This window comes from Nelumbo lutea, chromosome 4, assembly GCF_056320005.1.
Source record: "Nelumbo lutea isolate HS-2025 chromosome 4, American lotus-T2T, whole genome shotgun sequence".
NCBI lineage: Eukaryota > Viridiplantae > Streptophyta > Magnoliopsida > Proteales > Nelumbonaceae > Nelumbo > Nelumbo lutea.
The window spans coordinates 95245819-95317907 of record NC_142687.1 but is presented as its reverse complement, the minus strand read 5'-3'; the positions used below and the strand labels follow the sequence as shown (position 1 = coordinate 95317907).

General features: G+C 36.8%; 3 protein-coding genes and 1 pseudogene across 4 annotated transcripts; 3 read left to right on the top strand and 1 right to left on the bottom strand.

Moving 5' to 3' along the window:
* Positions 1 to 20454: 20454 nt before the first annotated feature.
* Positions 20455 to 20947, bottom strand: LOC148861971 (heat shock protein 21, chloroplastic-like; annotated as a pseudogene).
* Positions 20948 to 27402: 6455 nt separating this feature from the next.
* LOC148861970 (putative protein S-acyltransferase 14) lies at positions 27403 to 42120 on the top strand. The gene is made up of 7 exons (XM_088984104.1): positions 27403 to 28241; positions 28625 to 28871; positions 28996 to 29087; positions 34901 to 35024; positions 35129 to 35214; positions 35352 to 35417; positions 41510 to 42120. Exons 1-7 carry the CDS (start codon positions 28032 to 28034, stop codon positions 41633 to 41635), a joined length of 951 nt encoding a protein of 316 aa, XP_088840230.1. The 5' UTR covers positions 27403 to 28031; the 3' UTR covers positions 41636 to 42120.
* A 7950-nt stretch (positions 42121 to 50070) lies between these two features.
* On the top strand, positions 50071 to 56472 carry LOC148861969 (uncharacterized). Of its 2 annotated transcripts, none has more exons than XM_088941522.1 (7): positions 50071 to 50271; positions 50859 to 51314; positions 51470 to 51633; positions 51709 to 51789; positions 54940 to 55015; positions 55097 to 55189; positions 56012 to 56472. In XM_088941522.1, the coding sequence occupies exons 2-7, from the start codon at positions 50882 to 50884 to the stop codon at positions 56170 to 56172; spliced, it is 1008 nt and encodes a 335-aa protein (XP_088797648.1). In that variant the 5' UTR covers positions 50071 to 50271; positions 50859 to 50881; the 3' UTR covers positions 56173 to 56472. The 2 variants fall into 2 exon arrangements, with proteins under 2 accessions (XP_088797648.1, XP_088797649.1); XM_088941523.1 differs by lacking the exon at positions 50071 to 50271 and adding an exon at positions 50314 to 50782.
* Positions 56473 to 68443: 11971 nt separating this feature from the next.
* LOC148861968 (DUF1442 family protein (DUF1442)) lies at positions 68444 to 69542 on the top strand. Its single transcript, XM_088982171.1, has 2 exons — positions 68444 to 68597; positions 68709 to 69542. The coding sequence occupies exons 1-2, from the start codon at positions 68541 to 68543 to the stop codon at positions 69318 to 69320; spliced, it is 669 nt and encodes a 222-aa protein (XP_088838297.1). The 5' UTR covers positions 68444 to 68540; the 3' UTR covers positions 69321 to 69542.
* Positions 69543 to 72089: the final 2547 nt, after the last annotated feature.

The following is a 72089-nucleotide window of genomic DNA, read 5'->3' as shown; positions in this document are numbered from 1 at the left end:
TATGAAGAAATACTCACCTTTGCTGGTTTGGGGCTGTAACCGTCGACCCTATATGCTGTAATCATGGCGTCACTACCCTTCTTTATTAACACCTGGGTCCCTTCTTAGTTCTTACTGTTTAAGCCACTATTGGTTGGATCATTTAGCCGATAACTGTTTAAGAAGGGCTGGGTTCTCGGTCAAAAACCATTGATTTCATCGGGTTTGGACATATTATTATGCCCTTGGGTACAGGCCTGGGCCCGGGCCCCACTATCTAAGCCCGACTCAATTTTGGATTGGGTTGGGTTGGGATTTCACATAAAAGTTCGATCCCACCCGATTTTCTAATCCTAATTCTTCTCAATCTCTCTCCCTCAATTTGTTCGAACCTGCAAAAACTTGGAAGTTTCTTCTCTTCCACGTCAGTGTCGGCGGTACATGTTGGATCATCTCCTTCCACAAGCGGCAACCGGCGATTGACGACCAATGAGCGGTGAATGGTATCATCTCTCCCGCAACTGGCGACCAGTGAGAGCAGCAAGGTCTCATTCTCTGTCTCTTTGATTCTCCAGCAACCACAAACAATTCCAGGTTTCTCCACTCCGCAACCACAAACAACTCCAGCTCTCTCTCTCTCTGGCAATTAAAGTGGCACTCTGATGTCCCCATTCCTAATACATATCGAGCTTCGGGCCTCAGGCTTTTGTGAGGCCCAAACTCTTGCCTAAAATCTAGGCCCGATGGTCAAGCTGAGTTCAGGCTCAGGTTTCAATATATTATATTAATAACAGTTGAAACCCGGCCCAGCCCAGCTCAATTCAATCCAACTCATGAATAGGTCTAAATCAAACTGTGAACCTAAAAATTGGTGGCCAAAACAATTCCAATTTCAAATCGATTTTTAAAAAGTTGGTTTAAGCTACGATGCAGACTCATTTTGAAACTCATGGTTGTATAGAGATGGCACGGACTGTAGAATTTGTTTTATTCATTTATTATTGATAGATGAACCTTTGAGTCAGGGCGATAAGGAGAAAGAAGGGAAGCAGCCAGCGGAATGGCTATTATTTGGGAAAGCAAATTATCCGATAGAAGTTTCTCGTGAAGAATTAATTGGATGTCGCTTCTGCTTTTGCTTTCAGCTTTCAGCCTTTCACCGTAAACCCAAGAAGTATATTAACTACGTTCATTTAATTCCGTGTCGGACAGGGGCTAAGGGGCCAGGTCACAGAAAGTTTGAATTCAAAATTAAAAATTTATTTAATATTTTCATAAAATTATATAATTATATTTAAAAATATTTATTAAAAACATAAAAAATATTTATACTCTCTCCTTTTCATACATTTTCAATAATCTAAATAATATCCTCTCCTAACTATTTTTCTCATTATTCCTCACTTTCTCCTAAATTATCTCTAATTTAATAGAGACTTATCTCCTAAATTATCTCTCATCCTATTTATCCTCTCCCTTATTTTTTATTTATATCTATCTAAAAAAAGTTTGAATTAAAAAATTAGTTAATATTCTCACAAAATTATATAATAACTTTAAAGTATTCATTACAAAACACAAAAATAGTTATAATAGATCTAATATTATTCATATTATTAATAATTTTATATTTTTACAAAATTATCGTTTGCTAGATTATTCAATTTAAATGGTAATCAAATAAATAAATATTTAACATTAAAAAATAAAATATTGTTTAAATATTTCAATCACTAAATATCTAAAATAACAAAATATTAAAAATAGCTAAATAATTATATTAACAAAATATTTAATATTATGTAATAAAGTCAAAATAAATAAATGTCAATAATTTATTGGAGATTAAACCATTTTTTATTTATTAGAGATTATAATATGAATTTAGCTAAAATTAGGAGTGTTCGTGGATTGGTTCAGTTTAGTTATTGGTTGTTTGGCCAACCAAATCGACCTGGTTAGCTTGGAGAGTTGGTCACCCAAAACTAGGGATGCAAACATATTGGATCATATTCGAATAAGGGTATATCTGAATTCGATCTGATACTGTTAATTGCATATCCTATATATGATACACATGGATCTAAATTTGAATCTAATGAGGAAGTCAGACATTTGAATATGATCCAACCCAATTTGATTTAAAAAATAATAATAAGTTATTAAAATAAAATAAAATATAACAATTTAAATAAAGAAAAACAAAAACTACAAGTATCTTTTCATCTATTTTCATCATAATATATACACGTTTTTATAAAAAAATAAATAATATAACAAATTTACAAAAATACAATATAAATAGTATATTTATAAATGAATAAATAAGTAATATATCTATGTGTTTTATATTTATTTAAATAAATAAATAAATAAATAATATATATATATATATATATATATATATATATATATATATATATATATATCAGATTGAATCTTATCAAATCAGATAGTGGACAAGTGATCTAAATTTGATCCGATCCTATTATCTGATCTGACTTGAAGATTCGAAATGGGGCTATCTGAATCAAAGAATATAGGATCGGACTTCGAATCGGATCATGATCTGGTCCATTTGCACCCCTACCTGGAACCAACTTACCATTAGTGAAATTCGCCCAACTCAGGTTATATTAGTTTGAGTCCATTTTCGATTTTGTTAGTTGGTTCAAAATATTTAAACTTAAAAAATAAGTTTAAAAATTAAATTCATGATATAAAATATTTTAGACTCATAAATATGGGGATTTCCCACTTTTGTGTATTAAAAAATTATATATATATATATGGTCGGGCCATTCAATTTTAGTCAATTTACAAATGGCCAAAGCAAAACTAATCTAACATGGTCAGGTTGGGAAATGTTGAACCAAAGCTAGCCAAAAATACTAGAAAACTCAAAATCAACCAACTCAAGTCGAGTTGGTTGGTTTCATTAGTATGATGAATAGCACTAGACATGCTCATGGGCCAGGTAGCCTGACGGGCTGACCTGGCTTGACCCATTAAAAGTTGGGCTTGGTCATAATTTTAGGTTGTAGGCTTAGGCTTTCTCAAAAAAGCCTGACCCGAGCTCGACTTGATACTATATATTAAATAATAAAAATGTATTTTATTTAATAAAAATTATATACAATATTTTTTCTTTGTTCTTCTTCTATTTTTTTTCAAGTAATAGTGAGATGTTTATCATTTTTTAGTTTTGAAGGTTTTTAATATAAATAAAACACTTTTTATTAAATAAAAAAGAAAAAATTCAGTTTTCAAATTTTTGCACGGGCTTAGGCTTGGGCCCAGGCTTCAGGCTTTATATGAGGGCCGGGCTTGGGCTCAAGACCTAGAGGCCAAATGATTGGGTTGGGATTGGGCTTGGGCTCGAGTGTATTTTGTTGATACATATACAAAGCCTAGCCTGAACCTAGCCCAACCTGACCCATAAACTGGTCTACATAGAACTAGTTGAAATTAATTATTGTTATTTTTATGTTGTAAAAAAATATTAATAGTAGTATATAAGGGAAAATCTATGATGGGGGAAAGATATGGTATCTAAAGAGTTTTGAGCAATGGAAATCCACCTATGAATTTTGATAAATAACACTTATTGGCTACCATGTGATACTAGTTGATTGGTAATTTTTTTTTTTTTCAGATATCATATCTTTTATAAATCATTGTCAAACTCAAAATATAAATAATTATTAATTATTTAAAATTTTAAAAATATAAAACAATTGTATACTTTTATGTATTTTTATTATTTAACTTTAACTTAACAAATCTCGTGCATTGCATGGATCTCCGTTAGTTTTTTTCTAATACTCTTTTAAATCTTTATTTATTTTTTAGGCATGAAAGATTCATATTCAGTCTTTCTCTCTCTTTACTATTGAAATCTTGATCAAACTCTAGCTACCATTTAGGGTTTGCAAGTTACTAGATGACTAACAAAAATAGAGATCCGTCCATTTGGATCTAAATACTCTTAACCTTTAATTAACTTCTGGTAATGGGTTGTATTCCGTTTTATTCTTTTAATTGATCTAAAGATTCTAAATTATGAAAATATAAACTTAAAAAATGAAAAAAAAAAGGTTGAAAAACACTTTTTCATGTTTTCTATCATTAAAAGTTGTGTTTGGTTTGAAGGAAAAAGTAGGAAAAGGAAGGAAAAGTTAAAGAAACCTTTACAAACCTTGTATAGGTTTCTTTACCTTCCCCTACCTTTTCCTTCAAAACAAACGTAGCCTAAGTGTCATGTAAGCTGAATAGTAAAATAACACCTTGGCCCTTAGGTGTGGAAGAAAAACATTCAAAATAAGCTTCATATCACACATATAGAAATAAACATCAATTTAACAAACAATTTAACCAAACAATAATTCAAACTCTAATGGGTAAACACTATATGACAAATAATGACATTTTTAAGATAAAACAGCAGCAGAACCAAATACAAATCTGTATCAACACCCCACAGCACATCTCAACCATGTATCGGAAACATCTCCACAAATATGGGTGATATTCCCAATGCACGCTGATATATGCATGTGGAGTACCCTAGGTGGGGCGTCGATATGATGTTTCATTTTCTCCTGTACAGGAAGGAAGAAGCTCCATTGCCGCTCCCCAATTCAATCCAGTCCAATGTGAGTCAAATGCAAATGGATCAGGTCCAATCCAATCCAATGAATATTTCGGTTCATTTTGGACTGGTCCAATTCAATGTCTGAACTGTCTAATCTATTCAAATTTGTTCTAATTTAAATTGATATCAATTTAAACCCAGTCCATTGACACTTATATTCTTATCTTGTATCAATGAATCAGAGATTGACTTAATCCAATATAAATTTATTATGGAAGAACCCAGTCCAATCCAATCTAATAAGTATTTTGGACTGCATTGATCCAAATTAATTTTAGACTGAACGGATGCAGTCCAAAACCCGTCCATTGACACCTTTACTTCCCAAGACGAAGATCCAGAGTCCAGATGGGCGTAGGCTCCGCGAAAGTTCCTTCCACTCGTGGTCCCTATCGCCAATATGGTCTGCAGCAGCCTGCATTTGCGCTGTTCGTAAGTGTTGATGTTGTGTTGGAATATCATCAAGAAGAGTTATCATGAGTTATGACTTTGACAAATAAATGAAATCTAACCACTGCTTTAATTTTTCAACTGCGAAGAGAAGGGGAGAGGACTAGGGGAGTGAGTCCTCTCTCACCCCAGAGTTTAGTTCTTCAGGTTTTCCCACGCCATTAGCAAACATTTGGGAGACAAAGTTTCTATTCTCTAGCCCTTGCCACGTGTAAAAAAAGCTCTATCTCCTGAGACGACTTTTTAATGAAATGGAGGACGACCACGTGTAAACAGACAGCATTTAGACTTCACACCAGAAATCAGCGACATGGTGCAATGACTTGTTTAAATATTTTTTGTATGCACTATGTGCAAGGCAAAAACACACGAGAGTTGTAATCATGTTATCCTGGGCCGAAATTTGGCCGTTACCAATCCAATTGTATGGTAGGACATGGTCCTCTAAATATGGGACAATGGCTTCTTGTAGCTCTAAGCGGATGGTGAATCTGGTTCTCCAAACATGGGACATGTGGGCCCGCCAATTTTGCTCTTGTTTGTGTAATGATAATATTGAATTTTAACATTTCGATGAGAATTAACAAAAGTATCCCTTTCCTTCGCGTTCAGTTTGTTTGCACTTTTGGCTCAGTTTGCAAAGAGTACAAATGTAAATTTGTAGAGTGCAAAATCTTGTATTTTATATGTATTTGTACTGTATATATATATATATGTATTTATACTCCTTCCAAACTGAGCTGGTGCAAATTTATGAGTGCAAAAAGGTTGTGGAAATCCTGGTTTATTATTCCTTAAAACTTGATTTTATTTTGTTTGTTTATAAGAAGTAAAATGAAATTACCTCCAAATTAAATGAGATAAGGAGGAGGGTAAGAGGGTTATCTGTCTAGGAATGAGGCAGGTAAATGATGTTAATGGACTGGGTCTGGGTTGGACACCATCCAGATCAAGATCAATTTGAACTGGTTGAATGGTACAATATATAAGACATTGAATTAGACCAATCCAGACTTAATGATCCAATCCTGATCCATATATGGAATAGACTCATATTGAATTGGGTTGGATTGGATAAATATCCGCTCCATTGACAGCCCTAGGGACAAGATGCAAGATGGCACTATCCCCACTTCATTATAAGAAAGAATTGAGATAGAAGGAAGGTGGTGTAAATTTTACATCAAATTTTGGGATGCAAAATTTGCACTGCAAATAAATACAAAAGAGATAGAAGTATGAATTTTGCATGAAGTAAGAATGCAAATCATAGCTATAAAATTGTACCCAGGCAGGATTTTCACTATAAACCAAACATATCCCAAATCTGTCTTGATTTTAAGAAAACCTCACAGCTTGGGTTAAGTTGGTTTAAATTGGGTTTGATTAGAGATACAAAAGAGCAAGCAATAAAGTAATATAATAAGATATGAACCTCACATCTTTCTTGAAAGACAACTTGGCTCATTTAAGGACTGAACCTAACCTTGAAGCACGCGTACACGCTTTAAAGTCATTATTATCAGTCTCGGTTCAAATCGGCTTCTTATTTCTCAATGGTTTTAAACACAAGCCTTGCCGAGATTGGGCCATGTTTGGTGTTTTCATCACAAGGTCGTAAAAATCGGTGGTTGTATCCTGAAACAAGTTTTGAATACTGGGTCAAAACTAACTTTTTTAATAGTTTAGGTGGACACAATGCCCAACCATAATTGGAATTGCTATTAATTTTGAATCAAATCGAGAGATTAATGAAAATCGGCTGCCAAGAGAGCTGGTCAATCATCATTACTCAAGTGGTCATGTGCCCTCATTATCCTTTATAACTATTGGGATTGTTTCAATGGATATCAAGGATAATGCAAATTTGTGCCCTTTTCAGCCTCCACTCTTTAACACATTTATCGTCGTCAAATAACAATTTTAAGTGGACCAAGTTGATAATACAAATTTTGTTTAATCATCATCATCATCATAATAATAATAATAATTTATGATTTTTGAATTGTTGTTGGCTTGAATAGTTAAATCATTCGGCACAGAAGCCTTTCAAGCAACCGGTTCCATTCATCTTTGCACAGTTTTTACCAAAAAACCATTGACTTGGTCACTGACCCACTAACTTAGGTGGTTGACTGTCAGTCCATTTGACCCGAAAAATAGTTTTTGGCTATTTTTTAAATTACAATGGGCCATTCATTAGTTGGAGTTCCAGCAATTTTTAATACCAAAAAAAAAAAAAAAAGCTTCAGCCATGTCATTATTATGCATTGTTTTGAAAAACCGACTTGAAACTGGAACTGCTTTGGTCACTGGTTTTTGAGTCAGCAATTCAAGCATCCAATCTGAATTGATAGACCGTTGCAAAAAAAAAAAAAAACTAAAACAAATGGCAACCAAAGGAGTGAATGGGTTGACGGTTCAACCACCCAGATCAGCAGGTTGCTGACTAATTCAATGGTTCTTGGCAAATTTCCGGTTCAAGGGTGAAACAAAACTGACTGTCTAGACACTTTTTAGGCAGAACGGTCTGATCATCCGATGATTCAAACCATGTTATCTATCTATATATTAAAATGCAATGTGCCAAGCTGACACTTTCCTTCTTTATGGTCTATTCTCAAAGCCACTTATCTTTTTTTTTTTTTTGTTTTTTCTAAAAGGCACTTGTCTTTTTTACTAGTTTTTTTTTTATTTTCTAATTTTAAATTTGAATCAAATAACGCAAGTGACCAATCACTTTAAAGACTTTTAACACTCCTGATTAAAACACTATTAACTCTCTCTCTCTCTCATCTTTCCCATTAACTTTTTTAATAATCTCTCTTCACTAACTATTCCATTAACTCCCTCTTTCAATAACTCATGCCACTAATTCTCTCACATCTACATTTGCTCCATTAAGTTGCATAAAATTCATTAACCTTATATATATAAATATTTCAATTTAATTGTAGTTATCATTAAAGATTAATTATATTGAAATTGAGATATTCAATGATATATTGTTGTGCTAAATAATCTACTTCCATTTAAAATTATAATCCATTTCTATTCCATTTGAAAATTATAAAAATTAGTTAACCATAACAAAAGCAATTTAGTAAGTTACTTAAATAAAAAAATAACTATTATTAATATAATAAAAATAATTTAATTAATAAAAGGAATAAGATAAATTAAAAGTGAATATCAATTTAAAATTAATACAAAATTATCTAACAATTATTAATTTATAATTAAATTATATTAATTTCAAACCAACTTAAGTTCCACTAAAAAATAAAAATTTATATAGTAATTAAATTTCATAAGGAATTTAAATTTAATAAAAACATAATATACTTAAATAAACTCAATTTTTACTACTTTAAAAATAATAAAAAAATATTAGCTCTAAACATAGTTTAATTATTTTAAAATCAATTTAAATTCCATTTAAAAATAAGGAAAATTATAAAAACTTCCTTGGGTTTTCTAACAATCCTATGAAACTCCCAGTGTTTTGACCCTAACAAAAACCTCCCTTATTATTTTGAAAAAAGGTGTGAATACCTTCCTTTAGTTAGCTTTCCAAATAAAAATGGTTGATGTAATGTATTAATTTTACTTCACTTCATCCCTTTTACATTTGTCCAAGAAGATTAAGGAGAATTATTCTTTGAAAGTTGTCTAGCAAAATAAATTAGTGGAGGGTAAAGTTGAAACTTTAAATTATGTATGATAATGCATTGACAATGATAAGGGTATTTTGATAACTTTAATTTGTCGCTGCTTCGTCCCTGGTGACTACTTGTTCAAGGACCATTTCATCTGTGCAGGTAATGAAAAAGACAATTAGATTGAGAAGAAATAAAGGGTAAGTTAGGATTTTTTTTATAAATATAATAGTCACTTGATGTCACATGTGAACAATTTATGATAGAGCATTAATGGTAAGGGTTTTAGGCAATTGTTAGAAACATTAGGGGTAGTGCAAAGCAATAGTTAAACAACACTAAGGATATAGTTAGTCAATTAGCTAAATAGTAGGGATAGTTTAAGAAATTTACCCTTTATAGAATTGTTATAAGAGGATTTTTGTATAATTTTACCTAAAGATAATACAAAAATAATAATTAATGAAAAAAATCTTTAAAAAAAAAAAAGCATGATAGGGCAAGAAATTGGCTACTCTCACTAAAGTGTAATTTTAATTGTGATCGGATAAACTAAATATATCCCAAAAACTAATACTTGAATTGAACTTACATGAACAGCATTTAATTGGAAATGCCATACAGATCCATCTTCAATTTTATTGATAAATAAAGCTCAACTAATTAAGTATTAAACAATGTTTTATGTGATATCTGCTATCATTTTACTCGTCAAAAAGCGATCAACCGTTTTTGTCTTTGTTTTTACTTTGCTTTTTTTTCCCTTATGAGTTGTGACTGATTAACCGTTTTTTGACTTTTTGTTTCTTCTAGCACAAGAATGTCTTCTGGTACATTAATTATTCAGCTGTTATCTGCTGACCAAATGAAGAATCCATGGTTGGAACTTGGAAAAGTCTGATCCATGTTATTGATATCCACAGTAGAAGAATTCAAGGTAGTATGAATCTAGAAGGTTTTGATCCGGAAGAAACAAGCTAGACTGTTGGATCGCATTAACTATTTGGATCTTATACGTTTGGTTCATTTGTTGAACCGGGATCTTTGGCAACCGGACAGTCACGGGAACTGTCTGATCTGGTTAATATTCCAATGTTGAGTTGAGATTTTAAGGGTGTGTTTTAACATGAATTATTTTTCTTCTTGAAAAAAAAAAAAAAGCTTTTAAAACAAAAAGGCAGAAACTTTTAATTTCTTGATTGTGCGTGTGCCTTTTGTTTTTAAAACAGAAACAAAAAACATGTTCATGGATTTCTGGTTTAAAGAACATGTTTTCATTTGCTTTTTCAAGTCATGGTTCATAAATTATATAATTTCTACACTATATATTTTGCTTTACTTCAATAACATTATTTTGATGGTTTCATATATATATATATATAAACAAAAACATTCATTACGCAGAACAACCCCTAAATGACTGATTAACCTTTTTAACACAAACTGATCTCCTTATGCCTCGTTCATTTATTGGTACCCGAGTAACACATTTACCTAGGCAAGTGATTCCTGAGCAAAAATTGTTCGAATAACTTTCGGTGACAGTGTCCGGTTGCACTTCTACTTATCCACCCTCCATGAGAGTATCGGTTCTGAAAAATCATTTTTGATAGGACCCATTGTAGTGGCACAAGAATACAGGGAAGTTGACTAATTTATCCCGCAAGATATTGGCAAACAATGGGACCTTAATATTTTTGGGTTCTTTAATGTGTTCAGGTTTTTAATCGATGTAATTTAAAAATCTTTACCAATCTCTTCCTTAACTAACCTTCTATTGTCCATTCATGGATAGAATTAAGAGAATTACCCCTTTAACCAATCCTAGAAATGTTTTTAGGGAGCTGGCCATGTGACCATCTAATTATATGCCCAAAATCTGCTTTATAATTTCAGTTGCTTCTAACTTGAGCCAATTTAGAAATTTATTGTTTCAATTAAAAAGGGAAACCGTCTGAGTGTGCACAACGACCTTGCCTCTGACTGGAGCTACAGGGAGCCTGAAATGGAGAAGATGAGGAATCTCCGAGGGGAACCTGGTGATATTGCTCCGAAGCTCAAGTTAGTATTCTCTCAAAGGCAAGATAAAACCAGATTGTGCAAAGTTCACATACATTGTTCTTGCGGGGTAGGGAGCCTTTTATAACCACCTCGCGCACTCACTCCTAAGCTTCTGTCAGGTCGGGTATGATTATCTCTGCACTCCTGCCAGTTCAGGTGTCATCACCCCTGTTGGGACAGAATCGCCACTGCTCTCTTTGTCGGAGCCGTCTCTGCAACTGGAGATGGCGGTGGCAGGTGGCCGTTGATGTGCGGCTGTCAAGCGTCAGATCCCAAGTCAGTCAGGTGCGCCGCCCTTAGATACGGACCTCCTCAGTGTCAGGCCTGGTACTGTTGTTCAATTCGGCATCCTGGAGGCGAAGTGCTGAAGTGGTGAGCGAGGTGAAGTCTTGAGTTCGGATAGAGGAGTGTCCCGAACTGTCATAGGGCATGCCAGTTCAGGTTGTTGCCCTTTGTGTTTGTAAGGCTCGGGGCCTAAGGGAGAGCTCGGGCTCCTTGCGGGGACTTCGAACTCCTTGTAGGGAGTTCGGGCTCCTAAGGGGAGTTCGGACTACTGGTTCTTCCTTTCACAGCTTGCGCCTTGGGCGCGCTGTTTTACCGAGCTGTTGCCTTTGCCACGTGTTGAGTGATTACGAGGTCGGGCCAAATCTTCCATCATCAATTGCCCCCCACTCCTCACGCTAAGGGACTTGCCCTAGCACGGGGAGTTTGCGAGGTGGCTGGTGGATTTGTCCTGTATTTCAAACTGGCTTGACTGATGGCGCAAAGTGCGCGTTCGTCAGGAATTTTTCCAGGTTTCTCGAGCACTAAAAAGACGGGAAACGCGCCAATCTACCCATGAATGCTGACAGGTGTGATGGCGCGTTTTTTCAAAATTTGAAAATATGCACCACTGGCGCCTTTAATGCGAGGAGACGTGCGCTGGCGCTTTTTAGTTTCAGAAAGACGTGTGGCCAATCACGTCTCGGTCTCAGGAGACGTGCGACTAGTCACGTCTCGGTCTCTAGAGACGTGTGGTCAGCGCGACTGCAGGCCATTGGATTGTCTTTGATCCGAGCCGTTGATTCTCGGTTATTGTGGGTATAAATAGTGGGGGACCCCAGTCGCTGTCACTATCCTGCGTGTTGCTTCTTGAGCTTGCGTCTCAGTTTTAGTTTGCGTCCCAGCTTCTAGCTCGCATTCACGTTCCCGTAGTCCGTTTGATTTTTTCCGGGTGAGTACTTTCCTGTATTCCTTATTCTCCTTTCAATGTCTAGCTCAAATAGCTCATAAAGTTCTTCAAGGGGGTTGGATGCAGGTTCTACGAACCGAGCTGCATCCCTCGACAGTCCTAGTGAACCTGAGGTAAAATTCGAGGAAAAGTTCGAACCCTTAGGCCAAGCCACCTCGGGTAGTTTGGCGTCCTCCTCTCGTCGAGGTCGGACGTTGGACAAGTTTGGGCCTTCGACCATGATGCTCGAGGGGCTTCACTCCCTTATCACACAGTTCAACTTGCCTAGGGAGTACACCTACTTCATACCTTTGGGCAGTTTCCCTTGGGAACACGGTCCTGATGAGATCGTGATATTCTGGGAGCAGCTCGCTGCTGGGTTGCGCCTTCCTTTCCACCCCCTCATTGTCGAGGTAATGAACCACTTTGGTGTTACAGTTGGCCAACTTCACTCGAACTCTATTCGTAACTTGGTGGGGACAATCTTCCTATTTTGCGAACGGGTCTTGCCTTTAGACTTGGAGATTTTCTCCTCCATTTTAATGCTTAAGAAGCAAGCGGGTCCCCTTCCCGGGCGTAGGTGGGCGTATGATTTGTCTCCTCGCCCGAGTTTTAAGCTTCTACACGCACTTACCAACAAGGTCCCGGCGTGGAAACGGGACTACTTCGGGGTGCAAAGTGAATTGGGGTAGCCGTTCCAAACCTGGTGGGGGATGGCTGCCCCTGACGCCGGTGTTACACTTGATAAGGAAACGGCGAAGGGCCTCCAAAAATGGGCATGGCTTGGGCTAAAATGCCATCATTATCTGACGGAGGCCAAACTCATTGCCGTCGGTCTGAGTTCGGGTAGGTTCCTTAGAGGTTTTTTGTTTTGCTCCGTTCTTTCATTTTTTCTGATGTCGAGCTCTTTTCGCAGGTGTGATAGACTCAGAAAGGACTCGTGGTGGGCACCTGTTTCACGGCATGAAGAGGAGGAAGCAAGTCGCCAAACGAACTTGTGACGAGTTGCCCCAAGATGCGGAGCCCGAGGTACTAGACTACCCGTCAGAGGATCCACCCAGGGAGCCTGAGATGACTCTTCCAATGCAAGAAGCAGTAGGGGGCCCTTATGCTGAGGCTACTTACACGGGGGCTCCCGCTTATTATGAGGCTCTTGCTTACTCTGGGTCTGCTTATACGCGAGCTGGGCCCTCAGGCTCGAGAGCCCAAGGGGAGTTCAGGAGTGTGTTGTCGCCAAACCACGCTCTTCAGAAGAGTAGGGAGGCCATTTACCCCGAGGAGGTCACGGCGTGGACAGATCTTCCTTTGAACCACGTGGCTTGTCATGCTGCCACTCATGCCATGGTGGTAAGTCAGATTTCTTGTCGGGCTCTTTGCTTTTATCTCTCTTGCTGTCGTTCTTTTGATCACTTGTTCTTTCCTTTTGGTAGGTGAATTCTTCTATCCATGCCTTGGCGGCCCAGGTGGAAAGGAGCTTGAGGCAGGCGCGAGCTGCCGAAGAGGCTTTCCGTGCTACCGAGGTGACTTCCCGAGCTGCTGAGGCAGCTGCTTGCACTGCACAAGCCAGGCAGGCGAGGTCTCAAAGGGATGCCGAGGCCATGGGAGTCGTAGTGAAGCACATGGCAGACCTGAGGCTGGATTTGTAGCATCAGGTCGAATACCTTCAGGAGGATATTAGGGAGAGGACGCAGATCTTTTCTCAAGGCATTGAAGATGCCAAGAAGAAGGCCGTTGATGAGTACATCACCTCGCCGCGCTTCAATGACCTAATGGTGGACTCGTACAGAAGGGGTTTTAAACTAAGCTGGTGGATGATCCAGAATACTCCATATCCACTTCGCGCATTACTCAGGAGATGGCCAACGCCGCTGATGGTGAGCAGGATTCTGAGGGTGAGGCAGGACCTTCGGGTATCGTTGAAGTGCCTTCTGATGGTGAAGAAGTAGCTCCGGGCCTGTAAAATGTATTATTATTATTATTATTATTATTATTATTTTTTAAGATGTACACAGTATTTTGCAATGGAATGATTTTCTTTTGATCAAGTGTTGTTCTTTCATTCGAACTGGCCGTATTGCCAAACTGACCATATGCCGATGCCCCTATTAGTTCGTTTGTTGGTACTTTGCCTGAGCTTTTAGTTTGCATCTTTTGCCTTTGCTTGCCCATGTCGAGGTCCTTGTTAGTTCGGCATCCTAGCCCTTTGGCTCTGGTAGTGACTTAGTCCACTTCGCTTGGCGATCTATAGGTAGTATCGTCTCAAGTTAACAACGTTCCAAGATCGGGGTACTTGTTTTCCCTCTAAAGTTTCGAGCTCGTATGCCCCCCCGAGAGCTCTCTTAACTCAGTAGGGCCCTTCCCAATTCGGTCCAAATTTGCCCATGCCGGACTCGGGTGCCATGATCTTACGGAGGACCAGGTCGCCGACGTGGAAGTTCCACTTTTTTACTCTGGTGTTGTAGTACCGAGCTACCTTTTGCTGGTAAGCTACAGTCCGGATGTATGCAAGGTCTCTTACCTCATCCAGTAGGTCGAGGTTGGTACGCAACTCATCGCCGTTTGTTTGATCGTCGTATGCTTAGCCAACCGGAAACCTCGGGCTTGAGTAAGACTTGCCTCAGAGGTTTATCAGTCAAGACGATGACAGTGTGAGCCTGGAAATATGGGCGGAGTTTCTGAGCTGCAATTACCAGAGCGTATGCTAGCTTTTCTATCTGCGGGTATCTTGTCTCTACTCCCTACAAAATTTTACTAACATAATAGATGGGCCACTGGACTCGATCTACTTCTTTTATTAGTATCGAACTGACCACCTCGTCGCTTGCTGAGAGGTACAGTTCTAAGACCTCTCCCTCCTCGGGTCTGGCTAAGATTGGCATAGTAGCAAGGTAGCTTTTTAGCTCGTCGAACGCGAGCTGGCAGTTTCGGTCCATTCGAACCCTTTGCCATTGATTGTCTTAAAGAAAGGCAAATAGCGGTTTGCCGATTTGGACATGAAGCGGCTTAGAGCGGCTTTGAGGCCGTTTAGCCTCTGAACCTCTTTTACTTTTCGGGGTGGTCTCGTATGTAGGATGGCCTTTATCTTGTCTGGGTTGACCTCAATGCAGCACCGGTTGACAATGTACCCTAGGGAACTTACCTGAGGTGACACTGAGGACACATTTGTTTGGGTTCAGTTTCATGCGAAATTGATGCAGAATTTGGAAGACAGAATATAAGTCTTGCATTAATTCCTGTGAAAATTGTGTCTTGACGACCATGTCGTCTACATAACATTCTACTTTTGTGCCAATTAAGGGCCGAAACAGCTTATTCACAAGTCTTTGGACCCCAGCGTTCTTCAATCCGAAGGGCATGACTTTGTAGCAGTATAGGCCGAACTCAGTAATGAAACTGGTTTTTTCCTCATCGAACTGGTCCATCCTGATTTGGTTGTAACCTGAATAGGCGTCCAAGAAGCTTAGCAGCTCATGTCCCGAGGTCGCGTCCACTAGGCAGTCAATTCTTGGGAGGGGGAAGTAGTCTTTTGGGCAAACTCAATTCAGGTCAGTGTAATCGACGCGCATGCACCACTTGCCATTTGCCTTTTTCACCAGCACTAGGTTGGCTACCCAGCTCGGGTAATGAATTTCCCTTATGAAGTCCGCTATGAGGAGCTTTTCGACCTCCTCGACCGCTCTCCAACGCTCCGGGGCTAAGTTGCATTTCTTCTGTCTAATGGGTCTGACTACAGAGTCAGTATTGAGTTTGTGAGTTATAAGGCTAGGGTCAATACCGGGCATATCAGTCGTGGACCATGCAAAAATATCTAAATTTTGAAGTAAGAAACTCACCAGTTCGGTTCGTAGAGGCTCCTTGACGAAAGCACCGATCTGTAGCGTTCGAGCCAAGTCTGTATCCAAAGTCGGGATTGCGATCGTTTCCTCTGTGGGTGAAGCTCGTTCCTTGCCCTGCTCTGTAGGCCGCCCCAGCTCGAGGTCGTCAGCCGCCTTTAGGGCGGCAACATATCACTTGCAAGACTCAAGCTGGTCGCCCCGCGCTACCCCCACACCGAAATCTGTAGGGAACTTCATTGCCAGGTAGTAGGTGGAGACCACTGCCCGTAGGACATGCGTAATTGGCCGCCCTATTATGGCATTGTATGGGGAGGGGGTCGTGACCAGCAGGAAATCGTGGTTGAGCCTCACCGCACAAGGCCATGTGCCGACTTCCACAGGCATTGTTATTTTCCCAAGGGGCCTGACTTCCTCTCCACTGAAGCCCACTAGAGGAGTGTTCACAGACTTCAACTCGCTTCTTTGCAACTGAAGCTGGTCAAATGCCGATTTGAAGAGGATGTCAGCCGAGCTACCTGAATCCACAAGTACGCGCCTAACTTCGAAGTCGTTGATCTTTAGTTTTATGACAAGCGCGCCATCGTGGGGGTAGTGGACACCTCGCGCATCGTCTTCTGTGAAGAAGATTGGTTCTTCCGTCTTCGGTCTCTTTGGAGGGTTCTGTTCTTCTCGGGCTGCTTTGCGAACTGACGTTCGAGCTGCTTCCGAAGTACACCCTGCTACCACTGAACCTCCCACTATCACGTGGATGGTTCCCCGAACTGACCTATCTTCCAAAGGCTGTCTTTGCGATGGCTCGGCTGGCCTACTGCTGGATTCGGGGGCGTCCCTTCCGTGCTCCCCTTGTCGACCTGCCTTATTATTATTATTATTATTATTATTATTATTATTATTATTATTATTATTATTATTATTATTATGCTATACAAATTTTCTTAAGTACCCACGACGGATGAGTCCCTCTATCTCGTCCCGGAGATTACTACATTGTTCGGTGCTATAATCATGATGTCTATGGAAACTACAATACAAGTTTTAATTTTCTCGTTTGGGTTTCCTTTCAGGTGAGGTGGCCATTTGATGTATAGGGCGTCTTTGATCGTCATCAAGATCTCAGTCTGCCTCGTGTTTAAGGGCGTGTAGTCCGTCCGAGCTGCTAAGGGAGCTCGAAACGGCTGGCTCGTCTTCGTCTCCCGAACCGGGTTTTTTCTCTTGTCAGCTGGGTTGGAGGGCTCACCTACTCTCTTCCTTTTCTCAATCCCACTTTCGGTCCTTTGGTTGATCTCTTCCTCTGTTCTCATGAACTTATCTGCGAGCTTGAGGAATTCGGCCACGGTCGCGGGCTGGTTAGCTACCATTGCCATTTGAACACCTTGTGCGTTACTCCTCTCTTGGCCGCCGCGAGCTGCACCGCGGGGTCTAGTCGCGGTATCTGTAAGCACGCGTCATTGAACTGCTTGATGTAGCCCCAGATGGACTCTCCTTCCCTCTGGACTACTCCAAAGATGCTTTCCTCGGTTCTGGGGCACCACTTGCTGGTAACAAAGTGTGCGGTGAATACCTGCACGAACTAGGTCCAGCTTCTTATTGACCCGGGGGCCAGGTTCCTGTACCAAGTGCGGGCCACCCCCTTGAAGATGGTGGTGAAGGCCATGCACATGCACGATTCATTGGCCCTCGCTAGGTGCATTTGGGACTGGAAGGCGTCAACGTGGTCGTTGGGGTCGAAGGACCCATCATACTTGTCCAAAGGGGGGAGCTTGAAGTCTCTAGGCATGAGGACTGGAGGAGTTCTGATGAGAGGGGGGAAGGAACTGAGAGAATAGGGGCAACTTTTACCTCGTCTGAGCTTGTCTCTTCTTTACCTCTGAGCTTGGGCAGGACATGGGTGGCAGTTCGGTGACTTCGCCAGCGCCTTCGTGCTGAGTGAGTCTGGTACTAGCACTGCTGGCCTTTGTGTTGCCGAGTTTGATGGGCTCGGACTGTTGGTAGTTTACTGCTAGGACGCTGAATCGATTCTCTGTCAGCGGGAGCTCAGACTTGGAGTGTCAAGATACTGACTTGGCGGGCGAGGTCCCCGACCCGCCGGCGAGCTGCTAGGCGGGGGCGATTTTTCTTTCCCCTTGGCCCGAGGATGAGGCCTGGCTCTTGTGGGGGTTCTGAAGCTGGGAGGCTTCTCCTCGGTGATGGTGTCCACCCTGAGGGGAGGGCTTAACCGACTTTGGAGCAGGGTGTCGAGGTGGAAGCAGTGGTTGGCTTAGAGGCAGTTGGGGGAACTGCTGTGATAGTGGTACTGGGAGATGTGGTGCAGTACTTGGTGTTGTTGGAGCTTATGCTGCTGGAATTGTTACATTTGGGCTTGCATTGCCCGCATGCATTGCATCAGATAGTCAAACTGGTTCTGGCTGGTCGCCAGGGGGACAACAGTTGGTTCAATAAAGGTTGTTTCAACAGGGAGTGGAAAAGGGACATTCATGGTGGGAAGGTTTATGGGCACCACTGTTCGTGGCGCATTCAGGCTGGGGATCCCATCCACCGGAAGGGGGACGGTGAACTGTCCGATGCACACTACGGGGACTTGAAGTTGTTCCCCGGTGGTGATCATCTCTGTGCCACATCCGGCGTTGCTGGAAGAAGCCATGAGTGTTGGGGTTTTTTGGAGAAAAAAGAGGTTATGAGAGTTTTAGAGGGAGGCTTTTAGAAGTTGTTCCCATAGACGACGCCAATTGATGGTGCACAATTCGGCCGGTCCTAGCTGTCAACGACCTTACCTCTGACTGGAGCTACAAGGAGCCTGAAACGGAGAAGATGAGGAACCTCTGGGGGGAACCTGGTGATATTGCTCCGAAGATCAAGTTAGTATTCTCTCAAAGGCAAGATAAAACCAGATGGCGCAAAGTTCACATACCTTGTTCTTGGGGGGTAGGGAGCCTTTTATAACCACCTCGCGCACTCACTCCTAAGCTTCTGTCAGGTCGGGTATGATTATCTCTGCGCTCCTGCCAGTTCGGGTGTCATCACCACTGCTGGGACAGAACCGCCACTGCTCTCTTTGTCAGAGCCGTCTCTGCAACTGGAGATGGCGGTGGCAGGTGGCCATTGAAGTGCGGTTGTCAAGCGTCAGATCCCAAGTTAGTCAGGTGCGCCGCCCTTGGATACGGACCTCCTTGGTGTTAGGCCTAGTACTATTGTTCAGTTCGGCATCCTGGAGGCAAAGTGTTGGAGTGGTGAGCAAGGTGAAGTCTTGAGTTCGGATAGAGGAGTGTCCCGAACTGTCATAGGGCAGGCCAGTTCGGGTTGTTGCCCTTTGTGTTTGTAAGGCTCGGGGCCTAAGGGAGAGCTCGTGCTCCTTGCGGGGACTTCGAACTCCTTGTAGGGAGTTTGGGCTCCTCGTAGGGAGTTCGGACCGCTTATTCTTCCTTTCACAACTCACGCCTTGGGCGCACTATTGTACCGAGCTGTTGCCTTTGCCACGTGTTGAGTGATTACGAGGTCGGGCCAAATCTTCCTTCATCACCGCCTATCAAGTAAAAGGAAAAGGAAAACCTCTTGTGGTTGGCTCGTGTTGAATGGGAATATTGCTTGCTGATAGAGACTTTAATTTGTTGGAAATTACAAATAAGTGTTGGTCATTTGTTCTTTATAATCGTGCAGAAAGAAATTGTTGAAATAGGGTATTTGGGACAAAATTCAGTTAAGAAAAATCTCTTGGTAGGCTCTAAATTAAGGGTTATTACTTGGTGTAATGGTAAAATCTTGGGCTGACAAAGATAATATTATAAGTTCGAACCTGAGAATGGTCGCTTTGTGCAGAAAATGCTAAAGGTTAGAAATGTATTTAGTCTACCCCTCCCAATACCCAGCCCATCATTAGGCAATGGCCTTTGATAGGCTCTAAATTACAAGAGTTGCAACAAATTTTCTATGTTTTCTTCCCAACTAATAGACACTTTTGATTTGATACTTAAAGGTATGTTCTTACTTATTTTCTTTTTCTTTTTGATGAGCAAATATATATATAGGGGCGGAGCCAAGGGGACCCAAGGGAGCCATGGCCCCCCTATCGTTCAGAAACTCCCCACTGAAAAACAGTTTTTCATGTAAATTTTATCCTCTCTCCTTTCTCCATCTCAATGGTTGGCCCCCCATGGGCCCATCCATATTTCATTTATGTTTATATATATATATATATATATATTCTAGAGTAAATTACAAAGACCCCTTTCCATTAACTTTCCTTTGAAATCCGCTGTTGCAATATTTTTTAATCCCCATATTGCCCTTGTAATAACCATTCCAACAATTGAGAGAAAAATACTATTCATCTTCCCCAACCTCAAGATACGTGAACAGCAGCGGCAGTAATCCCTTCTATCTCAAATTCCTTCACATTTCGCTCTCCCCCTCTCTCTCTCCCAATCTCTCTTCTTCCCCTTCCCCTTTCTCTCCTCCCCTTTCTTCTTCCCGATTTCCTTTGTTCTATATGTAACTTCACGACAACCTGCTTTCTTCTGTAACTGTGTGAAAGTGATCACAGTTTTTAAAAAGTTGTCCTTTTGTATTACACTTAAGAAGCACCACATACAATGAAATAGAAAAGAGAAGCTATTGGACATTAATGTCCAAGATTTTGGTGGAAGTGGTGGCCTTGGGAGTGATTATATACAAGACTCCATCTTTGACCTCTGCCTTGACATTCTCCAGCAAAGCAATTCCGCCGCTATACCTGTGTAGCTCTTCGGAGACCACTCTGTCCTCTTTCTCTTATTAAATTCCTTGTTGCCCATCTTCAGCTTTCTTTTTTGGCACCTTCTTAGCTTTACCACCAACATCTTCTCCTCCACCCACACCTTTACATCATTCCTGGTCATACCGGGCATATCGAACCTCATCTTGTTCTCTTGTTCCCCCTCTTATATCTCCCATTGGCGTCCCCCCCGCTATTGTAACCCCCTCCCTCTCGCAGCTAGCGTGGTGATGGCCAAGTGCTGCTGTAAGCAAAAGGGTCCTCCATCATTTTCTCCATCGTCTCCATCATCTCCTGAATTGCCCTTGCTCTCGAAAAACGATCCCATATCCTCACACAACACCCATCCATCAAAGTTCAGATCAAATGATAAATACAACAATCTTAATCAATTCCTTCTGCTTGTAAGACTAGTACTTTATCATTTTCAGGCCTTATGTTCAATGAATTAATTAATAAATAGTTACCTACTCGTGTAGCTGGGGCTATTCGGTTCTTTGGTTGAGGGGATTGATACTTACTTGCAGGTGATCAAGGTTGTATCTCCCTTCTCCTCCTGCCATGGCCTTGATACTGTTGTAGTATCTATTACTGATTGGTCTCAATAGAGGAGGAAACCTAGCCAATGGAAACTTATACCCAGAAAACGGTGCCTACGTTATTCCAGACCACGCCTACATTAGTCAATGGTGCCGATTGGTTCGGAGTCTCAATGTAACGCCTACATGGTGCCATTTTCTCAGAAAACGACATCGATGCCAAACATGGCCAGATGGATTTTCTGAGATGGGAGTCATATATATGACTTTGATCTTTCGTGTCAACAGGCTGTATGTGATACATGGCAGGTGACCAACCCTTTGGCCAGTTTGACGATTAACCATGGGCAGTGCTCTCATTTTGCGAACTTACCCAATTTTGACCAACTTTTCTTTTCTTTTTTCTCTTTTGCAATACAACCAAGTCATATACCGAATCATAGCACACAGTGATACAGTCTCGACCCAAGTCCAAATTTGAACTAGTTCTGTCTTTAACTGAATTGGACCAGGTCCCTTAGGCCCTAGCCCTATTTGGGCTGCTTTAGGTTTTGTATGTATATTACCGTATTGTAGTGCTACTGCTTCAAATAATTAAATGTAAAGGATAATTCCACCACTTAAGTAACAAAATATAAATAAATAAGTTTATGCTAATACATACGGATTAGGAGTGTTAACCCCGTTGGTAAGGAATCATTAAATAGTTTTTTATTAACTTTTCAGTATTTTCTTTTTTGTTATTGTTTTTGCTTAATAAACTAGATCACATCTGCTTGTCACAGGATGCTTTATACTGTAAACTGAGTTGCATCCATGAGCTGAGCACCAACCCATCTTTTATTTTGAGGCATATTACTCTTACAAAGTTCAACTCTTGTCTATTTATGAATAGAAAAGTTGAGATTGAGATGCCGAAACTACTACTTAACAATATTGGCAAAAGGCACAGACCATGCATCTAAGGAAGGAGTTCGGATCTGCTGACCACAATATATTGCTGGCCGTGTTCTTCCAGCTGCACATTGGGAATATCGGTTGTACTTTACATTGTTGATATTGTTGATGCGTGGCTAGATAAACATGGCCAACAATGTGTTGTGATCTGCAGATCCGGGTTCCTACAGAAGGTGGTGTAATTGCTGATGGTGATAGAAGTAAGAGACTGACCATGTACCATGAAAGAAAGGACTAGGCCACGGAGGATCAAGACTTGGAAATAAACAAGTTCTACATGGAAGGCCATGAGAATAGCTCTAGTCAAGTTCTTGTCAGCCAAAATGATCAGAAAAAATAATTTGACTGCTAGAAAAAATGGTAAACAGGGAAATAATGGTACCAAATATGGGATGATTCCCCTAAATTTAGGGGGTACTAGCGGGGACCCATGCGATGCACAGGTTTTGTTAGTGAAAGTGAAATAATATTGGAATTACATAATAGTAAACACATTGTTTCTATTTTCCATTGTAACACTATGAATTAATATCATCATAGGCAAGGATTGTAATGTTTAAATTATATAATTCATAATTTATATGAAAAAACAAATGTATTTTAAGTACAGTATGAACTAATTAACAAAATTATTGGTACTTTATTTCTGGTTATCTTCTTGGGTAATTCCTGTTCATTAAATGTAATTTTTTGCTATTTATAGCTTAAATTATATTTAAATAAATAATTTAAATATAATTACTTTTAATTAAAATTTAAAATTTAATTATATTACTTACAGTTTCAAATATAATTTAATAAAATACAATTTAAATTATAACTTACATTAATTAACAATTTTAAAAACTGTTAATTAATGAATTAATAAAATATTAATATTTTAAAAAAATACAGTATTTTAATAAACACTGTTAATTAATAATACTACAATGATTGAAAATACTGTAAAATATGATTACTTATTAATACTGTAATTATTAAAAATACTATTAAGAAAAAATATATTATTTTTAATAAATATTGTTAATGAATTAAAATACTATAATTATTAAAAGTACTATATTAATTATTACATTTAAAAAAGGCATTAGAGAGAGAGAGAGAGAGAAAGGAACATGTTTTTTTTTTAAGTAAATATTATATTAGCAAAAAGAGACAGAGATACAGTTTTAAACCCTGGGAATGATTTTGATTTGTTTTTGGGACTCAATAAGAAAAAGAATTCATATTGAGGGCTCACTTGGGAGGGCAAGCAAGTTCAGCTGTTTGAGGCGTTCCAGATAGGCTAAATAAAGAGGGTGAAGTGGACAGCCCCAAAAAATGATCAACTGACAGCTAGTTTAGGCTCTCGGAATTTTTCATCAGACATACTTCAACCCTCTCAAACAATGATCTGGAGTGGTTTTCAGATTGTGATGGGTCTCTTTGGTCAAGACTCAAGATCAAGGCTGAAGTACAATGTATGGACTTGAACTTGACCTGACCTGGCTTTGATGTTAGTAGATACATATGACATGCTTAGGGTCATCCCTCATCTGCTCTTCATATTGCAAAAATTGCAAATTTTCTATCACTATTTGATAACTTTAATGTGATGGCTTTTTCTACTTAAAATGTTGCCACGTATGCATTTGAGTTTAAACATGAATTTTCTATTTCGTTGAAATTGTTTTGAGTTAAAAATCTAAAACAGTTAGGGAGGGGGGGATCAAATTAATATTTTCTAAAGAAACATTCCAATGACTTAGCTCTTACTCTTAATCAACATCCTATGGTAGTATAGAGATGTATTCTAGAGCATTGCATACTAGCAAAGATGGATATATGCCATCAAGTATGCATAAATTCTACATCCATAACAAAGTTTTTTTCTTCAGTTGGCTCTAAAGTTTGTACAGGATTATGTATGCCTGCTCAAACTGGAGTAGCACCAAAAGCAAAAGATCCAAGGTGAGGGAGGGCACTTAAACTTTTTGGGTAAATAGAGGGAGGACATGTTTTTTAATTTAACCATTATATGAGAGATCAGTGGTTTCACATCTAATATAAATATTTCATTTAAGGTTGTATTTGAATGCAATGAAAATTTCCACCTGTAAAAGTCAGTTCATGGAAAAATCTATTGTGTAAAAGTCCATCGGTTTAAAATTTTTTAGACTATTGGACATTTTTGAAGTGAGAATCGTTGGGCCATTGGACATTTACATTGATTTAAGATGAAAAAGTTGTTTACATTGATTTTTTATGTTAATTTTACATATCAAATAAATAACTGAAAAAGTGGACCGGATGTGAAATTTTACATCAGTCCGTTTTACACGGGAAACAAATGCATGTAAATACAAACCGACTATGGAGTTTTACATCGATTTATATTTACACCTCAATCAAACACAACCAAAATGTTTCAAATAGCAATGTCTTTTTTTTTTTTTTGTTCTTTTTTCAGTAATGAAGATAAAACAAGTAGCAATGTCAATACCAAACACAACTCTACTCAAAACACTTGTTTAATGCTTAATCAACATAACAACCAAATAAGTTTCATATAAAAATGTTGAGTGGCAATTCGACCTATTCACGGGTTGGGATTGGGTCAGGCTTTGCCTCTATATTAACAAAAGTAAATATATTCAGCCCATCCTGACCCGACCTAACCACCAGGCTTAGATCTTGAATCTGAGTCTGACTTGAAAAATATGGCTTAATGTTTTAAGCCCGAACCCAAGCGCGCAGGACTAAAATCTTGTTTGAGCCCAACTAAGAACAGACTGAGCTGAGCTGTTGGTTTACCTGATCATGAATAAGTCTAATAGCAATGATACCAAATACAACCTAAATATGTCCAAATCATCTAAGCGTTTAAAGAACAAGGAATCCTATTCCGCACTGCTGGACTAAGAAACCGTAAGGCCCAGCCCGGTCCATCAAAAAGTCCTCAACAGCCCTTTTTTTTTTTTTGTGCAACTCAACAGCCAATAATAATATTGAACTTCTAGACCAATGCGCGTGATATGAACATTGCTTGTACGAGACTCAGAGCTCACCCATGAGGACATGACATCAAGACTTCACGTATAACGGACCATCTTTCTTAAAATAAAAAATAAAATAAAATAAAACCTTAGGACCTTGACGAATCCTATAAAAGTATATAATTTTATATTAGTTTTCCTTTAACCACTTATAGTTTAGTATTTTTGTGTCCGTGTAAAGTATGTTCACGGTCATCCATTAGCTTACATTAGAAAAATAAGGTAAAATATAAAAACCTCTCCTGCGGTTAGGTTTTCTCACAATCATGAAAAACTCTTCTCTTAGATTTCACTTTAATAAAACCTCCCCTGAGGTTAGATTTTTAGACTGCATTCTACCTCATAATTCGGATTTGAACTGTAGACCTACAATAATTCAAATTTATGAACACCTCCACCTATAACATTCATACCCGTTTGCGTGAATTGGCACCAATTCTGAGCTGGCACTTACCCCCAATTGTACGATGGAGATAGGATTTCAGAGGTGGATTGAATGGTAAAAACCCCTTTTAGTTATTGTTCTAGAGACTTTGAATTTATTACGGAAAAGTATGGACAGGCCCAATGCAGATTTCTAATTTCCACTGTAGAGCTATGAACATTCAAAATGTCGACAACCCATACACTATGCATCAACGCCCGCCATGCCAATTCCAAGTTGGCACCTACCCTCAACTGTACAATGGAGCTAGAATTTTCAAAGGTGGACCGAACGGTAAAAAACCCCTTTCAGTTATTGTTCTAGAGATTTGGAATTTATTACAAAAAAGTATTGGCAGGCCTAATGCAGATTTTTGGTTTCCACTGCAGAGCTATAAACATTCAAAATGTCAACAACCCACACACTATGAACCAATGCCCACCCGTGAATTGGCATCAATTTTGAGCTAGTACCTACCCCAACAGTACTTTAGGCCTACAAGTTCTGACCCTGGGCTGAACCATCATTATCCCAAATTATTAATTTGTTTTTAGGGAAAATTCCCAATCAATACCTCGTATTTTGGCTTGAGTGAAAATTTGGTCCTCAAACTCTAAAATGCGACAATCCAATACCCAAGCTTTCAAAATGCGACAATCTAGTACCTAACGCTAATGGACTGTTTGTTCATGTGCGATTTAAGACTTTTGAAAATATCAAAATTACCCTTGGAAATAAAACACACAGTTCATCATCTTCTTCCTCAAGAAGTTGAAACTGAGCCCAAGCTTTTTGTCACAAACACTTGCAGCAACTTTGCCTTTCTCGCAGAGTCGTTACAAGTCTTTGCAAAGAATAGAAAGTTTTAGGTTTTAGACAACTTAATTTTATTTTTTTTTTAACTTAACACAATAATATTTTATTCCTACAGATAAAAAAGAAAGGAGAAGAATTGGAAGCTTTGTCTTGATACTTGAGAGAGATAGAGGGATATTAGTGATGGTGGCCGGAGACTTTTCTCTTTTTCCATTTTTCGGATAAGATAATTACAGTAGTTAAAGGAAAACTTTTCTCCCATAAATTCCTTTGGTTTTGGCCCAAAGATGATAAAATATTCAGAGGAGAAAAAAGACAAGAGTGTTGTCACATGAATGAACAATTTGATGGTTGGTTATGATTTTAGCGGATGGTTGCTAAAGAAAATTAGGTGACACTTGAAGGACATTTGTGTCTTTTCACATGCCACTTAAATAGATGGTTAACGACAAGTACTAGATTGTCATGTTTCGAAAGTTCAGGTAATGGATTGTAGCATTTTAAAGTTTGGAGACCAAATTATCACTCAAGCCAAAGGGTAGGGTATTGATCGAGAAATTTCCCTTTTTTTTATTACATACGGGGTGTTTTTTTTTTTTTTTTTGGATTTTGGGAGGGAGAAAGTAGGTTAATGGGATTCTAGTTTCCATTGATCAAGATACCCATTTTTGTTTTTAGATTTATGTGGAGTCTATAGAATGATATCCATCTCCTATGTGAATAAATAACTTTTCCACCTAGGAGAAAGCTGCCAACACTTTGATAGGGAAATTTTTCCCCTTTATTAATACTTTTTATGGATAAAACAACCATTGTCTTATTTACTTGGAAAATAAAAGGACATCAATAAATATACTTAGCCTAGTAAGTGTTTATGTATTTATTTGGGTAAATAACTTCCAAAAAATGGAGTCTTATTAATACATTTTTCTACATAATTCAAAATATTAGATTTTAATTTCATATTTGACAAATTTACAAATTAACTATTTTCAATTTGACGCAAGAAAACTGTTTAGCTAAAAGTTAAAATTTCTTTTGAGGGTATTTTAATAAATCTTTATATGAATTAATAAAGATAAGGGTAAAATGGGTATTTAAAAAACTATTGCATCATGTAACATTTTATGTGATTATGTCTACCACAATGATGAAAGAGAGAGAACTTTTATTTTTCAAAAAAAAAAAAAGAAAACAAATAAAAAGGAGTTTTTAGTCAAAATGAAACATAAAAGGAGATTTTTATGATTGTAAGAAACCTCAGGCGAGGTTTTTGTATTTTACGGTTTTTACCCTAGAAATTTAGAAAATATCCGCTTTGCCTTCGCAGCTTCGCTTCGCCCATTCCCTCGTTGTAGCGCTTCTCGGTTCCGACATATTCTCTCTCTCTCTCTAGTTTTTCTTGGGTCGTCTTTTTCTTCTCTACTTCTCTCCGGTTTCAGGGGCAGAGAAGACCTGATACCCAACTGGGTATGGAATTCCACGCGTCTCCTGGAATTCCAGAATCCCAGCTGAACTTACTATAAAACCCTAGATACAGAGATATCCGAAATTAAAGGGATGGCTCGATTTAGATTCACATAGCCATATGTAATATACGAAGAAAAAGAAAAAAGTTTGTTTTTTTTTTGTAAAAAATAGTTATTTTTCCTCTTGATTTCAGTATGCACAGATCCGGAGTTGTAATGGCCTGGAATGTATTCAAGTTCTGTACAGCCCTGCGTGGGCTTGGTTCCATTATGATTCTGCTGGTCCTTGGCGTCGTCGGAGTCACGTACTACGCCGTTGTCATTACTAATTACGGCCCGGCTTTATACGACGGGGGCCTCGGTTCCATGACGGCTCTTGCTGTTTTGATCCTATTCCACGGTCTGGTAAGCTCTCTCTCTCTCTCTCTCTTGCTCTACAAGGTTTTATTATTTATTAACTAGTTTGTTCTCTAAGCTGCAGTCTGCAGCAAAGATTTTCTTCTAGTTTTCTAGGTTAATTTTGTTTCTTTTGGCTGAGAAATTAATTTTGTGGTTTTAAGGTAGATAATTTAGTTTTAATGTCAGGTATAGACTCAAATGTTTTAAGGAACTTTTCAACTGTTAGAGGATTTTTTTTTTTTAATGTTTAATTGAAATATGTAACTCAGAAGAAAAATAGTTGATCCAGCAGAGCACGAAGTAAGGAACTATTATTGGGTATTTGGGTATCGTTTTTATATTTAATGGAAATTGACCCAATTATGGATTTTAATGTCTTGACTATTTAGCTGGTGATGCTACTATGGAGCTACTTCTCTGTTGTTTTAACTGATCCGGGTGGTGTTCCACCGAACTGGAGACCTACTATAGATGAGGAAAGAGGAGAGGGCGACCCATTGACGGGCATAGAGTTTGGTGCCACAGGTGCAGGCCTGCAACAGTCAGCTGTGCTGCCTGATCCAGCAAATCCAAGAGTGAGGTACTGCCGGAAATGTAACCAGCTGAAACCTCCGCGTTGCCATCACTGTTCCGTCTGTGAGTTTTTCAATCTGTACATGCATTTTTTTCAGAGCTTTGTTATTTTTGTCATCAGATGCATCGAAAGGGGAAAAAAGAGAAACAGTGGAAAAACATACTGAAACTATTTAATTGATTTTAGGTGGGAGGTGTGTCCTGAAAATGGACCATCATTGCGTGTGGGTCGTCAATTGCGTGGGTGCTTTAAACTATAAGTATTTCCTTCTTTTCTTGGTATGTTGGATTTACTCTACAAATCCTATACTCTCTTATACACCATGTTCAGTGTTAGCTATTTCAGACCGAATTTCAATTCTCTTTCTTCATTTGTTGCAAGTTTTGGAGTCATGTCCGTCTGGCTTCTGCTACTGAAGTCTTAAGTTATATTTCTTGGGGTTTGAATGGTTGAATTTGGATGCAGTGTTATTCTACTTTGTTTGGAAGGGTTTGTTCATAAATCACAATTTCACTTATTGATCAACATGTGTGTCTATCATCTGGAGAAGCAAAAGTAAATGTCGTATTTGAATATAAGTATGTTTATTTGTTTCCCCCCATCCCCCAAAAATATATAAATAAATAAATGAATAGGATATCGGGCCATGGTTAATATGTTGCACACGGATTGGAATTTTTTTTTAATGTAAAAAGCTTTATTCACCAGGAAGTATCTCTCTTTGTTACTAATTCAAAAAACAAACAGAAAAAATCAGCTCTATTTGCTCAAAACCACTTTTGGGTCCTTGTTATTAATGAGGAAAGTAGTACTGCTTGTTGTTATCCTTCCATTTACTTTTTATTTCATGTTTCTAGGGAAGCTTTTATTTAAGGACATTTTTTTAATGCATTTGGAAGTTGTAAATTGCCTATGAGTGGGATAGGGAAGTATAGTGACTATAGTCACGGTGTCTTTTGGTCTAGTTCTTGTTTTGGGATTGTAACCAAGGAGGGTGTATATGTTCTGGATTGTGGTTGATAATTATGGCTACTTTCTCTAGATTATGGGCATTTGTTGGAATGTTAGGATATTTTTAACTACAGAGCTACATTCTAACGTTTGTTCTCCAAAAATATGCATGGTGTCTGAGTAGGTGGATGATTACCCTTCAAAAAATTGAATGTGGGTATGTGGTCATTAAACTGTCTATTCATATTAGCTAAATAGCTGGATTGTTCTTCCTAAACATTTTGGTGGACTTAACTCACAAACTCTGTACTTTTCTCAACTTCCTATTTTCTATGTGCTTTACAATATCCTCTGAAGTTAGAGTTAAATATTTTATCTTTGCAGTTTGCAAACCTCATTTCTCATTTCTATGGGCACAAGATGTCTATGTGCACATCCCTCTTTTTATGTTTTCGGAAAAGCTCATTCTCAGAATTCTGACGTTAGCTTTTCCTACAATGGATATTGACACTGCATTATGATTCTGTGTATTCGACTATTTGATGCTGATAAATTTCTATTTAGTAGATCTCTTTGATTTTGTTCCAGATACAAAGAATAGTTCCTGATACATTTCATTTAATGGGTCTGTATGTGTGTGTATGACAAATGATTTGAGGCCATAAAGAAGATGGATTGAAATAATGAGAACTGATTTGATGGCCAATGGTTTAACATTGGATATGACACTGAACAGAGTGGAATGACAGAACATTCATATAGCTGACCCCACAGTTGGGGCAAGACCTAGTTGGGTTGAGTTGATTGGGAAAAAATGTAAGGCATAGTAGCATTGAGTGGGCTTTTAGTGGCCCAATTGGGGTTGCTGATTCTACAAAAAACAGAAATCTTGGCTGCACTCACTGGTCTTCAAATTGCTAAAGATAAGGGCTGGTATGCTCTAACTGAAGGAGGGAGCAGGGAGGCCCTTGGAGGCTAGCACACTACCTAACAGAGGCGAGAGATATTTTGGTCACCTTGGCTGTAAACCTAACCTGGATTCCCAGAGAGTTAAATTCTACAGCTGATGGTTTGGCTAAATCGGACATCTTTAGGGAAAATCTGTATAGTGAAAGATTTCTGTTGTTGGTCCTTTCCTGTAATCTGTACATCCTCTCATGTACTCCCTGTTTTTCTTCCTTAATACTATCAGTCAAGGTTCAAAATTTCGATACAATATTCCCTGTATCGGGTGTATCGTATCTTATCCGTGGCTTCATGATATGCCTATTTAAAGAGGTTTTGGGAACCAGTCTTTTTTTTTTAATAAAAATGGTTAAAAATATGCCCAAAAACCAAAATTTTGAAAAAAACTAAAAAAATATAAAAGCGCGTTATTTTAAATACCGATACGCCCCTGCCGATACACAGGAGCGTATCGATATTTTGAACCTTGCTATCAGTTTATCTTTTCTCAAAAAAAGTAAGGTATAGAAAATGCTTAAACAACCTTTTTTTTTACATATGATTTAAAAAATGTATTTGGGTTTATTGATTCTAGAATTTGAATAAAGAACTTGAATAAAGAACTTGAACTGGGTTTTCAGAATATAAAGCTATGTTTTAAAAAAATTAGTTGAATAATTAATATAAGTATAATTAACTCTTTATATTACTCATACAATGATATAAATTACAACAAAAATTAATATGGCCTGAAATCAAGATAGAGGTTATCTTAAAGAACCCTAAAGTGAAGGAGTTAGGATATAGGAATTATATTTAGTATTTAAGAATGCTTGCCTTGTATGATAATAATTGGATGTCCCAATTCATTTTTAATATTCTTAATCTTCTATAGTTTGTGGTATGTGGTAGGTTGTTATTTTTATAGGTTTGAAGTTTATAATTATACCTTTTTTTAATGCTTCCCAAGGTTCAAAATATCGATCTGCCCCTGTGTATCGGCAGGGGTGTATTGGTATTTAAAATAACGCGCTTTTATACTTTTTAGTTTTTTTTTTTCAAAATTTGGTTTTTGGGCATATTTTTAACCATATTTTTTTATTAAAAAAAGAGTGGCTCCCTAACCCCTTTAAATAGGCGTATCATGAAGCCACTGATATGATATATGGGGCATATCGTCTCAAAATTTTGAACCTTGATGCTTCCTGAAGCTTTATAAAGAAATTCCATATTCTGATAAGCCACGAAGGTTGCTGAGACTACCCATGAGGAATCCCAAATACATCGATGAAGTTAATCAATGTATTTGGGGTTCCTCATGGGTGTTCTCAGCGACCTTCGTGGCTTGTCATATTCTTTCTAATATTCTTGATATTCTTTCAAATTTCTCAGATTTTCTAGATACCTTAGAAATTTATGAAAATTCCAATTTGCAATGGTGAAATGCCTAATGAAATTAAAATATTTGAGGAGATACTTTTTGTATACAATGCCCATTTTCTTTCTTATTTTAATGAAAAGCAATACAACATTTATGGTCAAGCTCCATTGACTATTGATTCAAGTACATAGTTTTCTGGAACATCTAGGTATTATCAAGATGCTCAATGTGACATCTTCCGAGTCTTATGTGGCAGGAGAATACCACTCAGACTAAAAGGAAAATTTTATAAACAATTGTAAGGGTAGCAATGTTGTATGGAGCAGGGTTAGGCAATTAAGAAACAACTTGTCCAAAAAAAAAGAGTGGCAGAATATGGAACAGGATTAATGTAGCCAACTCCATATATTTGGGACAAGGCATAGATGATGATGATTTAGATATCATCAGCTACAGTAGTAACTAATTAGAAAAATGAACAAAAAAATATCCATTATCAATAATACCATCTGTTCTAATAACAACATTTTTTTTTGAAAATTATCTTTTATTGTATTAAATTGAGTAGAAGGCAGTGTGCATTTTGTACCTGTATTAATACAGAACAACTATGATGCACCTTTTAAGTAGATTGTAAATAAAAGGATAAGAAAAAGTGATCAGTAGTCACCTGAATGGGGTGTATATTTGTGTTTTTGCTTGGTGTTGTTAGATATATTTATTTGCATTTTTTTATGTGCATGATGCTTATTGACAGGGAGAATGAATTCCTGAACATAAAATCTCAGCACCATACATTGTAGTCCCTCCATGATAGTTAACCTCTTTCGCAAGCAGAGACTCATTTTTATAAACGAAAATATTTTTTAATTATTTTTTATCCGATTGCTTAGTAGGGCCAAGGGCCATTTGATAGCAGCTGAAGTAGCAGGACTGAGTGACTTAATGCTTTGTCTGTAAGTGGATAAATAATAACACGACAAAATATTTAGGGGTGTTGCAATCAACCACCCAACGTGTCATTCAGTCATTAAGGAGATGACAACCGGCTTAGTGGCTTATTCACTAAAAGATAAATTCATAAGCCATTTAATTCAGCTACTTGAACTGTTATCAGGTGACCCCCTGCTGAACTATTTTCTTTTTGTGTCTTATACATTTCTCTCTTGATGCTCTAATTTATATAGAATACATTCAATGTGTTGATATGGTTAAACCATAGGAAGAGAAGAATTGCATGATCAGATGTGTTATGGACCACCAAAACTAAGTAACAAAATAAGAGAACAGGTATGATGCCAAATGAACATGAACATAATCCTTTATTGCAAGACAGTTTATTTTCCTTGGAATTGAAAAAAATGGTTTAATGCGCTTTTGAGTTCAAATGTTTGGTTGACTGATATATCGATTTATCTCCAATGGAGTTGTTTTCTTTTTTGTGTCTTGTTGGCATAAGTGGAAAATAAAGTGGGGAATTTGATTGTGTGGACACAATAGTTCTCAAATTTGATCTTTTCTGGGATGCCCTATAAACTTCTTGACTTGGCCTGTTTTGATGCTTGGTTTAGTGATGCATTGCAACAGAAATCATTTGTCAGTATGCTTCCTTTATTGTTATTTTTGTATACAAACAGATGGATTGGAGGAAATTGTTTTTGTATCATTATTTCTACAAAGACGTCAATGTACTTCATAAAAAACTTGTATATAAATGTTATGATGTTGTCGTTGGTTTATTCCTTTGTTAGGGTTGAATGGTGAAGCAAGATTCTTGTAGTGGTTCTATACAATTGGGATTAGGGTTTGTGGGGTTAAGTTGGTAATTATGGTTTGTGGTCCCAAATGCTTCATTTTATCCCAAAGTATCCATGATGTGGCATGGGGTGTCGGTGTATGATATGCATCAGATCTGCCAAATCCATGTCCGGTTTTCAATTCCAAGTTATGATGGATTAGTTTCATATCCTCTTAACTCAGCATGCACTCAGAATTAATTATTTACTTGTGGTTAAAACAAATAGTGCAATTAGATATTGAAGATTGAATGCTTACAATGCTGAACCGAGAATTCCCTTGTTCATAAAATGTGTATTTCTCTATACACTGTTGCATTATGGGTTTTTAATTGTCATGTTACAAGTTGATTCATTTGCTTTCTTCTGTTGTTGTTACTTATTCCTTTTTATATATTAATGGAATGCATTTAAATTGAAGATAGGTTCATGCAGCTGGAAGTTAAATACATATCATCAAATGCATGATGTGGCCTTAATTTAGTTCTGACTGCTGGATTAATTTTAATGGAGTCCCTGTATGCTGTATCCTAACATTTTAAGGTAAACAGATTTGACTCATCGACATATACTCTAAACCAAACCCATGTAACTCGGATTATGGTCACTATTGTTGCGAAATCATTCAAAATATGTACATTTCAAGGACTATCATGAGAATAATATAAAGTTGTGTTTGTGGCAGACTGCTTTTATTTTATTGTATATTTTGGTTGCTATTGCATTTATATTTTTGATATACAACGACCAATTAGTAAACCGAATTAGTGCTAATTTGATCACATCCCAACTTTGAGAAACTGGGGATGACAAAAAAAACATTGATAAACTGGGTAATTGGGTACATCACTAGTTGAAAAACAATTGATACCCCTCTTTATAATGGCACAAATTAGATGCAGGAATTTTTTGCTATTAATTTGGTTGTGCCCCATTTATCAATTGTTAAATATCCCCAATTCTGGAAAAAACCAATTAACAATCCTGATTGTTATCTTTTGTTGCTTATTCCATGCAGTTATACACATTTCTTGAGACAACTTTGGTCACCTTATCATTATTGCCTCATTTCGTATCATTCTTTAGTGATGGAGAAATACCTGGAACACCAGGAACCCTTGCAACCACTTTTCTCACGTTTGGTGAGGTTCAATGATTTTTAAATTCTATGTTTTTTGGGTCCTGCATCTGTGCTTTCTTTTATTTTAATCTTTTCTAATATACTTGTTTTTGCTCTATCATCCAGTTTTAAACTTAGCATTTGCATTGAGTGTAATGGGGTTTCTGATCATGCATGTATCACTAGTTGCTGCTAATACCACCACTATTGAGGTAATATCTGTGTGCCCGGTTGTTCTAACTTCTTTCCCCTATTCTTTCTCTTTTTTTTTTTTTGTTGGGGGGGGGGGGGTTAACATGAAGCCAAGCACCAAACTTAATTAGTGATGCCTTTGTTTTCTTGTCCTCAGGCATATGAGAAGAAGACCACTCCTAAATGGCGTTATGACCTTGGTCGCAAGAAGAACTTTGAACAGGTTGTTGCTTTTTCTTGAACATTGCCAATTTTGTTATATTTCTTTTGCTTGAGCTTAGAAATTTAGCACCACCATTGATTGCTCTTCAAACTAAGTGTACCATGTTTAATGCCTCAATCATGAGAGGTTCTGATTATAGTCCAATTTTAACACAAGGATTAAATAATCAGTTTTTCATGGTTGAATTTTGTGTCAAAGCTGAGACTGGTATTACCAGTCACCCATCCTGGGGTAGGCATGACTGGCTGAGAGAATTTAGCTAGGCTTCTCTTGCTTCTCTGCTAATTAACTTAGTTCTCTGAGTGTTGGTCTGGGTAACTGGTATGAACATTGAGTTCAGTGTCAAACTTTGCATTGTCAGATGTCTCTTCTAGATGGAAGTACAAAATTGTGTTTTCCAGTTTCTAATAGTAATATCATATTATTTACTGCTTGAAATATGTCATGATTTTTCTGCTCATAAGTTAAAGTGCCAGACCCTGAATTGACATGTTTTTTTTTTTTTTTGGATAAATAAACATTACCCTGAATTGACATGTTAAAGCATTTCTATATAGCAGGCACCAGGCAGGTCATGATTGGATGCAAGATATGCATACATAATTTTGTAGATGGACCTGCTATTCCTCACAGCATTAGGACCCTGAAATTGACATGTTAAAGCATTTTATATAGTGGGCAGGGCACCATTGAATTCAAGATATGCATTGGTAATTTTGTAGATGCACCTGCTATTTATCACAATATTAGGGTCCAAAATACGGAAAAGGAAGAAATTCCAAGAAGCAACATATAAGCTGGTTAGCAGGCCACTTTTTTTGGAAGTGTTGCTGCACATTTATTTACTTCCTAGGGAAGATTAAATGAACTGTGGCATAATCACCAGGGAAGATTAGATGAACTTTACATTTTTGGATAGACAATATAAATTTTCTGTTGAACTATAAGATAGAAGATCAAACACATTTGGTGATGCTGATGGGGGCATCTCTGGGTTAAATGCCATCTAATTAAGTAATCACAAAGATCTACCGTTTCTGATAAAAGAAAAAGTATTCACAAAGATCTAATCAATCACACTCTTTTGAAGGGTGGAAAATGACAAATATTCCAAAAATGCATGGGTACACATGCATGCTACCGGGTTGATTTTGGTCTTGGGTGATAGATATCTTTAGGAAGGATTGAAGGGACTGTTATGAAGTCCTTGCCTACATCATGCATGGTATAGGATTTAGGGAGGGAAGTGATTGATAGTTTACCATGCCCCTTCCTGTTGGCTCATGCTTGGCATAGAGACAGGATTTCTGAAAGCAAAAATCGTACAAACATCTTGAGAGCATGGTGTAGATCTGAGATCCATGGTGTAGGGTTTATAGGCTGTGTTGGTTATTATTATTATTATTATTTTTTTTTTTTTTGAGAAAAGGTTAACCAGATTTCATTAAAGCAGCATGAAGTACATGAGCAGATGTACTGCACAGAAGAAAGAAAACCCAAACAGCTAAAGAGAAAAATTACAAGGGGGGAAGCCTATTGCTGTACAGATTTTCTAGTCTTGCTCCTATTTTAGCTAAACCATCTGCAATATGATTCAACTCCCTCGGTATCCACAGCAAGTTTGTGTTTATATTTTCCAATGAGTTTCTAGCCTCAGCCAGATAATGACTCAACCTCCAAGGGCCCCCTCCTTGTCCTTCAGCCATTTGATAGTATTAGCAGAGTCTCCCACAATGGATAAGTTCTGAATGCCCAATCTTTTTATTATTCTGATTCCAGTGAGAGCAGCCATAACTGTAGCCTTTGTTGAGTTGGTATAACCAACTGGCCACTGAAAACCCAACAGATATTACCCAGATCATCCCTCAAAATACCCCCTATCCCAGCTACACCAGGATTGCCTGCAGCACTTCCGTCAAAGTTTAAAGTCATCCCTCCTTCATTATGAGTTATCTGTAGTCTCTGGATTGGTTGAGGGTAGAATGGAAGAAACAAGATCGATTGGATATTTCTGTTAAGGTCATTGAGAGAGAGTCCTTGGAACAGCTCGGAATTAGCAGTCCAGAAATTACATTGAAAGGAGATATCTGAGATTAGTTCTTCAAGAGATCTGATTTTGTTGTCAAATACACACCTGTTTCTTTCCTCCCAAATTCCCCACAGTACTGCATGTAAAACCATTTGCCAGTACACTTTACCTCTTCTGCTCAGGCCTGAACCATGCCACTGATGGAGAAACTCCTAAATATGCTTTGGAAAGACCCAACTGTATCCAGTCAGGTTTAAGAAATGGCACCAGATCTTTTGAGAGAAATTGCAATGAATAAATAGATGATCAGCTGATTCACCTTCTCTTACTCTTGGGCGTAGCACACAGGCATGAGGAGAAATATAGGATCTTCCCAAACTTTTTTTTTTTTTCTGAAGGTCACAAGTATTTAATCTCTGTAGGCACACTTCCCAAACAAAGAAGCAAACTCTTAGCGGAATATGACTGCTCCAGATCTTCTTGAATGGGAAAGTGGAACTCTGTTCACCTGCAATTAGAGCCTTGAACATAGATTTGGAAGTGAAATCACCATTTGGGTGGAGGGTCCACACTCGGGTGTCAATGGAATGAGGGGAAGTTTAGACTTCTTTAATGGTATGAAAGAGGTCGAAGAGGTCTGAAATCTCTATGTCCCTTAGGGGTCTTCTAAGGTTCAGGTTCAAGTTGTTATCAGCAGGAATATCTGGGATACAAGAGGAGACAGTTACATCTTGGTCTAAAGAAAGGTTGAAGATTCTAGGGAAGGGTTATGCTAGGGTGGTGTTCCCCCACCAGAGATCTTTCCAGAATTTTATTTTATTACCATTTCCCACTTTGAATCTGATGAGAGGAAAAAAAGAAGAGTGTGAAGAGGCTATAACTTTCCAAGGATTTGAATTCTTTACCTGGTTCAAATGAAGATTACTATCCCACCCATTTGCACGTGTTCCATGTTTGCTTGAGATGATGACAGCTGCGCAAAGAGCATTGAGCTCTATAGGGAATTTCCACTGCCATTTGCTCAAAAGAGGTATTTTTCTCCTTTAGATGCCGAACTCCCAATCCTCTCTCCTCCTTTGGCTTACTCACTTGATTCCAACTTACCAAGTGGTTTCTTTTCTCCCCTCTGTCCCAAAGAAAGTTTCTTTGGATTATCTCTAAGGCTGTGTTTGGTTTAAAGAAAAAAATAGGGAAAGGAAGGGAAATGTAGGGAAACCTTTACAAACCTTGCATAGGTTTCTCTACATTTCCCTTCCTTTCCTTACCTTTTCCTTCAAACCACACATAACCTAAGAGGTTTCTCACTTTAGAAGGAATTTGGAAGACTGAAAGGTAATAGATCGGTAAGTTTGCTAGAGAGGCCTTTAAGAGAATGAGTCTGCCCCTTTTTGACAGATGGCATTTTTTCCAGGAAGCTAGTTTCTTTTCACACTTCTCCACCACTGGCCCCCAAAAGCTTAGGGTTCTTGGGTTGCCTCCGAGGGGCATTCCTAAATAGGAAATAGGGAGGTTTTCCACTTTACTGTCTAGTAAAGATTTGAAGTTCTCTAGAAGTTCCTCTTTTACTGAGTTTATGGGTACAATGCTGGTTTTGCTAAAGGTGACCCTCAACCCAGTGACTGATTCGAAAGCTTCAATTACCCTTTAACAGTAGAGATGTTTTATAAGGAAGCATCCAAGAATAAGATGATGTCATCAGCAAATTGCAAATGAGATATCTGAACCAAATCTCTCCCCACTTCAAAGCCCTTAACCAGGTTTAGTAGCTTGGCTTTATCAAAATGAAAATTGAAGATATCCATCACCAGGGTAAAAAGGAGAGGAGAAAGCGGGCAACCCTGTCTAAGCCCTCGACTAGCCTTGAAATAGCCCTTAGGTTCTCCATTTAGGAGCACTGAAAACCAAGATGAGCCATGCAGCCTTTGATCCATTTAATCCATCTACTTCCGAAACCTCTCAATCTCAAGCAATCCAAGATACAATCTCAGTCAACTTTGTCGTAGGCCTTTTCAAGTCTAACTTGACTGGTATCCCCGGCTTCCCAAGAGCCTTTCTGTCTTCTACACATTCATTTGCTTTTAAAATACTATCCACAATTTGTCTTCCTTTGACAAAGGCAAACTGATTTGGACAAATCAGATCTCTTAGAACTTTTTAAATCTTCTTCTTTTTTTATCAGTAGAAAGACTTTTATCAATAACAGAGAAGTATTGAATTACAATAGATATAGGTTGCAGTAATGCATTAACCCAATCTAAAACCCAGTCTACAGACACATACAAAGCAGAACTTTTTAAATCTTCTTGCTAGGACTTTCGCCAAAATTTTGTAGACACACCCTACCAAACTTATTGGTCTATGGTCCTTAGCTTCCAAAATTCCCCCATTCTTTGGAAATAAACACAGAAAAGTTGAGTTTAAGCCTTTGTTTACAATGGCAAAGGATTTAAACTCCCTAAAAAACTTTAGCAGGTCTTCTTTAACAAATTTCCAACATTTTTGTAAGAAGAATAATGGGAATCCATCTAGGCCATGTACCCTATCTCCATCCATGCTGAAGATCGCCCCTTTGATTTCTATCTCTTCAAAGCTTCTTTCCGTCCAGGCTCTCTTATCTAACGACAAGGTTGATCCTTCCCATCTGTTCAATCTGAATATGCACTGACTTTCCTTAGAGTATAGGCTCTTAAAGTAGGAGAGGAAGGTTTCTGTCATTTCTTCAAGATTTTCCACTTTTTTCTGGTTCACTCTTATTTTGGAAATGAAGTTTTTTCCTACGTCTTCCCGATGCATAAACGTGGAAAAACCTGAATTTGTTGTCTCCTTTCAGCAATCTCACTCTTGATCTCTGCCTCCAATAAATTTCTTCTTTTCTGACTACCTTTTCCCAAGATTTCCTCAGCTCAGTTCTTCTTCTTCCTGAATCATCTAAAGTGCCATTTTGCTCTTTTATATCTAATTCATCCAATTCCGCGAACATCTTCTTTTCTCATCTTCAAAGGCTCTATACTGTTCTTGTCCCCAAGATTTCAACTTCCTCTTCAGGAATTTTAACTTTTGTAAAAGCCTGAATGCAGCCCATCCCTCTATTTCACATTCCTCCCACCAACCAGCTACCAGCTTCTTAAAATCCTTGTGAGAGGTCCACCATTTTTCTAGTCTAAAAGGGGGCTTTCCTTTTGTAATTAGGTCAGTGTTCAACTTAATGGGCTAGTGGTCTGAAATGCAATGATGGCATAGGTCTCGGGTTAGGTTGGGAAATCTTTCCACCCAGTCCTGGGATAAAAGAAACCTGTCAAGTCTGCAACTTACTGTGTTTTCCTGCATATTTGACCAGGTATATTGACCATTCTTGAGAGGAATGTCACATAGGTTATGTCTGGAGATGAAGCTGGAAAAATTTCTCATGCTTCTTGTTGGAGCTCTACCATTGGAGTGTTCTTGGATGAACCTTATTACATTGAAGTCTCCTGCTACACACCAAGGAATTCCTTCATTCTCATGTAAAGAGTCTAATTCCTCCCAGAATCTCTCTCTCTCTCTCTCTCTCTCTCTCTGAGGGAGAATTGGGACCATACACACCTGTTAGAATCCAATTGAACCCTTCTTTTGTATTGATGAATAAGACCGAGACTGAGAAATCTCCTTTATCAATTTCCAACCCTGAGTGCTCATCTTCCTTCCAAGCTATAATAATGCCTCCTGAAGAGCCTACTGCAGGAACAGCTGCCCATTTTTTTCCCCTTACCCCCAGATGGCTTTTATAAGTTTCCTGTCTACTACCTCTTTCTTTGGTTCCTGTAAAATAATTATATCTGGGTTTTCTCTTTTTAGAGTTTCCTTCAGTGTGTTGGCTATTATTTACACCCAGGACTGCTTTCAGGCATGATCAGTAAAATATGTGAAACCTTTCCTGTATTTTATAAAGGAGTTATTATTTGTGTTTACATATTTGTCAATCCATGAATAGAATGGGGAGTTCTTTCTAATTTCTAAGTTTCTATCATTTAGTCGGTTTAGCTGATCACTGGAAGAACATTTTGCTTGCTGTTTTGAGTATCAGGTGTTCGGGACAGACAAAAGATACTGGTTTATCCCTGCATATTCAGAGGAAGATATAAGACGGATACCAGCACTCCAGGGTCTTGAGTATCCATCGAACCCTGTTTTGGATGCCCAGGAATACTAACAGATAAGTAGCAGTGGAATTCCGATTCTGTTTGCTATATCATAACTTGCTCTCTTCTTCCAAACAAAACAAAGTATATTGCTTTGCTCTCATTAAACAGAGGAGCACATGTTTGGGCTTGGATCTGGCATTCCCAGAAATCTATTCTAGGCATCTTTGGCACACTGAGCGCAAGACAATTTCTGAGTTCATTGTGGGATCGAATAAATGACCTTTGAGGAGGGGAGCTAATGAAGGGACATACCTTTTTTCCTTTTTGGAGGATGACGTTTTCTTCATGTGTCAACTGTAAAATTTAGTGTGTTTTTCCTTTTTTTTTTTTTGTTTTGTGGGGAACCTGGGATATGTAAAAGAAAGATTCACTGCTCCATAACTTGAGTGTTGTGTGGAAAATCCTGTCTGGTTGTATGTTTGTTGTAGCTTTTTTTCGGATTAATTTTAGTCTCTGTTACCTGCTAATACATATCCATTAAATCTTTCTCTCACTTGTAGTCAATGGTGGTGTATTTGGAAATAAAACAATGTAAAGGAAATCGCATCGTTTCATTTTTCTTGACATTTGCAAATATAAAATTATCGTTTAAAATGGGTTTATCACGGTGAAGTCGATAAATAAAATCATTCTGGGATTTCAAGAAATGAACTCGTTCTTGTTAAGATTGATCATGACTCTTTTTGGGTTGTAAGTTGTGACGCAGCAAAGGCCTTCAGTGGATATGTATATAGGACGAGTTGGTTTTTAATTGGATGCTCCAGAAAATTAGGGTTGAGATTTTGTCAAATTTTCAATTAATCCAACCCAAAGCCTGAACCTAAAACAAAGTAAAATGTTAACTCGGGCCAACCCTAGTTGCATCCCTACAGAAAATCCTCTGGACAAGAGGCAATTCTAAAGTTAGATTGTATTTGGTACTCTAGAGGATTCGTGTTAGCAGGAGGCAATTTTGACTTTAGGCTGTGTTTGGTTTGAAGAAAAAGATAGGAAAAGAAAGGAAACCTGTAGACCTGTTTATGAGCCGGACTTGGACTTGGCTTATACCACAATTTGAGTGGGCCCAGTCCAAAATATAAGCCCAAAACAGTGTAAAGTCGGGCTAATGAACAGGTCTAGAAACCTGTACAAATCTTGTATAGGTTTCTTGACTTTTCCCATCCTTTTTCTACATTTTTCTTCAAACCAAATACAATTGTTACAAGAAAGAATGTAATTTTTTGGCCTAGTGTCTAAAACATCACGGGCCTCAAAAAAAACGACAAATATCACAGGCCTTGTCATATTTTTTTCTCCCCGCTTTTTTTTTTTTTCTAGTAAAATTTGATGATCCAGCCACATTCCTCAAACCCGTCAAAATAATAATTAGTACCAGATCTGTATAGATGCAATTTGACCCATCCTCGTGGGGCCTGCCCTGCCCCACCCTAGTTGGGATGGGTTTTTTCACCATTGAACGGGGTTCGGGTTAAGTTCGAGAAATTCGAAACTCTAGGGATCAAGGACAGGGAGGGGATGGTATTTGCCGACCCCGCCCTAACCCCGGCCCTATACCCATTCTGACTATATTATATATAAAACTGTTAATATATGTTATATACTTATATTATATTATTATACTATATTATATTACATAATATAAAATAATTCTAGCTTTCTAGGTAGGTTTAAAAAAATAAAAATAAATTTGCAGGGTGGGGTAAATTTGAGGTTCCTCGTTCCCAATGAGGATGGAAATGGGGTTAGAATTTTTATCCTTGATGGGGTTTGGGGTGGGGCATTTGAGTTTAGGGTTAGGGACAGGGCAGTTCCTACAAATCTCCACTAGTTCTCTACGAAATGATAAAATGGAATTTTTTCATCAAATTATGTTTGTTGTGGTCGATTGATCCATGTTTCTTACTTATGGACATGTGGCGAAACCTAGGGGTGCTCATGGTTCTGTTAAGCGAACCGTGGGCCTATTTTTGAAATCGGATCAGTATTACTAGTAACTAAAATTGAAACCAAAGATGATCGGTTAATTAGTTGACCAGTTTGGTTAACTGTCAGTTTGGTTTGTCGGATTTTCATTTTTTTATATTTATAATATATATTATAAAAAATATATAAATATATAATAAAAAGCTATATATATATAAAGTATTATATTTTAAACAATAAATAATATATTATATATTATAAATTTATATTTATATATAATGCATAAATTAATCTATAATATATAAAAATATATATAATATGCATAAATATACATAAAGTATATAAAAATATATGTATATCGGTTGGTTTAGTTAACCACCTATTTTCTATATTAGTTTGTTGAAACCAAATTGGAACCTTGAGTTTTTTAAAAATATCGAACTAAAACCAAACCAACTGGTTTGATTAACCGGATTTTTAGTTTGGTTCAGTTTTTTTAAATTTTCTTGCTCACCCCTAGCAAAACCCCGAGTTACCCATTATGTGCCCAATGAATCATGATCACCTTTCTGGGATAGGAAAGTTTCTTCATGTCGTTTCCTTGTTCCCTATTATAATCACACCTTTCCCTCTATAAATAAGGAGAGGCCTGAAGCCCTCCACACAAGATCATCTTGAGTATTCGGGCTGAATTCATGCTATTCTAAATTTATACTACTAATAAAAGAGCGAATAACCCCATTTTTTAGACTTTTCATTAGACATTTTTACCTCTTATCTAAGCAACATACAACAGGCATAAAAAATGGCATATATGTCCTTTACTCTCCCTCCAAAAATTGCCCACTTGTAACAGTTAAGAAACTATCCACTTATAAATGTTCCAAAACTGCCCATGAATTATAAATAGTATTGTCTTGGAGATACTGTCACGTGCAAATGCACGCACATGTTTACTAGTATATTATAATGTCTCCTTTGCTTCTTCTCTCATATATCCAAGTAGTTCTAAATTTTGGAAATATATGTTAGAGTTCAAAGACAATACTCCGCAGGCAATGGTCCGCTTATATATATTTGAAATGGATGATACTAATGTTCGAGATATCTCTTTGAATCGAGTCTTAACTACAGATAATAATTCTTGTATTGACTTGGTAGCTCTCTCCCTTGGTTTATAATGGATATGGCTAGGGATTCTCATGTTTCTATTCATGATGAAGAGGATAAACTCATTTAGAATGCAAATCCTAATGGTGAGTTCTCCTAAAATCTTATAAGAGCTCATGATAACGAGGTTGGCTTGTAAATGTATGGAAGTTGGGTCTCTTCATTAAGTAGGGGTCTCAATGGATAGGTTTTGGGTTGGACCCCATCCAAATCGAAATCAATTTGGATGGACCATTAAGACATATTAAACTGACCAAAAAGTCTGGATTTAATGGTCTAAAGTATTTATTGGATTTGATGGGACCTGGTCCATCCATAATGGATTTATATTGTATTGAGTTAGATTGAACCAATATCGACAATAATACACGTGTTAATGGACCAGGTTTAGATTGTAACAAAATCTAAATTAAAATCAATTTGAACAGATTGGCCAGTCTGGACATTGAACTGGACCTAGTCCATTTGTAATGGACTCATATTAGACCGGATTGGATTGTAACGAATCCAGTCCAATTGACACCCTACCACTGAGTTTCTATTCTTGTTTGGAGATTCCTTTATGGTGCCATCCCTCCTAATGATATTATATTAAAAAAAGAGGCATCCAACTTGCATCTAAGTGCCATTGTTGTGGAGGCCATAGTGGTGAGAACCTAAATTATGTGTTTGATAATGGGGCCATGGATAATAAATTTTGGAAGCACCGGAGTGATATGATTGATGTTTATGTTTATCATTCTCAACCAGTGAGCCTTGCTAAAAGATATTCTCAACTACATCATTTGTATAAAATTTTGCTATCTACTGTCATTTGGATTCTATGGAAGGAGAGATGTAATGGAAGGTTTGAGGGTAAAGGTGTGCCATCCAAGGTTCAAAGTATCAATACAATATGTCCCATATCGAGTGTATTGTGTTGTATTTTTGGGTGGTCGACGCACTTCTAAACAGGTGTTCTTCGAAAACTCCTTTTTATTAAATTATATATATATATATATATATATATATATATATATATATATACACTTAAAACTGAATTTTGAAAAAACCTAAAAAAAATAAAAGACACATCACTTAAAGTACCGATACACCTCTACCTTGATACTTTGAACCATGGTGCTATCTACCACTCTAATTCAGAAAACAAATAGATGGCTGATGAACCTAAGCTTGATTCGGCATTCTTCTTATCAAAAAAGTTTTGAGGAATAAAATCCAGTGAGTCTATTGGCACCCCTTTGAAAATATGAAAGTAAAAAAAAAAGGGGTTTTTGATACAGCCAAAAAACTCGATATGCATGTTCATGCATATCAGAAGGGTATCGATGCTTTGAACCTTGACCCAAGTGTCTATGGTGCATAGACCTGTTCATGGGTTAAGTATCCCGATGGGTCATCCTTGTCTAACCCGTAAGTCAAGCTTGGACATTATTTTAGGCCTATGGGCTTGGGCTCGAGCCTAAAACATTGGGCCCTAGACTGAGTCTGACTTGATAATATATATTATATGATAAAAATTATATTTTATTTAATAAAAATATATATGTACAATATTTTTTCTTTGTTTCTCTTTTCTTTTTTCAAGTAATAATGAGATCCTTTATTATTTTTTAGTTTTGAGGGCTTTTAATATAAATAAAACAAAATTTTTATTAAATAAAAAAGAAAAAAATTATGTTTTCAAATTTCTAGTCGGGCTTAGGCTCGAGCCTGAATGTATTCTATTGATACATAGGCAAAGCCTGACCCGGCCCATGAACAAGTTTAGTGGTGGAGGTGAAGTTGTGAGAAATAAAGTTAGTGCCCTTTATTTTGGTTTTCACAACTTCTATAGTGAACAATCTTCACTTGTTGCCAAGGTTTTTAAAACCGGATCGGACAAGGAACCATTTTGGGGTTCGGTTCCTAGGTTGAACGGGCTGGCAGTCTGGTCCGATCGGACAACCCATTCTGACAAAAAAAAGAGAAAAAATAAATAGAAAAATTAAAAAACAAAAAATGGGTAAAAACTATTGTCCGGGTTGACAATTCAATTGCTTAGGTCAAAGGTTCACCAACCAAATTAATGGGTTTTGGAGTGAAACGGAACTGGTTAGGTGACCAGGTCCCAGTTTTTCCAATCCAGTATGGTTTTGAAAACACTACTAAAGTATGACTCTAAGAGATGGTTTGCAACTTTGGCTCGATTTAGAAAGAATACAAATACAAATATGTACAATATAAATACATACAAAATAATAAAAAGTACAATGTTTTGCACTCTACATATTTATATTTGTATTCCTTCCAAACTGAGCCTTTACTTCAATCAAGGTGAAGGCATTATGACACTTGAAGTGGACAATGATAATAAAGAAGTGATTGATGTCTTCTTTGAAAAGATGCTATGTCATGGAAGATCACATATCTAATTCTCATTCGTCAAGTTAAAAGAATGGTTTCGGCTATGTTTTCAAAATTCTCTCAGATTTTAAGGCTGTGTTTGGTTGCACTAGTACAAATGCATGGGAGTGCAAATGTAAAAAATGCAAGTTCTTGCTTAATTTTGTTTTGGATTTTAATTTATTCTATTTCATGACTTAATTTACTTCATTTGTACTGTAATCAAATAGAATAAGCTAAAATTTAAAACAAAAATAGGTTAGTTCAAATTCCAATTCCAATTCGAATGTAAACCAAATGAACCCTTAAATCTTCCTCCTAAAAAAAGTGTTGCATCCATTTGCGGCCCATGTTGAATCGAGCTTGGATGCCACCAGTCCAGCCCAGCCCAACCCAGTCATGGCACATTAGCCCACAATCAGGCGGTTAATGGGCAACATTCCCGCGAAATTGATGAATCGACATTTCGATAATGTATTGAATTGGGATCACCTACAGACCTACCAATAAAATAAGTTCCAACACCTTATCAACTTTATCTAACACCACACATCTCACTATAAATTGGAGCCCACCATAAAAATTGGACCCGTAGTGTTTGATGATGGTGGTAGCGTGTGGGTCGTGTTTTGTTGGCAGGTCTCCATTTTGAAACTTGATATTCTCGATGTGCGGATGGATGGATGCCATGTTTTCAATACTTTTCACTTTTTTTTATCCCGATTTTATCCCGAACCTAAATAATGGCATCAAATACTGACATTCTACGGATCAATGTGTTCTCCGCCCGCCTCATTTTAGTATTTCTTTACTAGCAGGTCCCATGCAATGTATGAGATTTGTTAAGCAAAAGCTAAACCAACGTTTTAAAAATTGACCTGGAAATAGAACCGCTTTGGCCACTGGTTTCCATGTTAATGGTTCAATCGTCTGATTTGAATGGATGATCCGTTCAAATGAAAAATAAAAATAATTAAAATAAAAAATGGCCAAAAACCATTGAACGTGAACAGATTAATAGTTTGACCGCTTAGTTCAATAGGTCGATAATCAACTCAATGGTTTTTGGCTAGGGACCGGATTTGGGATAAAACGGAACTAGTTGCCTCCACAGTTCTCAGGCTGAATGATTTGACTATCTGGGTCAATTATGGTTTGAAAGCATTGAGCTAAATAATAAAAACACATAAAAGTATACGATTGTTTTATATTGTTAATTTTTTAAATAATTAATAATTGTTTATATTTTATATACTACATTTAATAATTTTTTTACAATACAAAAATAACAATAATTAATTTCAACTAGGGGAGTTCATAAAACTAATGAAACCAACCAACTCGACCCGAGTTGGTCGGTATTCTAATATTTTCGGGTCGGCTTTTGTTCAATAATTTCCCAACCCGACTAGGTTGAATCGGTTTTTCTTTAGCAATTTGTAAATCGAACAACTCGACCATAGATATATATTAATATTTTATATTTAAAATATATTTTTAATATGGAAAAGTGGAAAAATTTCCATATTTCTTAGTCTATAATATTTTATATCATAAATTTATTTTTTTAAATTATTTTTTTAATAATGTCATTGTATTTTTTAATTTAAATTTAATTTTTTAAGTTTAAATCTTTTGAACTAACCAACCAAATCAAAAATCGACCCAACTTGATATGACTCGAGTTTAACAGTTTTCACTAATGGTCAATTGGTTTCGTCCGACCAACTCCCCAATCTGACTAAGTCGATTTGGATGGCCAAACAAACTACAATTGAATCAAACCATCGTAAACACTCCTAATTTCAAATAAATTAATAGTTTAATATCTAATAAATAACAATAATTTAATCTTCAATAATTATTGAAAATTTATAACGAAAATACACAATTATGAAAAATATATTTCTAATGAAAATACAATAAATTTAATAATTACAAAAACACAATAAATACTAAAAAATATATTAAAATAGTCAATAAATAGTGTGATCTCAAATAATAGTATAATCTCTAATAAATAGTCATCAATAAATTATAACAAAAATAAAATAAATACAATAAGTACAATAAATTAAATTTTAAAAGTTAAAAAACAGTATTTTAATCTCCAATAATTATTGATTTTTTAAAATAACAAAGCAAAAATAGATTTGTACATAATTATTGAAAAATATATTTATCACAAAAAAAATTACTAAAAACAATAACTATTAATTTAGTATATATAAATGTATAATAAATATAGATTAAGATTTTAAAAGTTATTATTAATTGAAAACAATAACTCTTAATTATTATTAATAAATATTAAACTTTTTGAAGGTTATTTTCTAGAATTATTAATTGATATAAGTGAACTTAGTTATTTACAAAATTATTTAGTTATTTAAATATTAAAATATTAGTAATTTATTGAATTTAATATTCCATAAAATTATAATTTGTGCTATTATTACATAATTTTTATTGTTGGTATATAATTTTTTGATGAATTTTGTAATAATTTTAATAATATGAATATTGTTAAAACTATTATAATTAATTAGAATATTTAAATAATTTTTAAAATTTTTAATTCAAGCTTTGTTTAGATAGATATAGATAAAAATTGTGAGAGAGGATAACTAAAAATTAGAGATAATTTAAGAGGTAAATGAGAATTAGAGATAATTTAGGAGAATGTGAGGGATAGTGGGGGAGTTAATTTAAGAGAAAATTTGGATGTGGTTATTTAGATTATTTAAGATAGAAAGTTTTTTAGTAATTTTGTATGAGAATGGAGAGCATCTCATTAATTGTTTTAAAAATCACATAAAAAAATAAAAAAAAGAGAGAAAATTTCTATACAATAGATTATAATAATCAAAGTATTCACACGTGTCAATAGTTCCCAGATCTTTCCGATAATACGTGTGCAACTAGAATGTTCGATAATCTCATAATCTCACAACAGTTCCGATCTATCCATCTCGGCGGTTCGCGAAATTACGATCTGATTCACTTTTAATAAGTTTTCTTTTCCCTGGAGCTTGAGGCAACAAACAAATAATAGGCCCCTTTCCATTTTGCCAAAAGAAGAAGAAAACTTGCCTTCTCTCACCACGGTTTAGGGTTTCTTCATCTTCTTTCATTTTCTCTGGCTTTGTAAATTCGCAGTTAGAAGGTATGCTCTCTATCTTCCCCTCCGTCGTTAGTACGGCTTGTATTTTTCGAAATAATTAGTTTCCTTTTCTGCTTTCTTTGGTATCTGTTAGTGTTAGGTTTTGTTTCTTTTTTTTCCGGATATAGTTGCTTTAATGCCCAATTTTATTTCTGGTCAATTTGATTTCGGTTTAAAAGGGTGTTATGGTGCTTTCTTGATTAGAATCGCTTTGAATATAAGTTGGCGGTGATTCTATTTTTCTTTGTCTTCTGATACTATAGTTTGTCGGTTAATCAATTTTATAGAAAACAGACTTAATTTGAGATGATCGTTTCCTTTCGGGGTCGCTGTTGAATTCTATGGTGCAACACGACTTTTTTGTTTTTTAGTTTTTTCTTTTCTTTTGAGGTAAATCTTTATTCAGATTTTTATTTGTTCAGATTAATCGAAGAGGAATTTTCGGTTGTTTTTTTTTTCTTTTTTTTTTTCCTACGTAGGGTTACTATTCTTGGTGGAAGACGTTAAATTGAAGGTATGTGTTGAGACCTAGTGTTATTTTGATTCTATTTTCTTTTAACGTACTCTTGGTTTTCTTCTTTATTTCTCAGGGAATACGTACGTAGAAAAAAAAATGCAGAGAGGTAGAGGTGATTTCTTCGGTTTTGGCGATCCTTTTGCTGAATTTGGTGGCTTTGGTGGCTTTGGTGGCTTTGGTAGCCACAGAAGTCTAGTCTCTAGTTTTTTTGGGGGAAGGGACCCTTTCGATGAACCTTTCTTCGCTAGTCCATTCCAAAGCATGTTTGAATCTAGTACGATGGGACCGAGCATGTTTGGGTCAAGTTCAAGGTTTTTTGGAGACTCAGATATGCATCCAGCTGGATTCCTGGAGCATCAAGCTCCACAATCCAGTAAACCAAAGGGGCCGATTATCAAAGAGATAACATCTGAAGATGAGGCCGAAGAAGAACAAGGAGGAGCCAACGCCAAAGAGAAGATTGAAAACCCTAGGAAGCATTCTAGGTCAAAGGAACCGTATGTTGAAGATCCAGATGATGAAACTCAAGGTTAAGTCCTTGCTGTAATTGCTATATATATATATACATACATATACACACACGCACACACTTTTGTAGTTGCTATTTAATTGTATTCTTCATATTCTTGTAGTTGCTATTATATATACTGTTGAAGTAGAGATTTATTGTGTTTTATCTTTCAGAGAGGAAGAGCAAGCAGGTTCAGTATTGGAATGACTATAACAGGGCAGATAGAGCACATCCCCAGGCTCGTAGTTATAGTTTTCAGAGTTCCACTGTTACTTATGGAGGTGCCAATGGGGCATATTATACTTCGTCTACAACCAGAAGGACTGGCAGTGGTGGGGTATGTACATCTATTTGGTTGACAGTTTGGATGATATGGGTCTCTTTAAACTAAAACCTCTCTTTTGCTGATCAGGTGACTGTAGAAGAGAACAAAGAAGCTGATACAACTACTGGTCGAGCCACACACAGGGTTTCGAGGGGACTTCATGATAAGGTATCATTTGGAGGTCCTCTAACTCAACATCTTGATTTGTTTGCTCACCGTTGGTTGGACCATTGGAGTTCTCATTATACCTAGGAAGGTAGTATATTTCTAGTTATGCCTAGGAGGCCTGTAAATTGGAAATTAAGTAATATTTCATGGATGCGAACATAGGAATCAGAATCCAATGCATGTTGCATTGTCTGACTTGGCAAGATGAAAAAGGGAAGAATCAATTGTCTATAGAAAAGTATAAGCTGATAAGATACTCCATATTCCTTGTTCTACCCCTATGAATTGTTTGCTTGGATTCTCCTAACTGTATTGAGTTCTTTACCCGATGCCTATCAGATATCTACCTTGATGGACACTTCTATATAACATCTTTCTTTTATAAACAATGAATTCCGTTTTTTTTTTTCCCCTTCTAGAAACCATTGTTAAGTAACAATGGTTGGTGCCTAGGTGTAATAAAAATGAATTTTCGATATTGACTCTGTGCCCCTGTGAGAGTGCTTTTTTAAGCACTTATTTGAATATAAACTTATTTTAGGTCGGGACCACACCAATAAACACTTACATGCATTTGGGAAAAAAGCCCCAATAAATGCCTATTCATGGAAATAAGCCTGTTTTTAATAAGCACCCAAAAAGGTGTTTATTTTTAAAGCTCTTATTTGCTTTTTGGCCTGTCTTGTCCCAACACATAATTTTTAAAATACATATACAGGTATATTACCCCCATTTGAAAAAGCACTTTTCACCAAACATGGTAAGGCGCTTATTTGAATAAGCACTCTCAAACAAGGTATATTACCCCCATTTGAAAAAGCACTTTTCACCAAACATGGTAAGACACTTATTTGAATAAGCACTCTCAAACAAGGCATATCTCATATCTAAGATAATGCACGCCAAGTATATGTAATATGTTAGTACCAAAAAAAAAGGCAATAAATAGGAATTTAGTTTACAATATTTGTTTGGAACATATTGAAAGGCTGGATAGGGAGTTATAATCTTCTTTTTTCAGGGAAATCCTGCAAACTTAACTACTTAGTTGGTCCCTTTGTGCCAACACATGCCAGCACACTCCTAGTTGGAAGAAAACTTAATAAAAAGTTCAATTGTCTTTGTTTTTTATGTACCTTGTTTTTATTTATATCCATCCACCAGTGATATGCCATCTTAATTGCTTAATGCAACTGGAGAACGCACCAAATTAAAATCATATGTTATTATTTTAAGTAATTACAAATCAAAATAAATAAAATTTGAAAGTTACTTCAGTGTAGAAGGCGTGGAAGACAAATGCCTGGCGGTGTGTCTCTAGGTGAGGTGCCCCTAAAATGCTCTGAGGTGTATGCCAGTGGTGTTGATGCCTCTGAGGTGTATGCCTCATGCACATACATGCCTCGAGGTGTAAAGATAGAAGAAAAAGAAAGGAAAGGAAAAGGAAAAGAAAAAAAGAGAAGAAAAGGGAAGTGAAAGGGTAGGAAAGAGTTGAAAATCCCCTTCCTCTTCTTCTTTCTCCCCCTTCTCCTTTTCCCTCCTCATCTCTCTCCTCTTAAAGGAGGCGAGGCTTATGCCTCCTTATGTTCAGGGGGCTTAAGCTTCCCCAAGCATATGCCTCCTTATCTTCAAGGGGCTTACTCTTCCTCAGGCTTATGCCTCTTTGTGTTTAGGGGGCTTATGCCTCACGTCTCCAGGTAGTGGAACGCCTCGCATCACACCTCCATGTTTCAAAACATTGAATTGCTTTATGGTTCATGGATTGGCTAGTTACTAACCAAGTGTCCATTAATTGGCCAAGTTGATGCTTAGTTGTTCCAATCAACCACATAATGAGGCATAGAACAACTAGCTAGTGAAGCATTTGATATGACCCCCAATATACTATTTGGTTGATTAGTTGACACATCAATGACAAATTAATTTTCCTCTAAAGTCATTGCAAATTAACATATCTAAAAGATGGTACATTTGAAATCAATTAATTAACAAACTTTTATATTTCATACACATTAACATTATGAGCATTTAATAAAACAATTACGTGACAAAAAATAATTCACAATTAAAGAAGGCAATGATTTCATAGTAATAAAAAATGTTAACAGAAAATAGTAACAAATAAAGGAAGAATAACGCGTGTCAGAGACTTCTAAGGAGGAAAACTTTTCATCCTTCTTTCTTCCTTTCTCTTTTTAAGATCCTTGTATCTTTTTTTCTTTAATGGTAATATACTTCCTCTTGGTCTTGTCTTTATCTTTTGTATCCTATAGTTGTCTGAAAAATGACGAAAATACCACTGAAAGGAAGATGCATTTTATTCACTCAGTTCTTACTCTTAGACACATGGACAGATGTGTGATATTATGTAATGGTAGACTAAGATGCAGTTATTTTTCTTCCATCAGTTCCTTTTTCTATGATTGCTTCCATTTTTCAGGTTTGTTTATATCCTTCTTTCACTGCAGGGGAGTTAATTAAAATTATTCTGTATTTTACAATAGGCATTATTTGGGGTTTTATTGTTCAGTCCACCCATACTCTTAGTACAGTTTTGATTCTAAATTTCCTTTTTTTTTTTATTCATGGGGCTACACAATGAGGGGTAGCCCATCCTCCTCACCAACCCTGCTGGTGACAGCAGGATTTGATTCCAAGTCTCTGCTACAACCGGCGAGGGAACTCTCCAATAGAGCCACATAATTAATATACTATATGATATAGGATGTATTAACGCTTTTAAAAGTGATAGGATGTCTTAGTACTCATGTCACTATAGTAATGATATTACAAGGTGCCTGCCTGGTGATTTTTGTTGCCCAGGCAGATGCCTGGTCAACTAGATATATATATTTTTTAATTTTTTTAATAAGCCATGGCATCAGGCAAGATGCCCAACCAAGGTTGCCTTGTTGCCTAGGTAATGCGTTACCAACTATCATACAAGTTTATAATGGTATATATAAAAAGTGCATCGTGTACAAGAATCCATTCTTGAAAACTTGGAAGCTGATATATGTCCAACACATAAGCTTCATATACCGAGGAGAATCCATGTAGGGCTGTTTAGCACTAATTGATTTTAGAATAAGTTAATCTTTGTGTTGTGGGGTCATCGTCATTGTATTGATGATTTGATTGCTTTTGTAGGGCCATTCAATTACAAGAAAGCTTAATTCTGATGGCAGGGTGGGCACCATGCAGACCTTGCATAATATGAACGAAGGTATGTCATTGATCCTTGAGCATCGATGGTGTTATATTGTTTAAGCAGGGTTAGCCTTTGCTCTTACATGTGCTTCATCAGATGAACTTGCTCGTTTCGAAGAAGCTTGGAAGGGGAGTGCTAGAAAGCACTTGCCTGGCTGGGATGAAAGGTTTAATCTGAATGGGAATATGGGTAAGTACAGTCTTTTCGCTTGTCTGAATGCTGTGCTCTGTTGGTCAATTTTAGGTAATAGGCTGGGATGAAACACGGCACCATGTTTCATAAATTAAGATGTTACTTTTGTTACTAGCATTATTGGGGGGGGGGGTCTCTATGCCATGGAGTTCTCTCTCTGACTCTCTCTCTCTATCTCTTGTAGGGCTGTTCATGGGTCGGTTTATAGTGTATTTTCAACTGACCCGACCTGGTTGGGTTACTTATAGATCAAACCGAAACCGACCCTCTATTAAGTAAAACCGACCTGGTCGGTTTGGGTTTCAACCAACTCCAAGCTTGCACAATGCCCATGAAGTCAAAGTGCTAATATTATATATAATATTTCAGAATATATTTTCTAGAAATATATATTTAAAACCAAAACATATATACAAATATATCGAAATATATATTTTCTAATTTCTAGAAATATATATTTCGGAAATATTTATCTGATATATTTCAGAATGTATATTTTTTCAGATATATATTTATTATTTAAAACTAAAATATCTATATTTAACAGATTTTTTCACGTAACTCGTTTCAGTTCGGTTCGGTGAAAACCGAAATCAAGCTGAATTATCGGTTTGTTCATCTTTGCAACTCAAAACTGACCGGTAGAGAAGAAAAACCGGCCAATTCGGGTTGGTCGGTTTGGATTTATTTGTGAACAGCTCTACTCTCTTGTAATTAATTTTGGCATCACTGATTACTGTGTCACAACACATGATTGAAAACTTAATGTATTGTGATACTTATTGTTTCCCTGTTCATTCATTTATAATGATAATTTAGGTGCTGGCAGCAGTGGACAGGATAGTCAAGCAAAGAAGGGCGGCTGGGCTCTACCTTCCACAGAGCAACGACAGATTCCTGAGAGAATGGGATGGGGTGGAGTCAGGCAAGGAGGCTCCAAGGGGAGAAGCAAAGAAACTATTAGGATTAATATAGATTGAGTCAGTACATTGTGAGTTGAGTGAGTTCCTCTTGTACCCTTCAGTACACCCACCACGAATTTGTCCTTGGATAGATACTAGGTGCTTCTGCTGGAGTGTATATTCCCTGGGTCTAGGAGTATGTCTCGGTTTTCTGTCGTTAAGAATGATTTATATATGTTTAGTGATTCTAGTTGCTAAGTCTATTTGAAATCACAGCACAGACACTGTAAAGGATAAGCTTGTCTGCAGACTCGCAATGTTCCATTTCCATTGGCTTGGAGTACCCCTGCTCTGGGATATCTGTTATTCTTTCCTCAACGCTATGTTTGGTTTGATAGAAAATATCAGAGAAAGTTGAAGGGAAGCTTTTAGACTTCTTAATTTTCCTTAAGTGCTACTTCCCAACTTTCGGTTCTCTTATTTCTATATAAATTAAACACGGTCCAAATTCTTCCATCTCAAAATTCACAATCTGAGTTTGATGAGTTGGGTTTGGTTCAAGGGCAACCTTGTCTCAATTTTAGGACCTGGATCTTGTCAGCCCGGCCCAATTCGATCTTAAGATCCATTTTGATGTGCCCAAGTTCAAACTGAGCCAAACCTCAACACAACTTGGGTTGCGATCAGGACCCCAGTCTAGGTCAGGGGTACGTTAAGCAAGATGAACCAGAGACGTCAACCATCTCTAACTTCGAAGTTGCTTGTTTTGGCTCCACTTTTGGGAGATCAAGTCTCTCTCTTTGGGTTCAACCATTCTTATAGAGGTGTCTCCCTTTCTCCTGGGGTGGAATTAACCAAAGAGTTGTTAATTTGACTCAACTTGTGGATGCTCATAACTGGTTCTTAGCGGAAGCTTGTGAATACCGGTGATGGTGGTGTAATCTGATCTCCATATTTGTCAAGCGTTCACTGCTTCTGTGGTTATTGTTGTAAGGAGGCTTTAAATAGAGTTGCTTTTGATCCTTTCTAGGTGGTCAATATGACTCATGCATGGTCATGCTATATGATAGGTCACTTGGAAGCTTTGAAATCTAACCAACAAATCGTTGTTTGGTTCATCCGAAAGCTGGGACTGGAAGAAGCCGGTTGTCAGTTTGACCTTTAGCCGTTGGAGGGGGGGCACTGACAAAAATGGAGGGTTGGTTGGCACTGGCCGCTAATTTAAGAAAAATTGGGTTCGGGGGGTAGAGTGAGATTCTCATTTCCAAGGGGGAAACTAGAATGGAATGGCCATTACCTCGAATGCTCAGCCTAAAATGGGAATTTGAATGCTTTTCACCTTATCAAACGGCTGATTCCAATTCTAGATCCCTGTTCCCGTGAATCAAATGGACCCTGAATCTGAAGGAAAAAAAAAACATATTTGTGCTTTGTAAAATAAAAGGAAAATAGCCATATTGGGCTCTAATCCGGCCCAACATGATCAAATGAAAAAGGTTCCCGCTCTCTACCTGATTACAAGACACATTGTGGATTGGATTCAATTCTGACGTTATCTCAGTCAGGAATAAATCAGTCTTGAAATTTATGGAAGGAAATTTACGTTTCCCCTCTCGCTCTTAACTCTATGCACGGAACAAACTCTCCACAACATTATATACCTGCTTTTTGATAGGTTGTCCATCTATCATAAATACACGCATATTTATTGCCTGGGTCTAGACATTGTTGTTATTTTTTTTGGCCGTGCTGGCACAGCCCGGGCCTAGTACGGCACTGTGCATATATATATTTGATTTTTTTTTTCAGTTTTTTGTTTATTTTGTAATTTTCTTTTATTTTTTTAAATCATGCCTTTTACAGTCTGGCCTGGCATGGGCCTGCCTAGGCTCGTGCTATAGGCTGTGCCGGGCCTCACCTTTGGAAGGTTCCGGGTCAGGCAGGCATAGCCCACCTAGGCCCATGTGCCGGCACAGCATGGCCTACTAAAGCACAAATGGCCCACAAAATGGCCACCTCTACGGTTCTACTTGACTAACCTCTTGTGGATGATAGATTGCTTGGTTGGGCTCGAGGCGGGTTTAACATAGGGACATTAAGCTGGCCCATGTTTGGTCTAACCTTAGTACTACTGAGCTTGACATCTTCTCCCATTCCCAACCTTAACCCCAATTGTAGGCCCGGACTGAATTATAGATATCACTTCATAGCTATATAAATTATACGCATTACAAAATTATATTTTATAGGGCAAATTACAAATAGACATCCCGTGTTTAGGGGCAGTGGTACTTTGTCTCTCGAGCTTTGTTTTGCAATAAAACCTCCCTGAACTTCTGGATTGCCCCTGCTATTAGCATTTGATTGGTTAATTTTTCTAAAATTCTAATTCATAATTTTCTCTCAAGTTTCTTTCAAATTTTGGGAACGCTTTCACAATTATCAGTTCATGTATATATATTATACTTTATAAAATAGTGGGATTAAATATGATAGGACTTGAATTCATAATCCGTTCAACATTACTTAGAGAACGGATTATACTTTATACTCAAACTTTTAAATTTGCTGCTAATTAGCTGTTAATCAGCCGTTAAGTGGTATTTGAAAAAGACACAAATGTCTTTCAAGTGTTATTTAATTTTCTTTATCAACTATCCAAACATTGACAAAAAATTAACAGTGTCAAATCCTTGTCTCTTTGATTCAAGAAAGTTGTGGTCACTAGAATGCCCAAACGTGACCCTAACTTTCTTTAATGGAAAGGCAAAGATTTGGGACTGTTAATTTTTCGTCAACGTTTAGATGGTTGCTAAGGAAAATTAAATAACACTTGAAGGGCATTTGTGTCTTTTTTTCAAATGCCACTTAACGGCTGGTTAACAGCTAGTTAATGGCAAGTATTGGATTGTCATGTTTTAAAAGTTTAGGTACTGAATTATCACATTTTAAAGTTCAAAAACCAAAATGGCACTAGACCCAAAGTACAGGGTACTAATCGAGAGTTTTCTCTTATTCTTACAATTTTGATATTTTTCAAAGCTAGTTTTTGGAATTTTGAATGAATAATTTAGTAATTTTACTTTCACTATATGATCTTTGCCACAAAACAAAGTGTGTGAGTGACTATCATTAATATACTTCATTAAAAATTTTATGAAGGGAAAACTTCACATAACAAAAATATGATTTAATTTACTTCACTAAAATTAAATTTAAGAGATGCATAAACCGCCAACTGCGAAATAATGGCAAGATATGCTATTAAATTTAAAAATTTTTGCAATTGCAACCTAAGTGCGGACCTGCCCCAAATCCAACTGGGTTTAAGTATTGATATATAAGTAGTGGCTGGCATGGGGTTAAAATCTTCTAGCAACTAAATGCGTTACAATCAAGGTTCAAAGTATCGACATGTATCGGCTCATATTGGCCGATACATATTGTGCCAGTGGCTTTTCGATATGCACCTATGTCAGGTCAGCCACTGGTTCAAAGGGTAGTCAGGCCTTAAACCGGTCACTCTGAATCAATTTCGAAAAAAAATAAGTAAAACATAAAAAGAAGCACCAACATAGGCCGATGCATCGATACCCGTATCAATATATAAAACCTTAGTTACAACTCTCTACTAACTTGATTTAACACGACACATTTCATCACAAGACTAGGACTTGCAAAAGTGGGGCCAGCCATGCATGAGGTGTGCGGTGTAAGATTATGTTGTAGAGGGTTGAAGCGTTGTTGGTAGGTGATCCGGATTGATTGAGGTATTCTGCAATGAAATACATTCCAATTCTCCGCCAACTTGATCTAACACTACACATCTGTTTTCATCGTATTGGTCAATGCCATCGTATGGACTGATGCAGCAAATGTACCAGCTGATACATTCCTATTTTTGTGGCTTTTCAAATTTAGATATATTAGCACTCGTTAAATCAGTTCATTAAGGTGGCATTTGATTATATGTTTATATTTAATGTCTGAAAAACTTGCTTTTTCAGATGTGAAAGGCGTTTGACATGATCTTGCATCTAACCCATTTCAAACGCACCTTAGATGTGATGAAATGAAAAGAATAGTAAAAGGATGATTCCCCCCACCGCCGGGAAGAAAGAACTTGATCAATCATGGTTGCTGGTGGCTACTAGGGTTTCTTTCATGACCAAACCTCTCTAATTTTATGAACCAAAGAACTGATGGTTCACAGAAACTATTAGAATATGCGTTTTTGATGTTTATATGCATCCTTTCCATTTAAAGTCACTTATGATATAATTTAACGATCGATGTAAATTTTGGAACTTATTTGAGTTTTAATGTATCCATGCCTATTCTAAATTTTCTATCATATCTATGAATATACAAAACATGTTATTAGGGGTGCTCATAATTCGGTTAATAAAATTATGGGCACTTTTTTTTAATAAATCAAACTGGTCTTTTGGTTTTTGGAAAATTGAACAAAAACTAATTGATTAACCAATTGACCAGTTCAGTTCTTTGGTTTTTTTATTTTTTTTTAATTTATAATATATTATCAATAAAGTTAATAATCAGTTTTTTATATTAGTTATCCGAAACCGAATCGATACCTTCAATTTTTGATGAGCATCCTTACATATTACCTTTCTAATCTTTCTATTGTTTCTAATAGTTTGAAACTTAGTGGTGACCACGAGCTAGTTAGGCCAACCTTAGCGTCTGCATTAAGTGTAGGGGTGGTCACGGTTTAGTTAACCAAATCGTGGGCTAATTTTTCAAATTGAACCAGTACCATTGCTTTTTTTTTTTTTGGGAAAATTGTGAACTGAAACCGAATTGAAACCAATTGGTTGATCAGTTGATTGGTTCTATTCTTTGGTTTTCCGTTTTTTTGATATTTATAATATATCATAAATAAATAAATATATAAATATATGCATACACTGGCCGGTTTCGGTTAACTGCCGATTTTTATATTATTTAACCAGAGTCTGAAACCGAAGTGGCTAGTTTGGTTAGCTAGAATTTTCGGTTTGATTTCATAGATTCAATTCAGTTTTTTTGGTTTTTGATGAACACCCCCTAATTAAGGGGTATATAACCTATCACCACACAGGCTGGTCAAACCAAGCCTGGACACAACACTTGCACCTAGACTTGAAAATTTATAGGCTGGGCTGGGTCCAGCTTTAGGAATGTTCACTGGTGGGTTTGCCAAGATTATGCAGTCCCGGCTGTCATTTCCACTGTGTTTGGAAATGATGTAAATAAGTGTGAATGCAAATATGTAGAGTGTAAAACAGTCCATATAAATTGCAAAGTAGGATTAGTTTTGCAGTGACAAATTTATCTTCTTACCAAACAGGCTTTTATCAATAAAACCTATTTTATCGATAAAGCAAATTTACTTTTTTTTTTTTATTAAAAACCTACTTGATTGCAAATTTACTTCTTTTATATGTATTTTTACATCTTAATATCAATGTAAAAATGCATTAAAAAATGTATTATCTGTCATTTATAAATGCATAAATGTAATATTGTCAAATACCGATAAAAGTAAATCAGAGTACAAATTTATCCTAACAGGGATTTACACTCCATTTGTATCATTCCAAAACGCAACGTAAGTAGTTCCTTTGATAGCTCATATTGAGACCTAATAATTACTGTGTCCAACAATTTCAAACCAAACTCTTCATTGCTACCATTAACAAGTACACAGAGAAGACACTACATTTCTTTTTCACTCTGTTTTTTTTCTGGTGATAGTAGAAACTTTGCTACTTGTATAACACAAATCAATTTCAGTCGAGTGTATTGGACCATGCCCACATGCTTGCTGTTTGGGTTTATTTTCCATGCAATGAGAATTTTGGACCGATAACTTGTCCATATTCACTCTTTTCCATCATTTTCTGTCCTACTCGGCCCGAAAACTATCCACATTCTCTTTGTTTTGTCGTCAGAGTTTGGCTGGTCCAAGAGCAGCATCAATTGGTTTAATTACCTAGTGGACCTGCATGCCTTAAATGTTGGTCAACTTCTGGTTGGTGATTATAGACCTGCTGATGAGACTAACCCCATCGAACTCATTTCATATAGATAGTCATATTGCTAGCAATATTGCCACCTTATAATATAGAAGCTAAGGTAGCTTTCATGCAGTGAACTACATATGAAAATATGGCCCTAGGCCTAGCTGTGGTTTTCTAGCTAACAGTATTTGACAAAACCAGGTCCTCACCATTTTAATGTTTTTTTTGGTGATTCTTCATCATTTTAGTTACTTGTATGCATTTCTCTCCCTGTTAGTTTGCAATGCAATTCCATTTGTAATGAGAATAATGCAAATTTTGGTTCTTTTTTTTTTTCATTTTTTATCCTATTTTGTTTGGGTTTTATCTAAGTTACATGCAAGTAAAATAAAGTAAAAGTTGAAAATCAAATAAGAGGTGGTGCTGACACTCAAAATGGCCCCTATGAGGGATTTGGGCGTATCACCAAATACAAAAGGAAAGGGGTAAAAATTGAAATGAGAACAAATCAGAGCTTCCCACTCAAATCATTTATATATACTATACTGCCATATTTTTGCACCATGCCAAATGAAATTGCATTGATTACTACGCTTAAAGGGTTGTTGAGTTGGAATTTGTAAGCTTTGTGTGGCACTGATTTAGATGGAGAACTTTGCATCATCACATGCTACGTACCTACTCCTCATGATGATATATACCTCGCTCTCCAACGTCAGTTCAGTCCCTATTTCCCACAAAACAATGGTTTTCTAACTTATTCCAACAACTTGCACTGAAACCCTCATTCACCAATATAAGCAACTTGAAGTTTTTATTCCCACAGTCAACATGAATTCATGGGAATGTCTGAGGTTTGGTTGTAGTCTGAGCCCCACTTGCCACGTGTTAATAATTTATAATATCAGGACCCACCAAAGTTAATCTAGATCTACACCATCTACAACCATCTACAAGGCTAAAGTCTAATTAAAATTAAAAAAAAAAGATCAACTTGAACATTATTAATAAATGCATGGCTTTAAAGGGAATGATAAAGAAGTAGGTAGGTTAATTTAGGTATTCTTTGTAGACCTTACACAGCCTATCCTCTAGCTCTCCCTATTGTTCATTGAATTCAAGTGTATGTGCATACGACATAAAGCACGCTCTAGGTCTCCTCTCCCTCTATCTCTATATATGAGGAATTATGCACCTACATTCCAGTAGATAGTGACCATATAGGAAGGTTTTTGCACCAAGTTCATGTATGGAATTATAGGAAGAAGCTAACAGACTGACAGAGGATTTGACATTTTTCCCAACTCAGCTGTACAGAGCACGGAGGAATTTTCCAGCTTCCCAACTGGAAGGCTGTATTGCTTGGACGATGCAGTGGGAAGAACCACCCTCGACCCACAGTTTCTGCAATGAGACCATGGTTTGAGATCTAAGAAGTGGACCATATATGCATGTAATTATCTATATCACTGCCCTTCCATACATGCTCCAATAAGTTCTGGAGGCAGAAGAGGTCTGCAATGGAGTATGGGTTTGACATGGACATCAAGCAGTCCTCAACAGCCGGAAGCCCTACATTTGCATAGAGTTATATTGTACTACGCCCTTCAGAGATTTTGGCACTATATATACTCTTTTGTTCAGACTTCAGAGTTATTATCCCTTACGTGCATGAACCAGTTCTTTCAAAGGCAAAAATATATATAATAAATAATAGGAAGTTGATGGCTTTTTGGAAGCAATATATAGTTTTATTTCTCGAAATACATCTTTGGTCATAGTGTTCTACAGCAAATATCTTCATATCTGGGGTCCATCGCTTTTCAGTAAGTTAATTAGTTGGATAAATACAATTACTAGGGTGTAAGTTTTTTCTGAGAAACACTTATCGGATAAGTGTATTTATCCATGTTTTTTTATTTTCTAAGTAAATAAGGTAATTATCATTTTATTCATAAAAATCTAATATTAAAAAGGTCATTTTTGTCCCATTCAAGTGTTGGAAACTTTCTCTCTTGGTGGAAAAGTTATTTACTCACTTAGGAGAGGGTCCGAATGTAATAGGCACGTTAGGTAAGCACAATGAGTAAACAGGTAATAGTTGTATGATACATGTTCCAGTTAATGTGTCTTTCATCCAAACGTTTTTGTTATGTTAGACAGAGATTATTTATTATTTTATTATCTTTGTCAAAATAATTAAAAATAAAAAACAGTGAAAAAGGAAAACGTAAATGAGTCTCAACTCCCAACACATTTAGGTTTTTCTTTTTTATTGTTTTTATTTTTAATTATTTTAACAAAAATAATAAAATAATAGATAATCTCTGTCTAACAGAACAAAAACGTTTGGATGAAAAACACATTAACTGGAACATGTATCACACAACTATTACCTGCTCACTCATTGTGCTTACCTAACGTGCCTACTAAATCCGGACCCCTTAGGAGATGGGTATCACTTACCCGGGTAAGCAATACCTAGAAAAATAAACGTTCCCTGTTTTCCACTTAAATCTGAAAAATGAACATAAGATTCTTGGTCAATGGAAACCAAAATCTTATTGACAAACATTTTCCTCTCCCAAAATCCAAAAAAATCAAACACCCTAGTACTAGGGGATGTAGATGATATGAAGAAGGAAATAGCAAATAGAGAGAGAGAGAGAGGGGGGGGGGGGAACCCAACTGATGCAATTGGTAAATTATCCCAATGAATTGCTTAATTATCAGATTGATATTTGAATTACCCTAATCAAATGGGAATTGATCATGCATGTTGGTGAGCTGAGAATGTAACTCAAATTACAAGGTTTCTTGTTTATAAACATATTAGAATTAGAGGGTGCTTATTAATTATTACCAGCCTAGTCTCTCCCTCCCCCAGTCACACTCTCCTCTCTAAGCTCAAAATGTCTTTCATTTTCATTTCAAGGGATCTATTACCAGCAAAACATACAGGGTTCAATGGTTCTCCAAGCTGAAGGCAAGATTTTGTTTTTGTTTTTACTGTATGCGAAATTTGACATGCATTGTCAACGTGGGAAAGCATAGAATAAAAATTTCATCATCAGATCCATCTGCTAAATTTCCATCTCTGTCATGTATTACAGCAGAGGACCTCTCTCACATGGCAAACATGGGTCCAAACAACCATGAACCGATCGATCGAATTAGTACTAAAATTTTCATGTGTTTAATTAGATTAGTAGGTTATTATTTATAGGGAGAATGACTGTTCAGCTGGGGGTATTTATTATTTTGAATTGTATTAAGTTGCAGTAAAATTCAGAATTCTGCAGCACCTTTAGCTAAAAAAGACCTCACCAAATTACGTGGTTCATACGGCTGTGGACCTGTGGGTTCCATGGTTTCGTCCCATTATCTTGTTGGGTAGCTTTTGCACCCAACCCAACCCAACACCTCACCAGCCTTGACTCCTCTCTCTCTCCACCCATTTTTGAATAGTATAGAATATAGCAAAATAAGGGTACAGATCAATTGTACGATTTCAACGATACGTGTGTGTGTGTGATTAGTCTCTTGACCCACGTAGATGTCTCGTTTTAAGGGTGGTGTTTTCTATTCAATTGGAATTTTAGACTCCTAATGACATGTCCACATACACTCTCCGTTTCGCATCATCTTCTTTTCTTCCCACGTTGTCTGTGTTTTTCTACAGAATTTTGAGAAAAGACCAATCTCTTTAAGAAGAAAAAAAAAAAAAAGTTTTAAGAGCTTAATACGTTGGCAAATCCTCCCCCCATTGCCACCATCATCAGACAAAGGGAACCTATTTAATTTGTTGAATCCCGAGATCGATGTAAAGAGAGACCAGAAGACAGAAAATTAATAGTGGACGCTTGATTAACAATTACCTTAACGACTGAAGGCTGAAGCGACCTGCTCCGACTTAGATCCGGCTGTGGGTTGGTGTGCAAAATAACATGTTTCTGGCTTAACAATCGGCGCTTCTTCATCTTTTAATTAATTAATTAATTATTTTGTTTCATCAATAGATTTGATATGCAATATTCTATGATGGGTCATGGGTGGGTTGCTTGGTCCTGTCGAAACAACCTGGCCTGGTCGGTAATTAAGGCTCGATGATAACAATTCTTTGCTCTACTCTATTCTACCCCGAACCTGCCTAACCCTATATTTTATATTATTTTTCATATGTATTTGTACTGCATATGTTTGTATTTGTGTTCCTTCCAAATTGAGCCTTAATCTCAAATCCTAAATCCCAATAATTCAGTTTAATAGGCACGCAGTTTAGGTGTAAATGAATCAAATTCGAATTGAATTAGGTAATATTTGAATTCTATTCGATATTTAATAGATATCAGAAAATCAATGTTTGAATTTAAATTCAATTAAATATTTGGATATTTGATTCGAATTCGATCAATTATTTATTTTAGGTAATGAATAAACATTTTGTTTATGTAAAGTATATAAATATTAATTATTTATATAATTTAATTATTATATATAAATTATATAAAATATTTAAATATTATATATTATATATATAATAATTAAACAATCGATAGAATTCGAATATTTACCAAATTGAATAAGATCATATTCAAATTCGGTTCGGTTATGCCGAATCTTGAATTCAAAATTGGATTTTCTAATTCCATTGACACCCCAAATGGGCAGCTTAATTCCAAGACGATCTATATATTTAGCAAAGCACCCCTTCTAACTGGCCTGATTTTTTCTTAGGCAGGGCCAAACCAGGCTATCTCCATTGGCTTAAGGGCCTGTTTGATTTGCAGGAATAGGGGTCTGGAATCAGAATCAGAATGGTCCATTCCGATTCTAATTGTTTGATTGGGCGGAATCAGAATCCCATATTCCCATTTCCATTCTTGCTGTAGTGCCAGTCCCCTATTTGAGTGAATCACCATTCCCTCCCCCTCCCTTGGGAATGAGAATTCATTCCAGCCAATTCTGATTCCAATTCTAATTCCAGTCTGAACCAAACAGGTGAGGAGAACCAACCATTCTGATCCCAATTCCGAAGGATTTTGATTCCGAGCATGAACCAAACGGACCCTAAATTCAGGGTGGTCTGAGATGGACCCATGTGTCTCCAAACGCAACCCGTACAAGATGCAGCACTGTGTTTCTGGGTAGCTACTACAGCCTACAGGGAATTCTGGGTTCGGTTGGTGAAATGGATTTGTCTCTTTCTGATCAGAATTTGAATAAATTTTCTAAAAATTATATACACAATCTTGTTGGCTTGCTGCATAAATGAACGTGGGTCTTGTTTGGTTTGTCTCGAAGAAATGCCACCAAACTAGAGATATGGCTCTCTTTTATACCCTTTTTTAATGTTATGGTCTATCCAATGTTGGACATTACAGCTAATGCATGAATATTTCGGGAATGGCATAAAAGATCAGATATCTTATGTTAAATTAGATTAAGCTAAGCATTGACTAATAAAAAAATCCCCAATATATAATAATTAATTAAGCTACTAATACGAAGCTTAATGAAGATTAGTTAACTCCTCAATTACAATGTGCCATGGTTAGTGCCATTTCTGGAGCTATCCTCCAACTTGCTGATGGCATTCTCTATTGATGTATTGGTTTTTATTTAATTTATATCAAACATAAAATATTAACGCCTAAAAGGGTTTTGATAGTTTTACTTCTATATAAAAATATATATTAGAATATTTCTTAATAAAAACATAATCATTCTTTATTAATTATTTAGATATATATATATATATATATTTAGTACCTAGTTGTAGTATAAAAGCTTACAATAAAACCAACAAATTAATTAAAGCAAGTAATTAATCTTAATCATCCTTGTAATGAATGATATGCCCACATGAAAATGATTGGCTCAATTATGTACATGACCATGTATCATAACCATCTGATCTTATTGAATGCTGTCTTCCTACATCCTACTGTCTGCATTTCAAAAAAAAAAGGTTGAGGGAGTCATTAGAATGGCTAAACAAGGAGACAATTAATACAGAAAGGCCCAATATTTTATCCCATGAGACCTCTTAAAACCCATGTGATGACAGGTCCCAACACCCCAACATGTGAAGCAAAATTGGTAAGGATCGAGCAGCAGAGCTTCTGCCCTCTAAGCAGTGGAGAATTCTTATTAATTAGCCTATAAGCCCAGAATTGTTATTTGTTAATCTATTTCGTACGTGTCTCTGGTCTAAAGTTTCCACTTGGAATATTTACCAAGTCCCTTCAATATTCAACCACCACCTCAGCTCCCTCAGTTGCTTCCTATATAAGTCCTATAGACGAGGCCAGAAAGATTGTATATTTCAGAGCTCAGAGCTGCCAGCTTAAAAGTTGAGGAATCCATCAAACACCATAACAAAGAAGAACCAACCAAAGTAGAGAAACAGGAAAACAAATGGCTTGTTGGTCTGCTGAAAACGCCACCCAAGCTTACCTCCGAACTGTGAAAATGGTTAGTATATGAGAGATTCAATGAATCCCGCTCGCTTGCTCTGATTATTAGTTGCATTCCAATCGCAGCTTTAATTTTCTGATTTGGTGTTGTGTTTTGACTCTGGTGTAGGGAAAGAGAGCTAAGGAGCCAGATGTGGCCGAGTTCGTATCTGCACTGGCCGCCGGAAACAGCTCGCAAGTCATGGTAGAGGTATGCGCAGGAGTTGCAGGCGCAACAACCATAGCACTGGTTGCCGCCGCTCATCAGACGGGCGGCCAGGTGGTGTGCATCCTTCCTGGGCTGGAGGAGCTCCATTTGTCGGAAGAAGCTTTAGGACCCAACGCTGACTGCGTTGAGTTCGTTGCTGGGGACGCCAAATCCATCTTGGTGAACAATTACATAGGAGCAGATTTTGTGCTCATAGATTGTACTCTGGAGGGCCATGAAGGTGTCTTCGGAGTGGTGCAGGCGAGTGCAAAGAAGAAGGGTGGGGCGGTGGTCGTGGGCTACAATGCGTGCAAGGGGTCTGGGTGGAGGAGTGATGATGAGTCGAAGACCCAGTTGCTGCCCATTGGGGAGGGGTTGCTGGTGAGCCGTATTCCGGCGACTACCAAAATTAGGGGTGGCGACGGTGGCAGCACCGGCAGAAGGAGTCGATGGGTTGTCACAGTAGACAAGTGCACAGGTGAAGAGCATGTGTTTAGAATCACTTCAGCCCACCGGAACGGGATTCAAACTTAGATCTATCCTCTGCGTCTATCTCCTCTTCTAGCTACAATATATAGAAGTGGACGAGAGAGAGAGAGAGAGAGAGAGAGAGAGAGGAGAGTCTCGACTGTAAATATAGTTTAATTATGATATGCATATGGATTACCTATATAAGCCTTGAAAATTTTGTTAATTAAGCAAATATTTTCTGGGGTGTGATATCGATCGATCTGTCATCTGAGATGGCCACTTGCTTTTCCCAGGAGAATGAAGAAATGAATTTTCATTTCCATTGATGAAATAAAATATAAATGCATCCTTACTCAGTGCTCTCATTGTTGGAAGTTGCAGGGAAATTATTCCTTCTTGTTCTTGTCTGTTGATGGTGGTACTTTATGTCCCTTATCCGTAAAAGAAAAGACATCAAATAGGGCAAGTCCATTTCATTGAAAGTAGAATCCCTTATACATACAGGATGACGTACGGGCTATAAGCCCAATGTGCAATACAAAATCCCTTCTCAATTTTTTAAAAATTCAACAAAAATCACCTTTCCGCTAATCTCCTGGAAAACGTTAGATTGATTCAATAGGTTTTTTTTTTTTTCAAATATTTATTTTATCTTTCTATAAATTATTTTATATACAAAATTACTGAAACAACACCATTTTATCTCAACAAAAACCTTTTTTAACAATCATCTCAGTAATTTTGTGAAATATGTATTTTGTTGAGTTAAAATAGAATTATTTCAGTAATTTTGTATGCAAAATAATTTATAAAAGGGCATAATAGATATTTGGAAAAAATTGATGTATCAATTTAACGTTTTCCATCTAGAACGGAACTGTGGCGAAATGAAGGCTTTTATCAAGTTTCTAAAAATTTCAGCGAAGATATTTGTTAAAATAAAAACTATAGTAAAAGTTTGTATTTTACTCTTAGAACAATATTACAAAGATGGGCATCGTCATCAATAGGAATTTGGGATTCACCAATCACCATTGAATAGGCCATGATCTTCTCGATCCAAACAAATTTTTTCCCCTTGGCGGAAATCTGTAATGCTGATGATATTACTTTGATCACTTAATGGATTTGTCTTATCAAGCTTTAAAAAAAGAAATTACTGAGAGATGATTGGGTTCTGCAACCCAAGTTGGTGCTAATTCGATCCATCTTTGTGACCTGTGAACTTGCTACGACGCGTTTGAAGCAATAAATTATAACCTCCAAAAGTTTTCAGGATTAATGTGGATTGAAGTTTAAGCATGTTACTACTGGCTGACACTGTTTCAATGATTTGTCCTTTCTTCATAGATTAGAGGTTCTCTATTCTTGTAGGCTATGTTTCGTTTGAAGGAAAATGTAGGAAAAAGAAGAGAAAGATAATAAAACATATATAAGATTTGTAAAGATTTCTTTACTTTTCCCTTTTTCCTATCTTTTCCTTCAAACTAAACACAGCCTTAGTATTTCAAAAGTTCCTTTACAGATTAAATCTGTGCGTTCCTTCCTCCTCGGCTGCTGTTTTTTTCATAATCAAAAGGATATAGAAAAAGAATCAAATATGTTGCAACCATTTCAATCCATTCATTTTCTTCTTAATCCATAAGATTCCGATTTCAATCTGATCAGTATGGGTATCGGGCATTTAAGTTGTCTGTTTAATTATTGTAATCGTATTGAGTTGCGTTTGAGATTCAGATAAAATTTTTATTTCTTATATATATATATATATATATATATATATATATATATATATTTGTTTTATATTCAAATAGGTATGTCAATTGAATCCGGATTTGATCCCAATTGAGTGTTTATTTTAAAAATAAGTGCTTAAAAACAAGTGTTTATTCGAATAATCACTTATTTGTATTTGGAATTCAGCTTTTTTAAATGCTTTTTTTTTTTTAAATTAAGCACTCATTTCAATATTCATAATAACTGTTTGGTGGTTTATTTCTCCAATAAGCACTTATTTAAAAAGACATCTTTAACCCTTTTTTTAGGAGTGTCACATGTACAATGATTTAAGAGATTAAACAGTAAATCAAGCACCCTATGTGGTAATTCAAATAAAATGAGAAGTAATGGTGAGATTCAGGGCAAGAAAACCATGTTCAATATTTGATTTTTAAAATGAAAAAAAAAAGAGAAAACAAAAGTTTACAGAGGATTCACCAACCTGAGTGCAGATCCAACTTCGAGCTTGGAAAACACCAACCTGATATTCATCGAGAAAAAAAACATCTTATTAGGGCTGGTTCGAAGAACAAAGTGAAAAATAAAAAACGAAAGAAAAAACAAGAAGACAATGTAGAAGAAACTATCGAAATTAGGGGTGGTTCAAAGAACAAAATGAAAAGAAAACACTTAACTAGGTTGATCGGTTGAGGATGAGAAAATGAAAAAAAAAAAGAGATTATACCTTACCTAGTTTATTGGTCGAGCTGCAGTTCCGTTGCTAGTTTAGGAGAAGATGACGAAGAAGAAAATATCAAAGAGCCAAACTCTATATTTTCAGTCGATTGAAGGGCATAAGTGGCATTTTGAAATCTAATTCGGGAGTATTTTTGAAATCAAAATTTCGAATAAGTGCTTATTGTATAAACTGAAATTTTAGGTTTCTTTAACAAGCAATTATTTCGGGCTTATTTTCCAAATGCCAGTAAGTGTTTATTGGTATAGTTGATCCCAGACCAAAATAAGTGCTTATTCGAATAAGCATGATAAGCATTTATTTTTAAGCACTCCCAAACTTGGCCCAGGTCCAATCAAATTTGATGAATACTTTGG

Bases quoted from the DNA above. Each gene is read 5' to 3' on its own strand.
- LOC148861970 (XM_088984104.1), top strand. From the start codon at position 28,032: ATGCACAGATCCGGAGTTGTAATGGCCTGGAATGTATTCAAGTTCTGT. The intron at 28,242-28,624 runs GTAAGCTCTCTC...TTGACTATTTAG, and splicing joins TGATCCTATTCCACGGTCTG to CTGGTGATGCTACTATGGAG. The intron at 35,418-41,509 runs GTTGTTGCTTTT...TTTGAGTATCAG, and splicing joins GCAAGAAGAACTTTGAACAG to GTGTTCGGGACAGACAAAAG.
- LOC148861969 (XM_088941522.1), top strand. From the start codon at position 50,882: ATGCAGAGAGGTAGAGGTGATTTCTTCGGTTTTGGCGATCCTTTTGCT. The intron at 51,634-51,708 runs GTATGTACATCT...TTTGCTGATCAG, and splicing joins GAAGGACTGGCAGTGGTGGG to GTGACTGTAGAAGAGAACAA. The intron at 51,790-54,939 runs GTATCATTTGGA...TTGCTTTTGTAG, and splicing joins CGAGGGGACTTCATGATAAG to GGCCATTCAATTACAAGAAA.
- LOC148861968 (XM_088982171.1), top strand. From the start codon at position 68,541: ATGGCTTGTTGGTCTGCTGAAAACGCCACCCAAGCTTACCTCCGAACT. The intron at 68,598-68,708 runs GTTAGTATATGA...ACTCTGGTGTAG, and splicing joins ACCTCCGAACTGTGAAAATG to GGAAAGAGAGCTAAGGAGCC.